Below are 50,530 nucleotides of genomic sequence, written 5' to 3' on the forward strand. Positions count from 1 at the left end.
AGAGAATTGACATAACTTTTGAATCAAGTGATGAGATCGAGAAGGGTCGAATTCTGGCTGTTCATGCTAAGTTGTTGGGATTTTCTTTTGTCTTTGACAATTCTTAAAAACCTTTATCCTTTCTGCACCATTATTAGGTGCATAGACATTAACAAAGTATAATGGGGAGTTATGATAAAAATGCTTGTCTAGTTTTGGGTGGTGACTGGAATTGTACATCAGATTTTAAATTAGACAGAAATGGAGAAGAACCATGCCCTCTTTCTGCTACGTGTTTAAATAATATAATAAGCAATTTTGATTGATGTGATGTTTGGAGATTACAACATCCGGTAGAAAAGCAATATACTTGGTCCAAGTCTTCAAGTGACCACATCAGCTTTGCCAGGTTAGATCGTTTTTATATTAATAAAGACTGGTGTAATAGAATTTTGAAGGCCTGTATTTACCCCAGTGGTTTTTCAGATCATCATTTATGTATGATTGCTTTTAATTTACAAAAGACAAAAGGTCATAGCTATTATTGGCATTTTAATGTAAAATTGTTGCAGGATGCCACCTTTTGTGAAAAATGTCATTTATTCTGGGCAAAATGGAGAGAGCAAAAGACTGATTTTGATGATGTTGTGCATTGGTGGGATGTAGGAAAAGCGCACATCAGGATCTTTTGTCAAAATTATACAGCTAATGCAAGTTATTGTTTTAAAAAAACTGTTATGGAACTGGAAAATGAAATCAAATCAATTGAAAGAAGTCTATTTAACCAAAATGGTGAATCAACTGAAAGACTGAATGAAAAAAAGAAAGCCTTGTCCTCACTTTTTCATGAGCGGGCTAAGGGAGCTTTAATAAGAGCTCGTTTCCTCTCTCTGAGAGAGATGGATGCACCAAGTTCTTTCTTTTTTAGTTTTGAGAAACGGGAATGTAACGGTCACCAGCTGGAGTGCCCTTGAGAGCCACCTGAGGGCACTCCACATAAGACTATTATCACTCACAAACTACATTTCCCATAACTCACTGCTCGGACTCATCATCACTTATCACTGATCACATTCACCTGTACCTCATTCACTGATTGCATTCACCTGTGTCACATCATCCTGTTAGTCTCAGTCTATTTATACCATGTTTATTCAGTCACTCACTGCGAAGTCTTGTTAAGTGTTACACTGCATTTCTGAGCGTTTCCCTGGTTTTCTTGTTTCTTGGTTTTTGATATCTTGCCCTGTTCCCTGGATTACTCTCTTGCCTCTGGTCCCTCCCTGCCTGTTTGTTTGTTTTGTTTCTTTCTTTGTTTTGACTGCCTGCCTGTGTATGACCCTAGCCTGTACATTGAATTACGCCTCTGGATTTCCCCAGCCAATAAAGCTGCATTTGGATCTAACCTTCGTGTCTTGGAGCAGTTTGTGACAGAAGACTTCGCCACACCCAGATCCAGCAGCTATGACCTCCAGAAATCCAGCAGTACGGATCTCGCCTGATCTTCCCAGCATGAGCCGGGAGTTCGCTGGACAGATCGCGGCCTTGGCCCTGGATAGCCTCGATCTGTTCCAGTACACCTGGGGTTTTGTTCCTCTCGCTACCTCTTGCTCTCTGGGTGATGAGGCTATTAAGTTGTGTTACCGGCTGGGGGCTGAGGTCGACCCGAGGGAGCTCCCTGATCTCTCCGGTCTGGATTGGAGAGAGGCACTCTCCAGATGTCTGGAGAGCTTCCTTCCGTGGCACGCCATGTCACCGTCTGCACTTCACGCCAGTCCAGCCGAGCCCGCACTTCACGCCAGTCCAGCCGAGCCGCACTTCACGCCAGTCCAGCCGAGCCCGCACTTCACGCCAGTCCAGCCGAGCCCGCACTTCACGCCAGTCCAGCCGAGCCCGCACTTCACGCCAGTCCAGCCGAGCCCGCACTTCACGCCAGTCCAGCCGAGCCCGCACTTCACGCCAAATCTGCCGAAGCCAAGGCAGTATGCGTCATGCCCGTCGCCCCTGAGACTGAGAGTGTCATGCCCGCCGCACCTGAGACAGCAAGCGACATGCCCGCCAAGCTAGAGCCCTCTTCACCGCTGGTCCCGTCCAGCACAGAGCCCTCTTCACCGCTGGTCCTGCCCAGCTCAGAGCCCTCTTCGCCGCTGGTTCCGTCCAGTTCAGAGCCCTCTTCATCGCTGGTCCTGTCCAGCTCAAAGTCCTCTTCGCCGCTGGTCCTACCCAGCTCAAAGCCCTCGCTGATGCTGGTCCCGTCAAGCTCAGAGCGCGCCGAGCCAGAGCCAGAGCTTCACGTCAGTCCTGCCGAGCCAGAGCCAGAGCTTCACGTCAGTCCTGCCGAGCCAGAGCCAGACCCAGGTGAAAATAAAGTGTACTTGAGTGCACTAAAAAAACACTTAAATACAAGAAAGTACATTTGTAGTACATTCCTATTTTTTGTGCTAAAGAAAAGTTAAAAAATTATACACTATAAATACACTAATTAAAAGTATATTTTTACTTAAGTAGTACTTAAGTGTAATTGCAAAAGTATACTAAATAACATTGATATTTTAAATGTATTTTTAGTGCATAAGAAAAAAGATATACTATTGAAAAAATACACAGAAGTGTTTTATTAGTGTATTTCTTACAAGTACATTTTTAACACATTAAAAATAGTTCATTGTTAGTGCACTTTTAGATAGCTATTATAAGTTTAAATTAAATTGATTTTACTTAAAATATATTCAAAATGTAATAGTCAAAAATTTAATTTTCCCAAAAGTAGTATTTAAGTACACTTTATAAAAATAAACTAAATATTACTAATTCTTTAAATTAATTTTAAGTGTATAAGGTACTCCCAGGTGAAAAAGACATAGTATTAAATGTATTAAAAATATACTTGAAATACAAATAGTATAATACATTTGTATTACCAACATGCTTATTTGAAGTGCATAAATACATTGAATTGTATTTTAATATATTTCTAAAAAGTATACTAGAAATACATTGGTAATAAATATATGCTTAATTATACTTTAAATATGCTAAACACAAGCATAATTTTAATATATTTCTAACAAATGCACTACAAGTACATTGGTAATAAATATATGATTAATTATACTTTCAATAAATATGCTAAACACAGGCATACTTTTAATATATTTCTAACAAATGCACTAAAGGTACATTGGTAATAAATATATGCTTAATTATACTTTTAAGAAATATGCTAAACACAAGCATACTTTTAATATATTTCAAAAAAAAAAAGCACTACAAGTACATTGTTAATAAATATGCTTAGTTACATTTTTAAGAAATATGCTAACACAATCTACCATTTGTGTGAAGTTTTAGTGTATTTAAAGAAAACATACTTATGTTGCTCTTAATTAAAATACATTTGTGTAACTTGTGTAAGAACATAGCTAAATCTAAAATATTAAAATGGTTAATCTAAAATATAAAAAGCTTTTAATGTGTTTAAAGTACTTTAAACACTTAGGCCTACTGCAATATATTTGTAATATTTATCATTTTACCATTTTAATATTTTAGATTTTTTTGTATAATGTACCAACTTCTAATGTATTATAAACATTTGTCTACTATCATTAAGCATTGCAATAAGCACTTAAAATGAATGTTGTTCACTTTTACTTGTTTGTAGGCTACTTGTAAAGGGCTGTTGTCCATTACATGATGTTTTTACTACTGAAATTCCCACATGGATATCAACATCATATTATTTTAAATGCATAATAGATACATTTTCCAAATATGTTTAAATGTTGTCCAAAAATATGTTGTACTTGTTTGAATTTGAAAAACGCTAATAACACACGTGACTAATCCTGATTGGTTCCAGCTGTTGAACGTCTGTGATTGGTTCTGGTGTAATTATGAGCTCACACCTCACTCAGAGCTTGCTGACGGCTGTGCGTTCATTGAATGTGATTATATTTCGGCGTCGCGTCGCGTGTAGTTAGGACACGGTGTAATAATTCAGAGATAGAAGTCTAAATTCAAACTAGAGCGATCGTGTTTCTTTAGAGGACTTGGAGGAAACCACGCGATATGGATTAGGTGAGTTTTTTTGCGATTAACCTTTTCAAACGTGAAGGTTTCATTAGTCTACGATATTTCAGTTTTTATTTCTAAGATTAACGGAATTCTTAAATGTTTTGCAACTAATGAGTGATCATGACAGTAGCCTATTTAGATTTTTTTTCTAACGTTAATAGAAAAAGTAACTGTTAGTGTTGTTTTTATTTTTTCCAAGTCGAATCTCGAAGAGATGAAGATACTGCTATCAGAAGTTACTGGTAAGTTTTAGTTGCTGTTTGCATAAATAAATAGCTCACTGTTTAGTTTTTGTCCTAGTTTTTTTCCAACATTTTTTCCTAGCTTCTTAGTCTAGTCTAATTTGTGTTCATTCATGTAAAAATCTATTTAATTGTTTTTTTGGGACAGCTGCAAGTCACTTGTCATGGCTTACAATATTTTGCACTACTTCTAATTTCCTTAACTCTTTGAAGAGTTTGAGAGTTTGTGTTTCTGCACATAACTTTTTTTTTTTTGCTCTCAAAGTCAAAGGGGGCTGACTAAAACAAGATTAGCATTTGTTGTAGCCTACATTTTAATTATTATTCTTGTTGGCTGCGTATACTTTTTCAGTTAAACGGTTAGCCTAAATTGCCCTTTTTTGCTGTGATACAGTGACATATGTAGACTTCACAGTTGTTCAAGAGCTATTTTATTAACTCCTTTTCTTAATTAACATGTTATATTAAATGTCTACTGTTAAAATATATGAACTAAGCATTACATGCTATGTTAAAGAATTCCATTTTTACTAGGTGAAAAAGACTTACTATTAAATGTAATAAATATGTACTTAAGTATGAACACAAAACAAATATACTTTAATGCATTTATAATACATTTAACAGTATGTCTTTTTCACCTTTTATGTACAACAGAGGGAAATGTCAAAACATTATACACTGTAAAAAAAAAAATTACATCCCCAAGTCAAAAATTTCTAGTGACTGATAACATCTAAATTTTTCAATTAGTCTGACGTATTATTTCTCATTGAGCCAATGTTAACAGACTATTGCAACAAGAATTGCACTTGGGCCAATTAAAAAATTTAGATGTGACCCGTCACTAGAAAATTTTGACTTGGAGAGGTTAGAATTTTTTTACAGTGTACTGTGTTGTAATAAAAAACGTCTAGGTTACGACCTCTGTTCCCTGAGAACAGGGAATGAGACACTGCATTGATGACGATATGGGGAACACCCTCCATGTAAACCGGTGTTTGAAAAGCTGTACAATCTCGGCAATAGAATTTGACTGGCGACAGCCTATGACACGACTAGTGCGACTCAGAAGAATTAAAGAGGCGCCTAGAGAACATTGTTCCCCAATAGCATCATCGAAGCAGTGCAAGTTCCCTTTTGATAGGGAACAGTTACTTTTTTAACAGAGGTTAATTTTGCTTTAATATAAAAATAAACTCATCTTTTTCCCCTTTCATAGACACTGTGATCAAACAATTTCCAACACGTCTGAGGTGCGAGCACTGATTCGAAGGAAATGCAACAATAAGGCAAACTCAAAGACCAATCAGTAACAGTACTGTAACTGTTTGCAGCTATTAATGATTGCACTTTATTGACTAGTTAGGTTTATTGAAGTTAGTTTTTTTGTTGTTGTTTATAATACCTCTGCAGATCACTGTATTTTATGTTAATGTATTTTTTTTTACAGTTTACATATGCTGCTGTACTGATGTACACTGGGTAATACATTAAAGTTTACTAGCTTTCAAAGTGTGTGTTTTATACAATTCTTTTTTTAATGTGTGTTTTAATACACCATTAACATATTTAATTGTTTTATAAAGGTACTGTTCACAGTATTAAAACATATTTGAAATGATTTACTATATAAAAAAATGTGAGCAATACATAAATATGATTTGTAAATATTATATATTCTTAAATTTTAAATAATTTAAGTGTATTTAAAATGCAATAAAGATGGGTTCAATTGTACTAAAAGGGGTAACAAAATAAATTAAAGCCTAAATAGTATGTTAAAAGCGTATTTTAGTTCATCTTCAGTGTGTCTCAAAATAGCACAGTTGAGTACACTAAGATGATCTTAAGTTTATATTAAGCAGTACTAAAGGTAAGCTTTTAGTATATTAAGTGCAAAATAAGTATGTCGAAAATAGAGCACTTTAAGTACATTATGGCAGTGTATTATGGAAGTGTAATAAAATGTATTTTAGTGCACTTTTTTATCTAGGAATACATTCTAAGTATAATTTGTAAATAATTTAATATTATTATTATTATAATTTAAATAGTTTATTATTGTATTTAAAGATGGTTTCAATTATACTAAAACTGGTAACGAAATACATTTGTTAAAAATATGAAATAGTATATTAAAAATACACTTCAGTTTATCTTCAGTGTGTCTCAAAAAAGCACAATTGAGTACACTAAGATGATCTTAAGTTTATATTAAGCAGTACTAAAGGTAAGCTTTTAGTATATTAAGTGCAAAATAAGTGTGTCGAAAATAGAGCACTTTAAGTACATTATGGAAGTGTAATAAAATGTATTTTAGTGCACTTTTTTTAATCTAGGAATACATTCTAAGTATAATTTGTATATAATTTAATATTATTATTATTATAATTTAAATAGTTTATTATTGTATTTAAAGATGATTTCAATTATACTTAGAGTGGTAACAAAATACATTTTTTAAAAATATGAAATAGTATATTAAAAATACACTTAAATTCATCTTCAGTGTGTCTCAAAAAAGCACAATTGAGTACACTAAGATGATTTTAACGGTGGACATGGATCCTGCCTCAGTTATCTTTCAGAGGGAGAGTCTTGGTGGTTAACAATTTGGCTGCTTCAGCACTTTGGCACAAACTAAATGTGTTGAATCCACCTGATGAAGTAGTTTATTTACTACAAAAGAAAATAAATGATTTCTTTTGGTCCGGTCAGCACTGGGTAAAATCTGCTATTTTATATTTACCAGTCAGTGAAGGTGGACAAGGCCTAATAGATATAAAGAGCAGAATCAAGGCTTTCAGGCTCCAGACTGCACAGAAGTTGCTGTACTCTGAAAAAATCTGTTGGGCTGATACAGCTTGTTCCTTATTACGTAGTATGAATTGTTTTAAATATGATTTTAATCTGTTTTTAATCAGTCTGAAAGATATGGAATGGACTGATTCTTTTCCGTTTTGCAAGTGTGGAATTCTGTCTTTCAAGTGAAGAGAGACCCAAACCTTGAAGGTTGAACCACTCTTTAACAATCCCCTAATACAAGCAAATGTGTTGAAAATGAGAAGTTTGCAAACATCAATGGTGAGAGCAGAATGCACATGTGTGTCTGATCTAAAGAATGGAAATGAGTGGAAAAGTCCCCAAGAACTGTGTAGTTTGACGGGGATTTAAGTCTGTGAGATTTATGGATAAAGTAATGAAGGAAATTCTTTCAGTTCTTCCTTCTATCTACAGACAAAGTATACTAGAAATCGTTGTGGTGAACAAGAGGATGAAATGAGAGAAAGTTTTCCAAAACTTCAGATTTCAATGATAATAGATGAAAAGCCTGAGAAGGAATCACTTCTTGTTTTCTGTATACCTGAACTGAATTTGTTTGAAGACGTTTCAAAGAAAGCCTTGTATTTATCATGTGTGAAAGTCTCTCATCAATCTGAGCTGAAGGAATGTAAAGAATCAAAGTGGTTGGAGGTGATTGGCCAGGGCTCTTCTCCTAGGAGATGTTGGAGATCTTTATATAAATCACCTATAGAAAAACGCACTGCAGATCTTCAGTGGAGGATTGTGCATACGGCAATTGCAACTAACAGATACTTGACACGTGTTGACCCCACTGTGGGGAAGGAATGTATCTTTTGTGCTCATGAAGAAACTTTGAAGCATCTATTTTTAGATTGTTCTAGGCTAAATGGTTTGTTTCAGATTGTAAAGAGTTGGCTTAGAACACTTGGGGAAGATATGGATGAAAATATATTTATATTTGGCCCAAAATATGTTGCAACAGATAAAAAAAGAATTTGAACCTGAAAAGAACCTGAACTTATTTTAAAGGCTTTTGTATCTGCAAGGATTAAAGCAGAATTTGCTTTTTTTAAATTAACAAAAAATGTGGTTGCTTTCAATGAGTTTTGGGGACAGGCAGAAGTGTTGTGTGTGGTTGACCAAGAGGAAATTATATTCCTAAATTTGTAAAAAATAAATTGTATTTTTTTTTTTTTTTTTTTTGTGAATGTACATGTTTTTTTTAGGTTAATGTACATATGTTATATGTGATAAGGCCAAAATTGTTTGGCAATATTTAAAAAAAAAGTTTTGACTAATCTTTAGTGAATAAAGAGTTGTTCAAGTCAAGTCTCTCTCTCTCTCTCTCTCTCTCTCTCTCACACACACTCACACACACATATTTATTTTATGTCATTAAAGTCTTTATCTGTTCGCCGGTTCCCGCCTCCTTCTTCCCATAACAACGAACTGCGTTACACTGGTGCTGAAACCCGGGAAGGAAGAAGGAGGTGGGAACCGGCGAACATTTAAAGACTTTAATGACAAAAAATAAATCAACAACAAAACGAAAGCAAAAGGCCGCAGCCTCACGGACGACTGCTGTCACATAATAAAACATAAAAACCACAACATAACTCCAGGGCTGTCCTCTCTCGCTCTTCACTGTCGTCGCTCCTCCTTTATGCTTCCGCTCCTCCGTGAGAGATACGAGACCGGTGCGTCGCGCAGGAGTCGCTCATCAGTAATCACTCCACCGGCCTCGTGCCGCTCTCTCACGGCCCTCGGCCTCGTCCTGGTCCTGCTCGCCACACTAATATTCAAGCATTTAGCCGATGGTTTAAGCTTGATTTCCCCATGGTTTGTGTTGGATAGGTATCGGATCATATTTTTTTTCCCCTCCGATCTCGCGTTCTGGGCCAGTATCGGCACGATACCGATGACGTGGATCAGATCGGGACATCCCTACAACACTCATAGATAACGACACATTTCATCCCCTGTTGAAACAAAAGTGGCTAACTTCTGTCAACCTCGTCTATAAGCAAGGACAAAAATAATGCAATTTAGTTAGTGTCAGTGTCAGTATCAGTATCGATTCTGGAATAAGGAAAATCTATTTTAAAATCGTAAACAAAAAAATCGCGATAGTTAGGTGAATTTCTTTTTTCTTTTTTTTCAGCCCTAACACACACACACACACACACACACACACACACACACACACACACACACACACACACACACACACGTTCCTTAAAATGTTTACAAATACATTAAGCACACTCACACACACACACACACACACACACACACACACACACACACACACACACACACGTTCCTTAAAATGTTTACAAATACATTAAGCACACTCACACACACACACACGTTGGGTTTCCATGTTTTATGGGGTCTTTCCATAGAAATAATGTTTTTTATACTGTACATTCTATCCCCTAATCCTAACTGATGTATTTTAACAATGTGAACTGATTTTTTTTATATATTTCATATTGACAGCATTATGTTGTTATTTTATTTTTAAGTGGTCATGTTTATCTCTGGATATAGGCTTAATGTGTGTCATTGTTCTCTACAGGTTGAGTGAGTGTGGTGTCACAGATGAAGGTTGTGCTGCTCTGGCTTCAGCTCTGAGATCAAACCCCTCACACCTGAGAGAACTGAATCTGTCTGTGAATAACATAGGAGACTCAGGAGTGAAGCTGCTGAAGGATCTGGAGGATGATCCACATTATAAACTGGAGACACTAGAGTAAGAATAGTTTTTAACGATTTTTGTAGTGTAATGATCATTTCTGCTGGTTCTGTATCAGCTGTCCGTTGTGTGAAAGTGACCTTTCATGTGCTTTTGATTTTGTAAAGTGACTTTGAGCATCAGACAAAAGCTATATTAAAAAGCTTTAAAAAAGCTATCTTTGAGAATGAATTAATATAGATTATCTAGTTAGTTTTCTTATGAAAAGTTGTGACAGACGTAATATCTCATACTGCATATGTGACTGTGTGTGTGTTTTATTTTAGGTATTCGATGACAGTCTGATCTTCTGATGATCATCTGATGGTGAATAAGGATCCACTACAGAGACTCACAGTCAACAGAATCACCAGAGTAAAGCCCTGCATTTCAGCCCGAGCCCGACGGGCCCCGACTTTTTTACGCTCCTAGGGCCGGGCTTCGGGCCAATTTTCACGTCATAGTTCACATGCGGGCCGGGACTCGGGCCTTTTTTGGGTTATCCTTCTTTATATATTTTTTTACATTAATTAAAAAAATTTGAGAAGTTGACGTCGACGATAGAAAAACAAACATAGACATTTCATAACCTCATAACTTTCATAATCTTATAATTACACTGACATATGATTGACATGACAGTCTCACGCACGCACACACACACACACACACACACAGAAGGTTTCCCGTCAGCGCAACCCACGATTCACCTCATGTGCAAATAATGGAGAATATTAAGAGAAAAATCGCAGCAGCGAACGTGTCTTCAGCGCAGCGGGAAGAGTGATAGAAGAGAGGAGGACTGGGTTAAAACCTTCCACTGTGGATGCTATTCTTTTTCTCCACGATGCTCTGTAAGAGACTATTCTAACTTTTCGTTTGATTGGACTTTATTTTCGTTTAACTGTTGGAAACTACTGGAAAAAAGAATGGCCATGTTCTGTGGTGCATTTTTGAGGTAAGATAACCTGCAAGTTTGTTTTTGATTTATTTAATTTGTTTAGATTGGCTATTGCTCATTTCGTTTGCGAGCGCTGGTTCGAGCAGCCTGAGCCTGCCTCAGTATTTCAAAAAATGTTGTTTTACTCACTGTGGTTTAATAAATAAAAATTAAACTAACTGTCTGTGTGATATGCTTGAAGTGTTTTATATCTATGGATTTTATTGTAGCCAAGTAAAGTATAGCGTTGATTTGAGAGGCTAAATTGATCAAACATGTTTTACTTGCTGTCGGCTCGGCTTGCTTGGTCGTCATTTAAAAAAAAAAAAATGCTCCAAACATTTGTCTTAATTAACTTAATAAAGAAAAGAAAAGAAACATAACTAACAAAACGGACCTATTTTAATGGCTGCAAATAGGGCAGGCTGCCGCTGTAAAAAAAAAAAAAAAAAACGGGCTCGGGTCGGACTCGGGCTGATAATTCTGATGAGCTGTCGGACACGGGTCGGGCTAGGGCCTAGATTTGAGGCCCGTGCAGGGCTCTACACCAGAGACTGAAGATACAGTGACTTCACTGTTATAAATTAAGACTTCATTTAGATTTCAACGATCCTCTGCCAGACCTGATGAGGCGACAGTGAAACACCTTTTATTTTAGAGTAGCAGATTACAGTTTCTCATTCATATATTAACCATTTTATTTGTATAGATGCACAGTATAAGTTCAAAAAGGTTGGAGTTTTGTTTGTCTGTTGTTAGTCTGTAGTGGAGATAGCGTGGGTGCGGCCGCACCAGGGCCCCGGGCCAATTAGGGGCCCCTCAAACGCTGCAGATCTTGCGTCGCTGGACAGGAACGGGGTCAGACGCCACTTCAAAGCGGATATTTATTTTTACATTCTCGATGGTTTTGTGGGACAGTTTGAAAGTCGATTTTCAGACTTAAAAAAATGGCCAAACTGTTCGCAGTGCTCTGCCCAAAGCGGTTTGAGCACCCTGATGCTGAGGAGAACATGCTTGAGCTGGCCCGGTTCTACTCAGAAGACATGCCCAAGCCAGAAGACACAGTGGAGGAGTTTCTCTCTTTTCGTGCATTGTATTCAGAGTTAAAGATGGATCTCACCACCGACGCCGTCCTGCCATTCCTCATTGCCAACGACATGGATAGAGCATGGATAGAGCCTACCCACACCTGACCCACACCTCCTGATCCACACCTGACCCACACCTGACCCACACCTGACCCACTCCTGACCCACTCCTGACCCACACCTGACCCACACCTAATCCACACCTGACCCACTCCTGACCCACACCTGACCCACACCTGACCCACTCCTGATCCACACCTGACCCACACCTGACCCACACCTGACCCACTCCTGACCCACTCCTGATCCACACCTGACCCACACCTGATGCACACCTGACCATTCTCCACAGGATTTATAAAACCCTTCCCATCAGCAGCGCCAGTGCCGAACGAAGTTACAGCCGTCTGCGGCTCATTAAGACATACTTGTGTTCGTGCATGGATGAGGCCAGACTGTCAAATCTCACCTTGCTGTGTGTGGAGCGGGACATACATATTGACAAGGACAAAGTGTTTGGCAGATTTGTCACCATGAAGGAGAGGAGGAAGATTTAATAAGGGACCATGATATGTACAGTATATAGTTTTGTTAGATTTATTTGTTCTGGAGGATCGTTAAGCAGACAAAATGGTAAGAAAAAAATAACGTCTTTAAAAATGTATATTTTAGTTATGAATAAGTCACTCAGTCAGAATGTTATAAATCAGTTGTTTTTCTCAAAGTTTTCATCCCAGTTAAGTTTTCATGTAGCACCTGTAGCCTACATATGGAGCTGTAAACAAACTTTGTGTTCAATATATATAATAGTGCCATGTCAACTATATAATGTGGCACTGATTGAGCGCACTTGGCCTGTTCAGCACCATCGCTTTTTTTTCTTGACTGGCAAACTGTTTTCTTTGTTCGTCAATACAAACTTGTCTAAAAATGTGGTTTTATTTAACATATAAGCTTACTTGGCTCAACAAGTGACACGTTATTACATATGCATTCATCAGATATTTTACTTTTTTTTTTTTTATGGTTTTAATTTTAAAATGAATTGGTGGCAGAGTGCCCCATGATGAAGCTCCGCCCCCACTGTACTGAGAGTCTAGCTCCGCCCCTGCGCAGCAGCTCGAGTTCTTACCAGAACCAGGAAGTATGACCATATTAGCCCGGTTCTGTCAACACTGCACTGGCTCCCTATTAAATATTTGATACATTTTAAAATATTGCTGATTACTTACAAAGCACTAAATGGTTTAGCTCCGCAGTGCTTGAGCGAGCTCTTAACGCATTATAGTCCTTCACGTCTATTGCGATCTCAAAATTCTGGCCAGTTGATAATACCTAGATGTTGTTGTAAAACCTTTTTTTTTTTTTAAGTTAAAGTTATATAAAAATTACAACTAATATAAAGAAATTGTTAAATAATAATAAAACCAATTTTAAAAAAGTAACAGCAAAATAATGTTTTTTTCTCCAACAATAGTCTGTTATAATTCATAAATCAAAAAGTAAACATTTATAAATTGACAAGAATGCAGTCAAATTTAAAAAATAAAGTCATTTATTGTCTTACTTTTTAATAAAGATAATATTATTAAATAAAGCTAAAATGTATTCATTCAAGTGCAGTGTGTATTCGTGTTTTATTGATGTAATAAATACATCATCAGCCAGCAGGTCAGGTGCATAGGCCAATGCAATGCGTCGTGACTCGTGTCAATTTTTTAACTCTATTTACAATAGTGTAAAAGACAGGGATTTTGACCACGTAATCATTCGGTGGATTGTGGAGCGCACCGATAATGAAGAGTGGCAATAGCCTACCCGACAGGCTGGAGACGGTAGTTTTCTTATTCCCAGCGAAATAACAATACAACCTGTCTTTAAGAACGTCTTGATCGACTGGGATACATCAACTCTCCTGGCCTCCCTCTCCTGTTCATAGCGTTTCTGGTTCCCTAATTTATGTTTTCTTTTCCCCGACATTTTGTCAGTCAATCTCCTGCTCTTCCACCAAGTTCATCGTTAACTTCAGGCACTGCCGCCTCAACTCTGATTGGCTCTGTTCACGAGCTGGGGTGGGACTTACAATTTTATTGGGTCTATCTGATGTTTGTCACTGACTGAATAATTAATAAATACTTTAGATCGGACTAAACCTTTTATAGGGAGGTAAGAGAATATTTGGAAAAAAATATTTAACCAAATTGCATATTTTTGTGGTTTTCATTTAAATCTCAGGCATACAACTACTATAAATCTTAGAATTATTCATACAACAGTATAACTGCTGGATTTTGTGGGGCCCCCTAGGCAGTGGCGGCCCCTATAATTGTCACCACCTTTCACCCCACTAGCGACGGCTCTGCACATAGACTAAACACGTAATACACATGTGCACGCCGTCAGCGTTTTCACCGGTTCACCCTGGAACCTGTTTCAAGGTTTGTGTTCTCGAGCCACCAGGCACTGTTGCTGTGCGAATGAGCGGCCGGAGCGCATCAAGGGTTTTCTGTTAGAGCGGTGTGTGTTAGCGGCCCCTAAGTTAAGAACTAATGATCTTTGCAACTGAAGTGAATCAATCAAAACTTAATTTTAGCTGGACAATAACTTTATTCTAGAGCTGCTGTAAAGCCAAAACAGTCTCTGTTACTGTAATCTCCTATTATCACTGTAAAGCTGCTTTGAAACAGTCCATATTGTTAAAAGCGCTATAATGAAGGTGACTTGACTTGAATGTGTTTGTGTGTGTGTTGTACCAGCAGAGGGAGACAAAGACTAATGAAAGATTCATTTTTTATAATTATGAAAAAAAAAAAAAACAGTTCAAGCTCACTTTTTGGAAAACAAACAATGTAAGCTTGAGTTTATACATCATGTTTTTAATAATAGTTGTATTACATTTGCATTAATGTATTAAAGGGGTCACATGATGCATTTTCATGTTTTTCTTTTTCTTTAGTGTGTTATGGAGCTGTGTGTGCATGTATAAGATCTGCAAACTTACAAAGCTCAGAGTCTCCTACAAAACATTTTATTCTATCTAATGGCCGATACACACTGTATGATTTTGGGCGGTTCCAGACGAAAGATGAGCATCGTGAAACAATCGTGGTGATTTCTGTGGTCGTGGCTCCTAAACGTTGTACAGTGAGAGCGGTTCACAGACGGCTGATGTCACAGTCTTTTGATCAAAGATAGATGATCATGATCATGATCAACTCACAGTGTGTTTGCTGCTACGACCTACATCTACTGAGTGACTAGCCAATAAAAATGCAACATGAAATGGCGTATTGATCAACGCGACATGGCGCTAAAACTTAAAACTACTTTCCTCAAGCTCCATTTGCAAGATTGGCATGTGAAGTTCACCTCTTTTCCCCAGTCATGACTGCGTCCATATTCTCCTCTTTCACTTCCTCTTCTTTTTTCAGAGCAGATAAAAACCACAATTGCCAAAGTGTGACTGATCTTGCTCTATTTGTTTACCACTAGCGCATGCTGATGATGTTTATTCTTCTGTACTAAGGATTGAATAGGTGTGATCATCGTAAAGTCTACATACATGTCGTAAGTTTATTAGATCCATGTCGTACAGTGTGATTTGATCAGTAACTGATCTTACAGAATCACACAGTCTGTATCAGGCACAAGCTAAAACACTTCATTTAAAAAAAAAAAATTAACCATCACTGAGCTTACTTAAGCTGGACTGTGACGCTATTTTCTTCTGGAAACAAACTTTGTTGCATTATTTTCCTGTTATCTCTGTAAAGCTGCTTTGAAACACTCTGTATTGTAAAAAGCGCTATATAAATAAATGTGACTTGACTTCGAACGAATTCTCACCGACCTACGTCACTCTGTGGAAATATTTGCATAATTCTGCCTAAATGCGCACGCAGAGAAAGTTGTCAGTAGTGTTGTGGAGATTCTGTGTGTTTCTGTGCGAAAGCAAAAATCAGCACTTTATTTGGCCTTCCGAAAGTGGACGCAATTACGGATCAGTGGTTAAGATTTATTTACAACACTGTTCCAGAACAGTACAACCCAAATGCAGAGGTGGGTAGAGTACCTAAAAACTGTACTCAAGTAAAAGTACAAGTACTTATAGAAATATTTACTCAAAGTAAAAGTAAAAGTAATAATCTTAATAGTTAGGCCTACTTGAGTAAGAGTAAAAAAGTATCCAATGAAAAAACTACTCAAGTAGCGAGTAACTTACTTCGGATCATATAGGCCTCTATTATATATATATATATATATTCATTTATATTTCATTTATATATATATATATATATATATGAAGACTTCAGATGCAAAAGCCTCTGAGTGCCATCTGAAACTTTCTTCTAAAACAAGCATTTTTATCAAGCTTGTATATTTAAGTTCAGTAATTTCACTTTAATGACAATTAATAGGTACTTTTCATTGCCATTTAAGTGAAATAACTGAACATAAACATACAAACTTGATAAAAATGCTCTTTTAGAAGAAAGTTTCAGATGGTACTTAGAGGCTTTTGCATCATATTATTTAGATTTTTTTTATTTAAATGACTATTATTTTCATAAGTAGATTGGCTCTCTTTGCAACAAAAAAAATTATTTCTGCCATCTGTAGCCCGAAAATCATTGCCTGTCCTTTGGTTTGTATAATAGTAACTTATACAACTACATTTGGATTATTAGACAATGTCGAAATAAAGTGAATCTGCAGAGTGTTGCATTCAAAGGCATGTAATTGACACAGAGAAGAAAGAGTTAAAACTCTTCACATGTGCTCGCGCTCATGACTGCTACTGAACATCTGAACACACAAAAACAAACACAAGTACATCGACGGATCTTTTTCTGTCTGTTCTCCAAAATATAATCAAATGTATATTTCTGCAAGCATGTTTAAACTGGTTAACTGTGTCTACGGCAGGCAAAGGCATTCGTTTTCAAGTCGAGTTCGTACGCCACTGCGCAACAGTACACACAAACTACCGCAGGATGGCGGGTGTTCATAAACTGTGGACAATGGTAGCTTATTTAATGTAGAAATTAATGTATTATGTCCAAAAAAACGGGTAATGTCATCCTTTCTAGTAGTGCTATCATGGCATAATAATCTGTTTGGTTGTAAAATGTATTACCTGAGTTAAATGAAATCGAATGTATCGTCCTGTGGAATCATTCATTCACAGACAGCTTACGAAGATGTTCAACTAATAAAGATCTTCATCGCTGGCAAATATATGATGCATTTGAAGATTTGCTCTCACTTGACTGTACTGTAGGCCCACGGCCACTTCATCTAACGGTCTTGATGTGCTTAAATCTTCCTGTTACGACTCCGAGTCCAGTGTGAATTGCAATCGCTTCAGTGCGTGCAGGAACTGAACAGAATCAGGAACTGAATCATTCAAACTGATTCGCGAACCGATTTAGACAGATCTGCCAACTTGTTTGATGAAGTCTTTGAACAGAATCGACTCAAAAGAGTGATTCATTTGTGAATTGAGCATCGCTCAAGCCCAGAAAAAAAGATACATCGCGCTTGGAATAAACTACGCATTTAACAACACATATTGCATTAAAGCTGCCGTCGGCAACATTTTTTTGATCACATTCAGTGTAATCGACACTATAATCCGACAGAACAACATAAATAAGGTGGTTTTAGAAAAAAACCCGAGCTTCTAACTCCACCTGGAGCGTGTTATTTGTTTTGCAAAAATCCAGCGCTCCCGCTTCATCAGGTCCAATCAGCGCAGGGGGGTGTGAGATCTGACTGTCAATCACAGGTCGTGCACACGCCACAGATCCCCCCTCACTCGCGCACGTTAATATCACATGCACACGCCACGCCTGAAGTTCGCCTGGAGATTGCATGAAGCGTGATGGCGGAGAGAAAATCTACTAACAATTCCTCGGTTATCTATGGATAGATTAGCCAGGGCAGCCTACCTCCGAGTCCATGGTGTTGATAGATGCTGAAGAGACGGACGCGTTCACAGAAAATCAGGTACACACGCACAGTGACGCACTGACGAGCACGACCTCGATGGGAGGGTGCTCGCTGGTAGTGGGGAGGGGCATGAGAGTTGTAAACATTCAAAATTTTGGCTAATCGACCCAATCTGCCAGACTTGCCGACGGCAGCTTTAAAATAAAGTAACGATCAAGGACGTCGCCCAACGTAACGAAGTAAAAGTACAGTTTTTTCATTAGAAATGTACTAGAGTAAAAGTAATAAGTACCCACATTCAAATCTACTCTTAAAAGTACAATTTTTCCAAAAAAATACTCAAGTAAATGTAACGAAGTAAATGTACTTCGTTACTACCCACCTCTGCCCAAATGTTCATGTGTGTGAAGCGTATTTTACGAAGGACAGTTTCCTGAACCTGAGAAAGTACAATAACGGCTGCTCCAACTTTGCTAGGGCAATCTGGCGCTTCTGAATCAGAGCCTGTATGTTTTATTATTTGTTAAAGTATTAGTATTGACTGTTCAAATGCAGAGTTTTGTGCAGTGTAGAGAAACACATTGTCAAACATAGTATCTTCTGGTTACATGGCTGCGCGGAAGCGATAAATAATTATGTATTATTATTTTTTAAGGCCAGACAAGTAATTTGTTGAGGTCAATTTGTAAAGAAAGACAACACGCCTGAGCACATAATATTCAAATGCGTATACCTATAGACTAAACACGTAATACGCATGTGCACGCCGTCGGCGTTTCCACAGGTTTGCGTTTGCGCAGAGATAACCTTTTTTTTTTTTTTTTTATCGTCAAGGGTTTTCTGTTAGAACCATAGACATCATATAGAGATAGACGCCCTATCGACCGCTACTGCCTACTGGCGCGGGTGAGCCGTGGGGCCGCCATCTTAGACCGGTCACCCGCTCCACTCAGTGTAATCTGTATGGCCGGTGCAATGAGCTGTCAGCGCATTTAATTAATCATACCTCACTGAATACCGAACTGATTTTCACGCGGGTTTGTTTGATGCAAAGGTCATTCATGTAGCTATTATACAGGACACATGGTTCGGCGTATTTTAATATTCATAGTAGGCTTAACATTTATATAATATTCTGATATAAGATATAAAGTGACCAGACGTCCAAAATCAAAATATGTGATGTAGGATATAAGCTATTTTATAAATCACACACTATTAATATGATAAAGAAGCAGAAACAGATAGTTGCAGTAAAGTAAGATATTTTAATAAGTTGAAGAAACGTGTGTTTTACATTTACATTGCTTCCTGATATCACGTGCGCAAACACAAATAACCTATATTTATATAAACAGTTATGTCCGGTCGAACAATGTATGAATTAACTTAAGATTGGATTGCGGTAAAAGTAAGTTTCGTGCCTCTTACAAGTGCTTTCGAACTTCTTTCTGATCTGAATGGTATGTGGAAAACACTTGAGTTGAGGGAGGGAGAAAACACGCAACTGAATGCCTTTTCAAGCGTCTCAATACTTGAAAAACCACAGGAAACTACTTTTAAACACGAAATTACTTGATTTACAGAGGGTCTATTCGCACGTCTATAAACGTTAACGTTACCTGAGGTAATTTTCCTGGACCTTTTTACAGAAGGTAAAAGTCGCCGTAATCTTTATTGACATTGTCCGTTATGATTACTGAGATGGCACATTCGGACGGGACTAAAATAACCGAGAAGCTCTTGTAATTATTACTTTACCCCACCTCTCCATGTCAGGTGAACACCGGCTGGTGCAGTAAACATTGCCAAGCTAACGTTAGCTGGCTACGCTTTCAGTACAGTAATATCAAAGATCCTTGCTCCTTCTCAATTATCTGGTAATATTCTATTCACAAAATACAACCAATAGTACGGTAATGTTAAAAGTAATCCCCCGGGCCCTATTTGCGATGGTCCGCCGATTAGAACAGGAAAATACTCCACAGTGCTCTAGCATCTTAACTGCTGCCACGCAACGAAACTAGGAACACGACCGGTTTAAGATGGCGGCCGCATTTCTCAGTGCCCAGCGGCCAATAGGGCATCTAGTCTCTATATATATCTATGGTTAGAACGGTGTGTGTTAGCGGCCCCTAAGTTAATAACAAATGATCTTTGCAACGGAAGTGAATCAATCAAAACTAACTTTATTCTAGATCTGCTGTAAAGCCAAACAATCTTTGTCACTTTAATTTCCAATTATCACTGTAAAGCTGCTTATCACTGAAACAATATTGTTAAAAGCGCTATATAAATGAAGGTGACTTGACACAAACACTCTCAGGTATTTTTTATTATCACAGAATGACACAAAACACCATTTTCAGATGAAGTTTTTAAGATTTAAGATTTTATTAGTATCATTCGTAATCAAAACGGCCCATGACTCTTAATACAGAATTAATTTTGCCATGTTTTCTCTAGATTTAAATTATATTTTCAGCAAGCAAGATACAGCTGTTGGGTTAAAGTATCAGATGTGTTTATTTCAAGTGTGCAGCATTTAGAAATCTCACAATAACAGCAACATTAATGACTGATAATTGCAACCTCTATCAAACACATGGATTTTCAAAACTTTTAACTGATTATATTTTAATTTCTTAACGTCTTCCAAACACCATGACAAAAAGTGCAAGCTGGAAAACATGCATATTTACCACAGTAAAAATAATTTTGGTGAATATTCATCACTTCATCAAATTATAAACAGATAAAAGTTTGTCAAGGCAAACTTTGATGACCAGAAAGTTTTAAGAAGTTTTAAGAGATTGAAATTTGAAGGTTTTCATTTTCAAGTAGTTTGAAGTTTAAAGCTTAAAGTTAAGGATTTGAAAGCAATAAAGTCTAACAGAAAATAGACAGATAGATAGGGTGCTAGGGTGTTTAACACACTGCAAACATGCTTTTAGCACACTGGTAACAGGTTTCTTGGATGATTGAGAACAGGTTTCTAGTGTAAATTAACAAAGCTATCTTTTGACATGTTTGTAACATGATTTGACATATTGCTAGCATGTTTCTACTCAAATGATCACATTGCTAACATGATATAGCATGTTGCTAGCATGTTAAAACACGTGATTTAAGATGTTGCTAGCATGTTTCTATCATGAATTATGTTTTCTAGTGTGAATTAGAACATTGCTAACATGATATAAAATGTTGCTAGCATGTTTCTATCATGAATTATGTTTTCTAGTGTGAATTAGAACATTGTTAACTAGGGCTGGGACGGTTACCGTATTACCGCAATACCGCGGTCACGTGACACCTACCGCAGGTCTGAGGCATAGCTGTCAACCCTCCCTTTTTTTCCGGGTTTCTCACGTATTTTAGCTCTTTTCCCGCTGTCTTCCCGTTTTAGTATTTTCCCGTAAAATATCCCGTATTTTTACGCTCTGATTGTGTTGACTCAGAACACGCAACTATCTGTGTCTGTGAAGTGGCTTGCACTTGGGTTGCTAGACCTCCAGTAAAGCAGGTGGCAGTATACAGACAGTAGCTTAGGCTACTATCGAAGAAGAAGAAGACAGTCACGGCAGCGGCGCGGGCGCGAGGAAGAGGGAAAAAGTATCGGGAAGTGAATTTCGAATGATCAAGGAGAGTAGAGTAGATGAGTGTGATGTGCGATGATGGATCAGGACGCCGACGGCCAAAATCACCGAATTAACCACCAATTCTTTGAGTTCTTTCTCACTCTTTCTCAACATTAAGCTAAAACACGTTGTAGCAAATGAAAATGTGTAAGTAATGTTTACTTTGTTCATAAATAAAGCACTTTAAACATATCCATTGGTCTGTAATTCTTTAATATATATTGTGTAGTTATAAACTCTTCAGACTGTTAATGAAGTTTGTGGGTAAGAATCGTGTAAAAAAAAAATCCCTTATTTTGGGGATGGATTCCGGGAAATCTCCCTCATTTTCAATGTTCAATGTTGACAGCTATGGTCTGAGGTCGCCACCGTCATCACCGCAAATTATTATTATTTTTTAAATAAACACTGGCCTTCACATGTGTTCAAGTTGTGTCTAATGACATGGATTCATTGATTATAATGACATGCAAAACTTATCATCAAAAGATGGAGCAAATCAGACCTTTCGCAAGTTGGGGAGCGCAATGTTCCATGACTAATAACATTCCATTCGTAGGCTATTGACTATAACCCCTTATTTACACTCTGTGGCGCATTACGGCTGCGACGCGGCTACCGGAGCTGATCGCGCCCACTCTAGTCAATGCTTGTGTTTACACCAGCCACGACGCGGCGCGTTTCAGAAGCGTCTCTCCGTGCCGCTTCGCTAAATATAGGCGCCTAGTCTATTTTCGGCGGACGCCGCGTCCAAGCCACACCAAAAAAAAGAAGAAAAAAAAAGGTCATTTTCAAAATAAACACCCTGTGCAGACTCCCAATTATATTGCAAATGTTTTATAGCCTATAATTTGAAGCCCCAAAAGCAGGACCTCAGCTTTTAATTGCGCGTGCTTATTTAACACAATTCTCTCACGTGAAGACCGCGTTTGTCAACCCTCGCAGAGTCGCGGCAAGTGCACAGCACCAGAGAGTAATCTTGACGCCACTTGCAAGAAAATGGATAAGGAGCTACATAATCAAATTCGCAAATATTACACCATTTAAACATTATTAAAAATACATAGGCTACTGAGTTACTAAAACAATCTTTGTCAAAGAATACACTTGTATGTTCACAGTTTTTGTTTCCATTTGTTTAATTTCATCTGAGGTGAATTATCCATTGTTGTTTTTTCAGCTACAAAGCTGGAGCACTAAATGATATTCAAAGTCACATTGCATGCTTTTAATATTAAATAAAGCACATAAACAGTACCTGAGATTATCATTGCCATGTTTGTTGTTCCAGCCGCGACGTCGCAGACAAAAAAAAAAAAAACTGGGGGGAGGGTGGGGGGAGGGGGGTTGAGGTTAAAAGCGGTTTACCGCTATACCGCGGGCATTTTTTGCTTTAAAACTGCGGTAAGATAAAATCCATACTATTCTTCTGTGAGGCTTCGCTCAAGCTGGAGGCGTCCAGAGACGGAGAAATCTCAGATCCATGACTGTTATCTGTCAAGTTGAGAGACTCCAAACCCCAGGATTCTCCTTCTGTCTTCTGCGAGGTGTTCTCTCCATCCTTATCATCCGCTTTGGCTTTCTTCTACAGAGGAATAATAAGAGAGGTTCAGTTAAAATATACAACCATCTCACATTAATGAACAAACTCATGCATTAGTGTGAGAAGCCATGGCAGATTTCAAGAAAATAATCCCGTCTTAAGACCAACATTATTGGTTACAACAAGGTCCTTTTAGTTCATGTTTGCTAATCATTTCTGAATATTGAGAGCAACTTATTCACAGACTTATTGAGGTTAACCCGGCGTTAGTTATCACAGGGTTAAATGATGTCTTAAATGGAAAAAACTGTTCACATACCTTATTCTTCCTTTTCTTATGTTTTCTCTTCTTCTCCTTCTTCTTCTTCTTCTTCTTCTTCTCATCATCACTGTCAGAAGATGACGAGGAGCTACTTGATGATGAAGATGATTCCTTTATGAAGCAAGAAAAGAGCAGTGAGTGTTTTTCACATGTGCAGTAAATCTACAGAAATGAATCTGACCTTCACTTGTTTCCTCTTCTTCTTCTTCTTCTTCTTCTTGTCATCCTCACTGTCAGATGATGATGAAGAGCTACTCGATGATGAAGATGAATCCTTAAACAATAAAAGAAAAGGCTTGTATTTTACTTTAAAATCCTACTGTGAATTTTAGAAAACATTTGAGGAAAACCAAAAAACTAAATAAATAAACTGATATTTACTAAATTGTACTTTTACTTTCTTTTCACATGCTGACCTTCACTTTTTTCTTCTTCTTTCTCTTTTTCTTCTTCTTCTTCTTGTCATCCTCACTGTCAGATGATGATGAAGAGCTACTCGATGATGAAGATGAATCCTTAAACAATAAAAGAAAAGGCTTGTATTTTACTTCGATGAAACAGTAGAAAGTATTTGAGGAAAACCCCCCAAAATTAAATAAACTGATATTGACTCAATAATATTTTTACTATCGAATCCACGCACATGACATGCGGGGAAAATATGAACAGTATATCAATCCCTCGTTTTACTAAATCATGGCCACGATATAATAATTAATTTCCTTTTTTATGTAAATCAATAAGAGGAAAGGAAGTATTATATTGTCTGCATGATTTACTTAAAATGGGGAAAAAATGATTAAATCATGGCCAAGATTTACTAAAACAAGTGAACGAATACATATATATATTTGTCTGCATGTCATGAGCTCATTGTTAGCTGATGCATTTACTAATGTTAACTTTCTTTTCACATGCATGTGTGAAATTACAGTAAACTACATATTTTAAATGACTCTGACCTTCACTTTCTTCTTCTTCTTCTTCTTCTTTTTCTTCTTCTTCTTCTTCTTCTTTTTGTCATCCTCACTGTCAGAGGATGACGAGGAGCTGTCTGATGATGAAGATGATGAAACCTGAGGATTGAGAGGTTAATGTGCATTTACATTCATTTTCTAAGCAAATGACATCTAAACTGTGGCAGATCGATTTAGACCTCAGGAACAAGAATGAATCCAATAAACACTGATAAGTTTCTGTCCTTACTTTCTTCTTCTTCTTCTTCTTCTTCTTTTTCTTCTTCATGTCATCGTCGCTATCGGATGACGAAGAGGAGCTGGAATCCTGTTGGGAAAAACAGCATGCCAACATGGTTTATTAAAGCAATAATACCCTCAGAGTCACCAGAATGTAATAACTACAACTCTATTCTTGTCTTTCTGGTTTTTCACAATCGAACCAATTCACACTGGATAAAGTCCCATTCTTTTAAACATTGAATTTCCTGTTCCACTCAAACACATCAGATAAAAACATGGGTTACAAACAGCATTTTATGTCAACTTCACAAAAATAATACACCAATAATCAACCCCAAAATCAACGATAATACCTATTCAGTGATATATCATTAGTTTAACTGTAGAATGTGTTCAGTTCAGAATATAGCAGAATTTAACTGATCATCCACTATTTTACATCAGTCAGCCTTTACTGTCTTTGTTCATTTTGCGTATGTAACTTATGAACCAGCCCATCAATAAAATGTGATTTAGTAGCTTAGATGTAGTTAGCAGTTATGATGACGCTTAAATCTTACTTTATCCTTCTTTTTCTTGCGTTTTTCCTTTTTCTTCTTCTTCTTCTCATCATCACTGTCCAAACTACATTCCTTCTGAGAGACAGAGATGTCAGATGTAATGAGTTTAGAGCATAAAAATGATGATTAGCAAAGTTCTGATTAATTAAGCTAATATGCAAGTGCAATTTTTACTCTGGCTGTGACTGAGAAAACACTAATGAAATAAACCATTCCTTCATTAATATTTCATATCGAAGGGTCAGACGTGCATCTGAGTTCATGACAGCAACACAAACCTTCTTTTTCTTTACTTCTCTGTCTTTCTGTTTGTCATCCGCTCCCTCATCATCAGACATACGGACATCGTCCCGGGCAGAGGTCAAGCCAGCAGACTCAGCAGGAAGTGCTGCAGAGGACAGGAAGTTGCTTTCGCATGAGTCATGTGACCACCATGGAAGCTTTGAAACAATCCTCACTCGCAGGGTTATATTTAGGGCTGAGACAATACAACTATCTCCAGATTCAATACTATCACGGTACTTGGTTGTCGATACGATATGTATTGTGATTTTTAAGTATTGCGATTCGATATTGCTATGCATTGCGATTTTGTTTTATTTTTTAGCTCTAGACCATGAGGAAAAGTTGAATGACACACTTATACATGATGGTGCAGGTCGTATATATGTAGATATCTCTCCGTACACTATTTTTCACTTTCTCGTGTCCACTCGTAAGATAAAATAAACACTGTTTTAAAAAGGTAAATCTAACAGTAATTTTCAGGTAGAGAAAATGAATAATCAAATGTAAAAATAGCACTGCATAGTCTTCACTCTATAAATGAAATATAGATTAATCCTTATTAAAGTTACAATTTTTTTTTTTTTTGTGTGCTTTGTTGTTTGATTACCATTAACACAAAGACAGCAGCAAGTTTATTAGGCTGCTGTCACTTTAAGAGCTGCATGGATCTAATATACTGATACACATTAGAGGTGGGAATCTTTAGTCACCTCACGATCCGATCCGATTCCGATTCTGGAGGTCACGATCCGATTCCAGATCGATTCTTTATCTACTTTTCCCCCCTTATTAATTCATTAGTTTACATAAGTAATTAAGTACTTTTTAAAAAATAATTACAAATTAAAAAAAATCATTAAAACAGTTGTATTTTAAGAATTTTAAACTTATATAACTTCAAACCATACAAGCAAGTAGCAAATAATAAAGAGGAGCAAAGAAACATGGCAAACAACAAACAAAGAGTGCTTTCAGTATTTAAGATTATCTGAACATTTTCCATTCAAGAACTGTGAGTGATTTTTCTTCATCGTACTTTTGTATTTTACTATGACATAGACTGCGGGAGATCTATTAAGCTGCATTCACGCTCGGATCTCTTTTGAAATATAAGAAGTAATGTGGTTTGTCCTGTCCGTTTAATCCCTTAAGACATAACTGGCTGTGTTTACGTTCATTTTGCACAAGTATATTAAACCACTTACATGGAGTCGCACAGCCGCTTGCGCGAGCAGTCTCGTACACAAACAAAGCGTGCGTCAGCATTTAAAATTGAAAGCAGCCTTCTGTTAGTGAGATTCATATTTTAAATATATAAGTCCACTGCATTCCAAACCACATAAATGATGACTTCGTAGAGCATTTGTAAGGAAAATACAGACGGGCGAGACAGCACACTTTAAGTGTAACATCAAAACAAGCGCGCGTCTCTCACAGTGCATCCTGTGCAATGAAGCCTGTGAATGTCCTTGTAATTCGCTTCAACCTTTCCGAACTTTATGAAAGATTATTTTACGGAAGGTTCGAGTTGTGTGCGTGTGTGAGGAATTGTTAGCAAGCAGAAGACGGGTGTTTCTAAAGCAAACTCAGCGTCATCGCACATCTGGTAAAAAACTAAGCTCAGAATCGATTCTGAAATTCTCAGAATCGATCCAGAATCGTTGGAGAGAGAATCGCGATGCATCGATGGATCGATTTTTTCTCCCACCACTAATACACATGTTTTATTTCTTCAGACTATGGTCTAGATTTACTAACAGTTATCGCCAGTGCAAACCCTCTTTTGGCGTTAAAAAGACTATAATACTAATACTGTCAGGATTTACTAAAGAAAGGCTGATCGTACTGCATAAGCATTTGCAGGAGTTTCCTTTCAGACGCAGTATTTATGAGAGGAGAGTATTTAAATGAATCACTAAAGCTGATTTACTATGGTTTGCACTCGTCAATTTCCTGGTGTTTGCGCCATTATTTAACACCCAAAACAGCATGTCTTAAACAAGATGCTAATCTTGGTAGATTGTGTTGTCATTATGGAAATGTATGTCTGTGTTCATTAATTAGCGCGTCATCAGTAGATCATGCTCAGAACTTTCCACTCCCATCTGAACTTTTGTGGAATTGCGCGCTCACGTTAATTTGCCCTGTTTAGTAAATCTGGCCCTATGTTTACTAGGATACTTAACGAGACCGGCACTTTTTGATGTAATTTTGTGGATATGTCCGTTCAAGTGCAGGAAGACGTGAAAGAGCTCAATTCAGTATTCGCACGCTGTCTGAGACGCGGCTTTCTCGGCACGCTACGGATGTGCGCACACAAAACTTCTCACACTATTAAACTGAGTTCCCTTTCGTAGTCACTCCGAGTTACGTCGGATGACGACGAATGGGGTTTCGCCTAGAAAGCCTATCACCTTCGAGTATAGAAAACGAGCCAATGGCAATGAAATGCCATGGGTCTGCGGAATTTGCATAGCGTATCTCCGTCCCACCCTGGGGGTATATAAGGAAGTGCGCTGGCAACATGCAGATATGTTTTCGCTTCGGAGCCAAGTTCATCACTTCACTGCACAGCCAAATCCTGAGTATCATCTCTATTGTCTTCGAGACGAGCCTCTCTCCAGGTGTTGGTGTGACAGCGAGTTCCAGCGAGTGCACATTCCCTGCTTATCTGTGCAGTGATTTGCCAGAGTGTGTGTGTTCATCTCCCTGGTCGCTTCAACACTTTGCAGAGAAATCTCCTTTCATAAAAGAGCTTGCACGCGGCATGTCTTTTTAAAGATGCCTCGCCCGTGCACTTCTGGTTGCGGTAGACTCATTTCTGACTCTGATGGGCACAATCGCTGTCTTGTGTGTCTGGGCGTTGATCACGCTAAGGCAGCGTTTGTGGATGAGTCATGTTCCCATTGCGGGAACATGCCCATCGCACGAACATGCCCATCGCACGGTTGCGGTCGAGACTCAATGATCTCTCTCGAGTGAGAGTCCCCTCACCCGCACCCCGATCTACGAGCTCCACGAGAGCTGGTACTTCGGCTGGCGGCCAGGGTGACCTGAAGGTTACGGTGTGGAACAAAGCGCCGACTATTCCACGCTCCACACCTCCCTCTTGCACCGCACAACCCGTGAGTGTTCCGAATGAGCCCGCGGTACAGTCCTCTGACTTGCCGCGGGTCTCATTCGGCGCTCCAGAGGAAGATGTAATGTCAATCGCTGCATCACAAGGTGGGCAGGAGTCCTTGGGAAGTGACGATTCGGCTGTGCTGCCACCTTCGGGTGTCCCAGCATTGCCCGAGTCTGATCCCAAGCTGACGGCCATGCTTTCCTGGGCAGCCGCGGCCATTGGCCTCGAGTGGTCTCCACCACCCGGTCCAGTGCGCTCGCGGTTGGACGATTGGTTTTTGGGTGCGGCCGCTGATCCCCGTCAGCGTCCAACCCCAATGCCTTTCTTCCCGGATGTGCATGAGGAGGTCACGAGGTCCTGGAAGGCACCCTTGTCTTCCCGCGATCGCTCGGCGACGGTCCAGGAGAGACACCTGTAGCTTAACCTGGCTGATATGCGGGAGGCCGAGCGAATCCGGTTCCTCGACACCCCCATATCCCAGGCTGGCCTCTTCGGCGGGGCAGTCGAGGACTTTGCCCAGCAGTTCTCGACTGCCCAGAAGCAGACTGAGGCTCTCAAACATGTCTTGCCCCGACGGCCCGCTGCTGCCTCCACCCAGCCGTCGGCACAGGCGCCTCAGTCCGCTCGCCGCCAAGGACGCCCTCCTGTGGTCCCCCCCTCTCCCGCACGGCCCCAGCAGCAGTCTTCACCCGGGCCGCGTCGTGGAGGAAACCGCAGGAAGGCGTCACAGCCCCCTCCAGCCCCGCACCCCGCTAAACACCAGGCCAAGCGGCGCTCCTGAGACGGGCTTCTCAGAGATGGCTCTCAGTTCTGTGCAGGAGACGGTAGCAGGGCCGCTCCTTCCCCCGGTGGAGGGCCGGGGGAGAATCCTTGGTTTTCCCATTCCCGCTGCTCGTCCCTCGACGGGCAGCACCCTAATGTGGTTAAAGACAGAACTGACACACTCATCTCTGAGCACACAGAGTTCTCGGATGACAGTGCGCGCCGCTCACGAGCCTCGCCACTCTCGTCCCCCTCTGTTGCCAGATCCCTGCCAGAGCACGCCACCGTGGGACGCTGGTCCTCCCCTGGCCTCCTCTGGCAGGGCGCGGCTAATGACCGTGCCCCTGCACTGGGTCGCTATGCCACCCACGCCTGGGCCGGTCATTCCGCCTCGCTGCACCACCGAGGGTACGTCTGTGGTCCGCATGACCCCGCTGGTACAGTTCTTGGGAGCCTGGTTAGAGCTTCCCGGACTGTCCCGCTGGGTCGCGAGGACCATCAGGCTCGGCTACGCGATTCAGTTCGCGCGATCTCCTCCCCGCTTCAGGGGAGTCCGCTTCACTATGGTCGGTGGCAATGCCCCTGTCATGAGAGCGGAGGTCGCCACCCTACTGGCGAAGGGTGCCATCGAGATTGTCCCTCCTGCCGAAATGAAGTCCGGCTTTTACAGCCCCTACTTCATTGTACCGAAGAAAACCGGTGGGTTACGACCAATCCTGGACCTGCGGGTCTTGAACCGCTCCCTTCACAGGATGCCGTTCAAGATGCTCACGGCCAAACGCATTTTCGAATGCGTGCGGCCGCAGGATTGGTTTGCAGCGATCGACCTAGTCCCAGTGACTCCGACCTGCCGTCAGACCTTCACTCCGTGGTCGAACCTCAGTTTTCTTCGGGCCGGAGTGCCTTTAGAACGAGTTTCCAGGCATGTTGTTGTATCAACAGATGCCTCCACCACGGGCTGGGGCGCCATGTGCAATGGATATGCTGCCGCGGGCTCCTGGACAGGACCCCAGTGCCTTTGGCATGTCAATTGCCTCGAGTTGCTGGCTGTACATCTTGCCCTGCACCGCTTCCGTGCGTTGCTCAGGGGCCAGCACGTACTAGTCCGATCAGACAATACCGCGACAGTAGCGTACATCAACCGACAAGGTGGTCTACGCTCCCGCCGTATGTCGCAACTCGCCCGCCACCTCCTCATATGGAGTCAGAAGCATCTGAGGTCGCTTCGAGCCATTTATATCCCGGAGACCTGAACCGTGCGGCCGACGAGCTGTCTCGGCTTCGGCCTCTCCCTGGAGAATGGAGACTCCATCCCCAGTCGGTTCAGCTGATTTGGGATCAGTTCGGGGACGCACAGGTAGATCTGTTTGCCTCCCACGACTCGTCCCACTGCGACCTGTTTTATTCCCTGACCGAGGGCACGCTCGGCACGGATGCACTGGCGCACAGCTGGCCGCGGGGCCTCCGCAAGTATGCGTTTCCCCCAGTGAGCCTTCTTGCGCAGACCTTGCGCAAGATCAGGGAGGACGAGGAGCAGGTAATTTTGGTTGCCCCGTATTGGCACAACCGCACCTGGTTCCCAGAACTAGTACTCCTCGCGACAGCACCTCCCTGGCCAATTCCTCTGAGGAAGGACCTGCTTTCTCAGGGACGGGGCACCCTATGGCACCCTCGTCCCGAACTTTGGAACCTCCACGTGTGGCTCCTGGACGGGACGAGGCAGGTTTGAGTACCCTACCACCAGCGGTGGTGGCTACCATCACTTCCGCTAGAGCATCGTCCACGAGACATGCCTATGCGTTGAAGTGGAACCTCTTCGTCAACTGGTGTTCTTCAAAACAACAAGAACCCACGAAATGCCCGATCAGTGTCGTGCTTTCCTTTCTGCAAGAGGGGTTGGAGCGAAGGCTGTCTCCCTCCACCCTGAAAGTGTATGTTGCCGCCATTGCCGCACATCACGACGCAGTTGAAGGTAAGTCCGTTGGAAAGCACGACCTGATCTTCAGGTTACTGGGAGGAGCAAGGAGACTGAATCCTCCTCGCCCTCCTCTCATTCCCTCTTGGGACCTCTCAGTGGTTTTAACTGCCCTGCAGAGTGCTCCCTTTGAGCCTCTGCAATCAGTGGAGCTTAAGTTCCTGTCGATGAAGACAGCGCTCCTGGTTGCATTGACCTCCATCAAGAGGGTAGGGGACCTGCAGGCATTCTCGGTTGACGAAGCGTGCCTGGAATTCGGGCCGGCTAACTCTCACGTGATCCTAAGACCCCGGCCTGGATATGTGCCCAAGGTTCCCACCACTCCCTTTCGAGACCAGGTGGTGAACCTGCAAGCGCTGCCCCTGGAGGAGGCAGACCCAGCCTTGGCACTGCTCTGTCCAGTACGCGCCCTCCGTGCTTATGTAGACAGAATGCAGTGTTTCAGGACCTCTGACCAGCTCTTTGTCTGTCATGGTGGGAAGCTGAAGGGAAAGGCTCTCTCCAAGCAAAGGTTGTCTCACTGGATAGTGGACGCCATTGCTTTGGCTTACCAGCAGCAAGGTCGACCATGCCCCCTTGGTGTGACGGCCCACTCCACCCGGAGTGTGGCATCCTCTTGGGCTCTAGCGCATGGCGCCTCGCTAACAGACATCTGCAGAGCTGCAGGCTGGGCGACACCTAACACATTCGCGAGATTCTACAATCTCCGAGTGGAGCCAGTTTCTTCTCGTGTACTCGCTTCAACTAGCCGGTACTAGATTCTGCTCAGGTGTCTTCGCTTGCTCGCCATTCCTCTCCTCGGACGGGATACGTGCGATATTCTCCTCAGGTGAGCCTCATAAGCCCTGAGTCTCCTCCAGCACTGTTGATGTCAACGGCAGAGTTTTGCCACCGGCAGCTTTCGCGCTTGGCTAGGTTCCTCCATGTGCATGGTTCCCCCTCTGGGCGACCCCCACATGTGTATTTCCACTGTAAGCCTCTCTGAGCATGTGTCTTTCCCTCGGCAAGCCACCTTGCCACCCCTGGGGTTGAAATATTCCACCTGCGGCTGGACACCCCAGTGATTCTCCATATGCAGCCCCCCGGGGTCATATGTGTATTCCAAGTCCCCCCCTTCGGGCTGGGCATGATTGCATATTTCCACTGAGATATGCTTCCCAGTGTACCTTGGTATTCCTGTGTTAAGTAAGAGTCCTTCGTCCGTGCCAGTCTCACGACAGGGAGCTCAGACCTACGCAGGGCACTGGAAGACAGTCGAGAGGTGGCGTGATTACACTGGGAACCCCATTCGTCGTCATCCGACGTAACTCGGAGTGACTACGAAAGGGAACGTCTCGGTTATGTATGTAACCCTCGTTCCCTGAGTAGGGAACGGAGACGTTACGTCTCCCTGCCACTTCCGCTGTATCGCTGGAACGCCTGAGTTCAGTCTCGGCTCCTCAGCGAAGACATATCTGCATGTTGCCAGCGCACTTCCTTATATACCCCCAGGGTGGGGCGGAGATACGCTATGCAAATTCCGCAGACCCATGGCATTTCATTGCCATTGGCTCGTTTTCTATACTCGAAGGTGATAGGCTTTCTAGGCGAAACCCCATTCGTCGTCATCCGACGTAACGTCTCCGTTCCCTACTCAGGGAACGAGGGTTACAGACGTAACCGAGACGTTCTCTTTCGTGTCTTCATTTTACTGGGCAAGGCTTAAAAACACATGCAAATGATAAACTTTCATGCAGTCCTGATTGTCGAGCCCTGCCCTCTGCTGAAATAAAGGAGGTAACTTGCAGAGGAAGTCTATTAGCAAGGACTAAAATAAAGCAATTTAATATGAATCAATATTGATTCTGTAATTAAAAAAATCATAAATTTCATAAAAAAAATTAGCATAAAAATGCAATAGTTAGGTGAATCGTGATTTTTTTTTTCCCAGCCCTGGTTATTTTAGTATCACTGAGATACTATTATATTTTTTTGAATATTTTGAATTCGATTTTTGAATTTTGTTTTTCGTTATATTTTTTTTTAGCAATTTTGAGTTTTTTTTGGTCATTTTCATTAGTTATGTACATACTATATAAATATATGCTCTCGATACATATATGTACTAGTTATTTTAGTACATTAAGGTAATTTTTTATTATTTATGTCAAGTTATGAAAATTATTCTTATAGTTTTAGTTTAAGTTACGTTTGTTCACACGTTAAGATCAACACATTTCCATTTTATTATTAGTTTATGTCATTTTTTGCTATTTGTATTAGTTATTGCTTTATATATATATATATATATATAATATAGATAGATAGATAGATAGATAGATAGATAGACAGTTTTTTTGACAACCAGGTGAAATAAAAGTAAATATTATTATTTTATTTTAAAAAAAAGTTTTTTATGGTTTTAGTTTTATTTAACTAAATAACCTTGACTCACATGTTTAGATCAACATAGATATATATTACAATTTTATTAAATTAATAAACTTGTAATAATATAATATTAAATAATATAATTAAGTAATATATACTAATATAATATAACATTTTAAATAATATTATTATATCATTAAAAAGTAATACAAATATTATTAATTATTTTCCAGCTCATAAAAACCATTTTAATAAATACATGACTGTGGGAAAAAAGTTTTTGAATCCCTCTTTCTCCTCCAGTTTTCATTGGGACACATTGGACAGACGGATACCAACAGAGCTCAAATGTCTGAGGAGGGTTAAACTCCACTAAAATCTAAATAAATAAATAAAGCAGTTCACCAGATGAAGATGAAGCGACAGTCACACAGTCGTCTTCCGGCTCCAGCTCAAGCTCCTGCGACAGACAGAAATCAAACCCACACGACTTGAGATTAAACGGAGACTGAATTCTCCTGACTAATATTCTCACCTTCTTGTCCTTCTCTCCCTCAGAGTCCTGTGCAAACGGCATCATCTTATAATGAGCTCGATTTGATTTTAACACTTTGAACTTAAACTATTTTTAAAGCTGAGTCATAGAGAGAAGTGAGTCAGACATATTGTGTCTATCATTGACAGATTCACTGTACGGCAATTAAAGCAGCAGTCGTTAGTGTCGGACAATATCACACTTTGATTCATGTATAATGACTATAACTGTGACTCACGACTCAGTTTTTTGAGCCTTAATCTTTTCTTAGTCATTCTCATGTTTTGTAAGAGTATTTTCGACACACTGACACATGAACACATCTTAAACATGAAATTCTAATTGGTCCCATTTGATTTCCTAAATTAATGTTTTGGATCATTTCATGGTGACCTTTCTGTCTGCATTTAAATATAAAGTTCTGGAAATCATCACATTTTGATCATCACATCTTCCTTCATTGTACCTTCTTCTTTTTCTTCTTTTTGTCTTTCTTCTTCTTCTTCTTTTTCTTCGTCTTCTCTTCATCTTCACTGGAGCTGTCAGAGGAAGAACTGCTTGATTCCTGACAGACGGCGACACAGAAAGTAGAGGATGTTTAACTTGCATTAAACTAAAGTGGGTCACACACCGGACGACGGCAACCGTCGGGCTCTGAGAGTAAAAACTACATTCATTTCCTCCATAGGGAAATTGATTTTGAACATTACCTTATAAACTTTTACAGACAGACCAACTGTGAGGTTGTTAATCAATGGTATATACTTCTATTGAAGCCGTCAGCCCGGATTATTTAACTTATTTTTTTAAATAATAGTTTTTAACAGTGGAATTCCTAGTGAAAAACTACATTTCCCATGATGCTGTACAGAGAATTCCACCAATCAGAGACTCGAAACAAGCAACACATGCCAAAAGAGCTCGTAAGCTCCGCCCACTTCCACTTCTTTCTAGCTGGCCTTTATTTCATATATATTTAACCTATGAAGGCAATCAATGAATCAGTGAATGTAATCACGACAGGAAAACGTTACATATGCTTTTCGCACTGGGGCTAGTGTATGAAAAAATTCCACCAAATTATTATATACCTTTTCCTTATACGATTGGACGTGATTCAAGCTGTAAAACTGAATGTAAAGCTAAATGCATGTTGCAGAACAGGGGGAAGTTAGTACGCTGGATAACGACGATTCAGGACAAATATACAACACACTAAAAACACAACATGCTTCTTGTTGTACCTTCATCTTCTTTTTGGTCTTCTTTTTCCTCTTCTTCTTCTTCTTCTTCTTCTTGTGATCATCCTCACTGTCAGATGAGGAAGATGAGCTGGAATCCTGAGAAACAGAGATTTCAGATTCAGATTCAGATGCTGTTAAAATAAAAATCCCCCTGAACTTTATACCTTTCTCTTCATCTTCTTCCTCTTCTTCTTCTTCTTCTTCTTCTTGCCATTCTTCTTCTTTTTCTTCTTTTTCTTTTTTTCATTCTCACTGTCTGTTGAATCCTGGGAAAATTATGCAAAATTAATCATGCACTAAAAAACGAGGCAATCAACAAAATGTGAGATATTATCCGTAAAATTAAAAAGTAAAGCCATTAAAAAAGAAAAAGTTGCTCAACAATAGAGCAGGGTTATTATCGTTAACTAAAACTAAACCTGTTAAACACATTTATGTTAATTGAAATGAAGCTGAAATAAAATAAAATAAAAATATTAGTTGAACTACTTAAACTAAACGAAAATTTGAAATGTTGCCTTGGCAATAAACTAAAGTTGAAGCAATACAATTATTTGCTGGAAATAAATAAGTACTAAAAAACAAAAAAGAATAAAATGACAAAAGCACACAATGAAATGACTAAAAATGTAAAAATTAATTCAAAATATGAATAAAACAACAACACCACAGAAGAGACAGATTGATTTACTGTGTCGGTCTTCTTCTTCGTCTGGTCTCCTGTGAGAGTGATCTGAGTGTGTGTCTCCAGTCCTGAGAGAGAGAGCAAACGTCACACACTGAAGGAGAGCGGCAGGACTGTGTTGTTTTACACACTTCAGCTGTGTTCAGAATAATACACTCCTGCTCTACACACACTACTGACTCAGGGTGCACACTGTCAATCTTTCCCAAACTGAGCCTTGAGGTTTGTGAGCTTCTGTTTACCTGCATGTCATGTGACCAGAGAACCGTTTACCTGCATGTCATGTGACCAGAGAACTGTTTACCTGCATGTCATGTGACCAGAGAACCGTTTACCTGCATGTCATGTGACCAGAGAACTGTTTACCTGCATGTCATGTGACCAGAGAACCGTTTACCTGCATGTCATGTGACCAGAGAACCGTGTACATGCAAATGTGTTGTTAATGTTGAAGTAGAAGTGAAAGGGTTAAAGTGAATATTTTAGGCCAAAAGGCTTCGGTGGACAAGGTTTTGCAGTCCCTGCTGTACAAAACATGATTATTTTCTATATGTATTGAATTTTCAGATGACCTGCTACCTGTGTCTGTCTGTCCAATGAATCAGATGTGATGCAATGAATGTCTATATCAGGTTTCAAACTTCTCTCTCTCTCTCTCTCTCTCACACACACACACACACACACACACACACAATGAAACACCTGTCCTATGATGCGTCTCACCTGCTTCTTCTAGAATCCCCGGCTCTTCTGTCTCACTGATTTTCATTTTCTTCCTTTTCTTCTTTTCATCCTGTTGAGGAGAGCGTGTGAGTGAGTAAATTTGGGAGCGTGACCCAGATAATTCATGAAAAAGATGTAAATGTTGTTGTTTTGTGGTAAACACACATATATTTCATAATTAGGACAGCAGCCATGAGACACACTCAAACAAATCCTGTTTTACACAAGCGAGCGTGACTGTGGTTTATCACACACCGTGACTCACTCAACTTCCCTTCCTTTACAGCGAAACACTGGGAAATAAACACGGCCTGTAAAGTTCACCCGGAGTGAAAATCTGTCATCATGTGCTCATGTTGTTCCAAACCTGTGTGACTTTCTTTCTTCAGCTGAACACACAGGTAAGATGTGTGTGTGTGTGTGTGTGTGTGTGTGTGTGTGTGTGTGTGTGTGTGTGTGTGTGTGTGTGTGTGACTTTCTTTCTTCAGCTGAACACACAGGTAAGATGTGTGTGTGTGTGTGACTTTCTTTCTTCAGCTGAACACACAGGTAAGATGTGTGTGTGTGTGTGTGTGTGTGTGTGTGTGTGTGTGTGTGTGTGTGTGTGTGTGTGTGTGTGTGTGTGTGTCTGTCTTTCTTTCTTCAGCTGAACACACAGGTAAGATGTGTGTGTGCAGCACAAATATTCTGATAAAAAAGAACAAAAGTCATATGGGTTTGGAACAACATAAAGAAAAAAACAACAAAGAGAAAAAATACTATATTTTGTCATTTTTTATTGAACCTTTTTTTTTTTTTATAATCATCAAAAGAATGCAAATGAGTGTAGAAACTGGTTAAACACACCGTTCCTGTTTTTGCTTTGAAGCTTCTTGTTAGAAACAGCTGAAGTTCCCCATAATAACCGCAGGTGATGTCGTGTTTGTCGTCTGATTGGCAGCATTATAGAGAACAGGAGCATTCTGGGAGAGCAGAAATCTCTACACTAAAACACACTTTCATGTCCTCAGTGTGTGTGAGAAACACAGATTGCTCAAGCACTTTAAGCCCTAATTTGCTCTTACTATAGTAAATCACAGGACAGCAAAGCCGTGTGTGTTTGTTGTAAGTGCACTAGATTGGGTGGCGGATCAGTAAATATGCATGACCATAGACGGACTTTACAAGACACTTCACATGTCATGTTCTCTGTTTCTGAGTGGCTTCTTCAGGGCGACGGCTTCGCTGTCCATGTTGTAGGACTCAAAGGACGGAGGCAACCTTTGTTCCAAAATCAGTGCAGCTTTTAAATTCTCAACCATCTCTGGCCCTTCAAGTAGTGATTTTTAGAGATTATTAATATATATATATATATATATATATATATATATATATATATATATATATATATATATATATATATACAGTACAGGCCAACACATTACTATTTTTAATGTTTTTGAAAGAAGTTTCTTCTGCTCATCAAGCCTGCATTTATTTGATCAAAAATACAGATTTTTTTTAAATATTGTGATATATTATTACAATTTAAAATAATTGGTTTTCAATTTATTATACTTTAAATGATCATTTATTTCTGTGATGCAAAGCTGAATTTTCAGGATCATTACTCCAGTCTATCACATGATCCTTTAGAAATCATTCTAATATGATGATTTATTATCAAAGTTGGAAACAGTTCTGCTGCTTAATATTTTTTCATAACCTGTGATACTTTTTTAGGATACTTTGATGAATAAAAAATAAATAAATAAATTTAAAAAAGAAGCAAATATTTTAAAAATAGAAATCTTTTGTAACAATATACACTACTCGTCAGTAATTTGGGGTCAGTAATTTTTTTTTTCTTTTTTTGAAATAAATCAATACTTTTATTCAGCAAGGATGTGTTAAATTGATAAAAAGTGATAGAAAAGAAGATTTATATTATTAGAAAATATTTTTTTATTTTGAATAAATGCAGTTCTTTTTAACCTTTTATTCATCAAATATATTAAGCAGCAGAACTGTGTCCAACACTCATAATAAATCAGAATATTAGAATGATTTCTAAAGGATGGATGTGATAGACTGTGATCCTGATAGTAATGATCCTGAAAATTCAGCTTTGCATCACAGAAATAAATTATTTTTTAAAGTATATTGAAATTGAAAACCAATTATTTTAAATTGTAATAATATATCACAATATTACATTTTTTTTCTGTATTTTTGATCAAATAAATGCAGGCTTGATGAGCAGAAGAAACTTCTTTCAAAAACATTAAAAATAGTAATGTGTCCAAACTTTTGGCCTGTACTGTATATATATATATATATATATTATTTTTTATTTTTGTGTACTCTGTTATATACATACATTTTTACGTATTTATTCATTCTTATATATGGTATGGACTAGTTTTTTTTGGTATCCACTTGAAGTGGATTTTTCTTAATATATATTCCGTGCACACTGTTATTATTTATTTAATGTATGATGTTTTTATGTATATTGTTTACATGACTCTACATGGCCTCATTAATTGCCCCTTGGGGACAAATAAAGTGTTTTGAAATTGAAATTGACCAGTCAAGCATATTAACCTGCTCACCTCACTACTGTCACTATCCGAGGATGAGGATGATGATGAAGAGGAAGATGACGAGGAGGAAGATGAGCTGCACTTCTGTGTGAGAGAGTGATAGTTATTGCACAACACGGATACAAGCATGCATGAACGTGTCATTAATACTCGTCATATTTTTCTGTGGGTGTTTGTGTGGCAGTTTTTCCCCTAATAGCATATAATGTCAAAAAACACGTGTCGAATGTCATTTACACGTTTGCATTTAACAGACGCTTTTATCCAAAGTGAGGAACAAAAGCAATTCGTCAACATCTCTGCATCTCGTCGTCTCATATTAAAATAAAACCAGTACACTGTAAAAAAAAATTCATTATTTGTTATCTTTTGTCAAATCAATTTAGATCATTAATGTGGTTCAGATTACATAATATCTTGAGTTTCTATTGACTAAACCAATCTCCTTCATTGCATTAACTAACATTTTTAATTTCAATGAACTCAACATTTTAAGGCAACCCGGTAACTTACTTTAAGTTAAACCAACAATGTTTTTTACAGTGTAGAAGGATAATTCAGATCATACTGGATCATACTGGGTTCACTGTGCTTTTCTTGTTTTGCAATCAAAAGTACCTTGCTTCTTCTCTTCTTCAGCTTCTTCTTCTTCTTCTTTTTCTTCTTCTTCTTGTCTTTATCATCATCCTCACTGTCGGAGGAAGACGTAGAGCTGTCACATGACCAGGGGTGGTTCTGGAGAGGATAATACACAAGGAAGAATTGTGCATCAATAATAACCTTTCACAGGGAGTGGAAAGGGATATTTATAAATTAATTTTGCACAATTTAAATAAGCTTTTCCTACCTTTCCATCCTTCACACCTGTAACTTTCTGATCCTCGGCCCCTTCCTCCAGTTCATTCCTGCACTCAGAGTCCACAGCTGCACACATGCAGTTTAAAGGAGATTGATATTAATGTGATTAATTATTATCATTCATGATATAGCCGCCTTTAATGATGTGCAATGGTCAAATCAACTTTTAAACAATAATTCAAAGCTAAAAGAACATGTGTTTGAATAATATTCAGTCAGCACATTATAAATCCTTGTAAATATGGATTGGGCATCAGGTCGGTGTGTAGAGTTCAGAAACCCTTGTTGTTAGCGCCACCGGTGGCCGTTAAGTGAACTATAAATATGTGCTCGCACACATCACATGTAAGTAACACACTACACACACGAGACTGAACGTGATTCAAGACACCCAAGATCTTTTTCGTTCTTTTCTTAAAAGTAAAAAGAAGTTTAAAATACTTTTGCAGCGATATAGCCTACATTAACGATCATCCCGACGCTGAGAGCGACGGCTAGATTTACATTTTTACATTTACATTAACACAATAGACACACAAAAAATGACAGAAAACAGCCGTTCAGAAAGCATCTGAATAGTGATGTGGATATGTTTACAGCTCTGCAATTCACCGGCAGGTGAGGTCGACAGATGAGGTCACTAAAATTACACTGTTTGATTATAAAGTATATTTGATTCCTTCGATTACATAACCTAGCCTACTCCTGAGACCCAGGAATAGACCTTTGTCCACTGTAGCAGACATTATATTTTAGTGAATTTCTCCGACACCTTCCATGTCACATTTCACAATCTGGGCGTCCTGTAAAGAGCACATTCAGGGCTTATCTTTGGTCAAATTTATTGGTGATTGAAAAAAAAATCCCATTGTTTTTGCCTTTGCATATTTCATGTCATTTTATTTTTTAAACAACTGAGTCCTGTCCACTACAGAGGACATAGCATATAACATATGAATAAAATATCATTAAAAAAATGTATTGGTATATAACACTAGTATTTTGCACTCAAAAAAACAAAAAAACAAACAAATGTAGTGTTAATATCAAGACCTTTTCTTTCTATTGATTTTTACAGGTGTTTATTTTGAATTACATATTGCATTGCTTTGTTTGTTTTCAGGTTAAAGGTTTGCAAACTTAACAGTCTTGGCAGAAAATGCTAACTTTTCCATTTTTCCACTAACTTTTTTAAAAAGTTAATTTTACATTAATAATGTTAAGAATAACGTAGATCAATTGTCAAGTTGAATAAATTCAAACAGAATCATTTTAGCCTACTATCAATCTCTTATTTAAAAAAAACGTACATATTTGTCTAAACATAAAAAACATCTAAAGAGAAGCATTCCTCTATTCCCTACTACAGGATCTCTTTCCTTTAGCCGACTTGCCGTGGATTTGCACACGGATAGATTACCTGAAAGCTGCCCGGACTCCATCCGCTCGTCGGGTGAGTCTGATCTGATCCTCAGCTGACGGCTGACAGGTGTTTATGTACCTGAGGGAGGGGCGTGACCTAGTCTTCCTACTCATGAATATTAATTAAAACGTGACGTTCGCACAACAGCTCCAGAGCTCTGATTGGCTGACATCGGGCGCAACTCAACAGTTGAATAAACTAACACAGTTTTATGAATATTAATAAAGCTTCGAGCCTCGGCTGTGTTTCTCAAAAGCATCGTGACTGTTGATCGTAAATACAATCCTAGGCTACTTATTATGCAACAAAATACATTTCCAACAGAAGTCATTGGATGTTGGTGCTAACACATTACAGATCATATTATGCAGCATCATGCTAGTTTCTGCTTACATATAAATAATAAATAATAACGAATGTGTTTTTTTGTGATGTAAAACGGCTGACTCACTCAGTGACAGAGCAGAAATCAACAGGCTGGTGTCATGTTTTTCCATGTTGCAAAGCAGTTGAACTCGTTATGCTGGGTTTAGGGTTGGGCGATGTCCCCTAAACTGACAGTTAACGATGTTTACGATGATATCGTGGGGTGGGGTTAATTTATAATATTATTATTAAAAACGTGCTTTTTTTCAATAAAATTTCAACAGTAGGCCTAGTTATTATTAGGTCCATGCAACTAAAAACAAACATATATTCAGCAAACAATAAATAAGTTGCAATATGGAATTAATTGTGGAGGGCTTTCACTGTGAAGTTGAGTTACCAACTGATGAGCATAAATCCTCATCGTGTGCGTGCGTGTGTGTGAGAGAGAGAATGCACAGTAGGCCTAGCCTACTTACATCTACTGTGTTTACGGGAATACTCGACTTGGCATTTTGAAATATTTCTGTGTTTATTTGGCCGTTTAGGCGCGCAATTGAGACAAAGACTGCTTGTCCGTGTTGCGCTCGGAGCGCGTGCACATCATCCTGTCAGTATAATTCAGTTCTCTTTCGCGACTTATCGCGCTTTTAATATTTCTTTTCAATATAAAGCACATCCTGCTATTTTCTTTCTCATTCATTCATGTTTCGTTATTAATAACTTTAAACAGAATCGTCAACTGAAATCTGTGCGGATTATCAAAACTAGACACATAGGACATTTTAACGGTCTCTGCGCAAAAGTGAAAGTACCAGCGGCCAGCGGGTGAAATGTTTCGAAATGTCTTTCAATAAAAGGATATATTAAAGTTTATATAGCCTACTTTTACATTTTCGCTGCTGTTCTAAAATGGTTTTCGCCAGTTTGAATCCCAGTGCAGGAGCTGTAACTGTTAGGTTACCACCACAGAAACGTAAGTGGTTAGTGGATTGCTGTGGTGACTCGTGACACTCGCGAACAGCACTGAACACGCACTTTTGCCGGTACAACTTGAATATTATTATTATCATAAACTTTTCATTAACTTCGGTAGGCTGTAGGCTACAACAAGGGAATTGTAATTGGCTGCTTTTTCTGCAGAGAGCCGATTTCTGTTGATGTGTCTTCATTTTTTTTTATCGACAGTTTGTTGGTAAAGGGTGAGACGAGAGACCTTGCGAGCCACATGATTTTTGCCAAAGAGCCAGGTGTGGCTCACGACACGAGCCATAGGTTTCCTTACAGGGTGGGGGGCGTGGCATCACGATGGTGATCACGTCCATCGGCACAACCCTAGCTGGGTTACCACAGTTTAAATATTCCTTTTCATTTGCATTCATTTATGTAGAAATGTGTGGGTCGAAAAGAAAAAACTAATTATATTTACATTATTCTGTGCATGACATTTTCAGCGGTTTGAGATGCTGCCGGTGTTTACACTCTAGTGCATACTATTTTTCTTAGTGTGCATTATGCAACAGCTATCTGGAATTGCATACTACCATACATACTACTCTTACTGTTTCTGTAATGTACTTTGCCAAAATGTATTGCATGGAATCAGAGCACATCACAGCAAAATACTGTACGCACTCTCCATTCCCAGTGTGACGAATGAACTAGAAGGAATATCAACCTCAATGCATTGTGAATTTTGTGCAAAATGATAGCAGTTTGATCAAATTATGAGGTGTTGCATGTTGCATTGTGGGTTACAGTATTTTTTATATATATATATAAAAGGTCACCTGGTATTGCATGTGTGCAGAAATATTGCTCAATATGCACTGCAGAAATAGTACAAGCAGTTTGTTATTATGCCGGAGGTGTGGTTCCTCCTCTCTGATCAGTGTCTCGCCGTGAGGCTCCGGCATTCTGGGAATGAATTATCATGCTGAGATATCATCAGGTATTGTTCTTAAACGCAACCCAGCCTATATTTCAGAAGCTTGTGAATGCATTGCGTGTTCCTTTCTCTCTCTGTGGGAACCTGAATTACCAGAGCGCTCTTTGGGCAGGTTACACTGTTAGTGCAGCTTAACCAGGACTGACTCAACAAGCTGAGGTGTGTGTGAGAGATTTGTGCTTGATTAAACATGGCTTATTGTGATACACAAATACACAATAAAGTAGAGCTGGCCAATTTATAGCTCAATCATTTAATATTAATGTTATCATAATTATAATTTTATTTTTAAGTTACAATTTTTTTTACAAACCATTACGCAATAACAACAACAACAATAATTATTTTTATAAATTGTAATAAAATAAAAGTAATATTTTAATTTACACAAATACAATGCAGTAGAGCTGGGCAATTTATAGCTAAACATATTATTATTATTATATTTAAGTTACAAAAAATAAAATGTATAAACCATTATGCAATAATAATAATAATTATAAATAAAATATTATAAAGAGTAATAAAACTGTTATAATGAGAGATAGAGGACCAAAAAGCGAGATTCACAATAATTCAGTCTTTAATGGAAATGAGAAGCGAATCACTGAATCAAACATAAATCTTCTCAGGAAAAAACAGAAAACTTCGCTTTGTAGAAATCAACGTAAACTGCAGGCAGCAGATAATACTGGAACTCAGGATGCGCAGCAGGGCGTCAGGCGAAGTTGGACTCCGAGAAGAGACTGTAGTGAGAGGCGAAGTCCGCCGAGAGAGAGAGAGTACCGTAGACTGGATACCGCGTCTGTTCAGGAACTCAGCGTCTGAATTGGCAGGGCAGAGTTAAGTGAGCCAGCAAGAGAGTGGATGAGTCTACTGACTCGAGGAGAGGCTTCCACACGAACCACACAGGACAGGACAGGACAGGACAGGACAGGACAGGACAGGACAGGACAGGACAGGACAGGACAGGACAGGACTCGATTCGTTTTGACAAGAAAGGTAAGAGAAGCGACTTCAGCATTAGATAGCTTGGAATAAACTGACAAAGGGGCAGAGAAAGAGAGGGTTAGAAATAGCAGGAAACATCAGGAGGGAAGGAGAAACAGGTGAGATGATAGAGTGGAGATTAAGGGTAAATGGGAACAGCTGGGACTGATGAGAACGGGGTGATGGTGTAGTGTGAGATGTGGCCACAAGAGGGAGACAGAGAATGAAGGAATCTGGATCATGACAAAAACTAAAATTAATATTTTAGTTACAAAAAATAAATGTAAGTTACATAAAATAAATTATGTAAAACATTACGCAATGATAATAATAATTATTATTGTTATTATAAATAATTATAAATAATTATAAATATGAATAAAAATGAATTTGAAAATATACTGTATAATAACAACAATAACAATAATGGAGAAAAAAAATCTAAGCAATAAAAAAGAAAAAAATGCTATAATAAAATAACAACAACTATGTTGTATTAACAACTACTTTTATTTTTATATAGCTAACATTTTAGCTTAAAATAATAATAATTTTTGTTGTTATTTTAGTGTATTTTAATTTTTTTATAACTTAATAATAATAATAATTCATTGTATTATTTCTTAGAATCTTTATCTGAAATTCCTTGAAAAGGGTTGCCACATCACATTGCATGTGAGTGTGTCTACAGTATGATTCCCTCAACACTGTCCAGGTAAGCGAGCTCTTCTCTCCTCAGGGTCGAGCAGTGAAGCTGTCGTCTGAGCTCTCGCTGAGGTGTCCTGTATTCACACACACACTTCTCTGCAGGATCTCTGACAGCAGGAACAGCCTGACCTCACAGCTGAAGGATCCGGGGCGGTTGCCAAGGGAACAGATGTTGAGAACAACTGCACACACAGCTGGACGAAACACGGCGCGTGCTGCGAGGAAAAGAGGGAGGGGCTTGGGAATGTGTGTGTGTGTGTGTGTGTGTGAGAATCTGTGTGAGATGAATCTTTCAAGAGAACAAAACCACTGTGGAATTATAAATGAGGCTCAATGAAATTATGCTGTCGAATCACGCCAACACATGATCAGGACTGGGGAACGAGTGTGTGTGTGTGTGTGTGTGTGTGTGTGTGAGAGGGAGAGAGAGGGAGGACAATAGCTGAGTTTCCATACAAGTTGCAATTTCATTTATGTAAATTACTTGCAAAATATCATAACACGGTTTGTCAATAAAGCAGCATTTCCGTCCCATGTGTTCTAGAGAACAAAATCATAATTTCTCAGAAGCTTTTACAGCTTTTTAATGCACATCTATAAATGTATTTTATGTGCTTATCTTTTTACAAAAGAAATGTATTCCACCTCAAGTGAACATTTTGCATTTCTTACGCATATTTTACTCTCATACTCCCAACAATATAAGCCAAAATGTGTATAAAAACACATATCACTTGGTTTTCATTTTTCCGATTTTCATTTTTAAAATAAATTAAATAATAAACAGAGAGTTAGAAATGTTGGCTTGGTGACTTACTGAAATACATTTTTACTTTTTAATGTTATATTTTATTTCTATTAACATAATTTTAGTTTTGTTTGTTTAGTAAAGAATAACAGCTGGAGCTGTACAGTGGATACATTGAGAACCACAATCTTTTTGCAGACAGACAATAAAAAAAATTATAAAAAAAAACGTCAACTAGAGGTTCTGACAAAATCTTCATTTCTGCAGTATATTTTAAAATATTTAATTAATCTGAATGAATTCTAAAAAAATTGGGTTGAATAAATGATTCAATGACTCACTCATAAAGACTTCACTTGTTTCATTACTGGATGAATCAGCATTTTTGAACGAATCTCTTTAATAAATGATTTAATGACTCTCTTTTATAAAGACTTCACTTGTTTCATTACTCAATGAATCAGCGTATTTGAACGAATCTCTTAAATAAATGATTCAATAAATCACTTATAAAAACTTCGCTTGTTTCATTACTGGATGAATCAGCGTATTTGAACGAATCTCTTGAATGAATGATTCAATGACTCACTCTTAAAGACTTCGCTTGTTTCATTACTCAATGAATCAGCATGTTAGAACGAACAAATGATTCAATGACAAACACATTTTTAACAGTCACTTGTCGCCACCTACTGGTGTAGCAATACAATTGATGCAATCTTTATATGAGGGCATTAAGTTACTCAAGTTGTTATTTAGGAATAAAATCACATGGGAATTGAACCATTCAATTGAGATTGCGATCTTTAAACGATTAATCGTGCAGCTCTAATAACTGTTAGATAGAAACCTGGCTGATGTCAAAAGGTCAATCTGTACAGTGTTTTCTGATGTTTTGATTCACTATTATTGCTCATTCTTAAAGGGGTCATGACATGGTTTTTGTTTTTGTTTTATTATGTTCCCTTAGGTGCAATTACAGTATTACTATAGTTTTTTGGACACAAAACTTTAAAATTTGAGTGATTTATGACCTTTTCCCACCCTGTTTCTCATCCTCTGATTCAAACAGTCTGTTTTTGGGGTGTTTCCCCTTTAAGAGTTCAGTGTTAACGCCCACTGGTATGATTGGCTAACGTCATTGGCTAAAAGTAGTTTTAAGATGAAATACATTACTTACAGTTTGCGGCGGCGTTGTTGGGCCCAGAATAGTCGGCAAGGCCTGATCTTTAGGCAAAAGTTTTCTGCCAAAGCCAGCATCATTTGTTCCCAAAATAGTCATCCTTGAAATGTAGAGAACACACACTTAAATTAACACTGCCGTGACTGGGACGTCCACAAAAAATAAACTGCATCCAGTTTTCCCTGACGTCTGGATCGTTCGGCAGCGTCTTCAAACATTTAGTTTGTCCACAGCCAGGAACAGCACATGTGCGTCATCGCCATCTTCTTGTAAACATACACTCGCTGCACGTCGACTGAACACCTGTGGAGTGACAACGATGTGATGATGCGAAATGATGCGTAGTTGTCTTGCGCTGGAGGCGGTCATATGCAAACGACTGGTACGTCACTTCGTACCGTGACGTCACTTCTCACCATGGATCCCCAACGAGCTGTAATTAGAGCTTGATTAAATAAATGCTTCGTTTATAATGGGGAGGACGTCTTAAGCTCTGAAACTTGCAGGAAGTTTTAATGGTACAAAGACCTCTTACATACCAAAAGATCAAGGCAAATGTCATGACCCCTTCAACTATGGTTAGGAATTTGAAAGCAAAACAAAATAATAAACTCTATGATTGCGCAGGAAAGCACTACTCACTCTCTCTACAGTCAGACAGTGAAGAGGTGGCTTGTGTCAGTGTGTGTATCTCAGATACGGTCAGCATTCACTGTCCCTCCTAATGGCCGCCTGACATCCCTGTCTTCATCTCCGGCGCTGATAGACAGATGGAGAAGGGGAAGTAGTCCTGTAGCTCTGGGTGTCTGTGAGTGTCGTGTAACCACACATTTACCCTGAAAGAGAGAGCATCGTTCTTCAGGAACAGCTGGTTGGGCAACATGGCGGTACTAAACCGCTGATTAAATGAATTTCTGCAGCTCTTTCCATCTGCTCAGAATTTTATCTTGATGAAACAATCTTGTTTTCTCAACATGATTTATGACATATCTATCTTTTTTATCATTTTATTTTTTCCCTGAGACCCAATAATGTCTTTATAGCCAAACACATACTTGAGTTTTTCATTACCATTTGTCTTTGCAAACACCTGTGACTGTGTGTCTAACGCATTGCAAGTACGTTGTCCTGTTGTACATCAGTGTTATTGTAGTGTCATACTATTATAGTTTTTGTTAAAGTGCTCCTATTATTCTACTTTAAAGGTTCCTAATTTTGATTTGATAGCATGCATCCAAGGTCAAAATTTACTTTAATTTTCTCATAATGTATATTGCACATCACCTCCTTTTTCAAAGAGTCTAAAACTACTAAAACAAAGATTCAGTCTCTCTAACCCCCTCCTTTCTGAGAGCTACTCTGCTCTGATTGGTCAGATGGTTCAGTCTGTTGTGATTGGTCTACTCTGCTCTGATTGGTCAGATGGCCCAGTCTGTTGTGATTGGTCTACTCTGCTCTGATTGGTCAGATGGCTCAGTCTGTTGGGATTGGTCTACTCTGCTCTGATTGGTCAGATGTTGCAGTCTGTTGGGATTGGTCTACTCTGCTCTGATTGGTCAGATGACCCAGTCTGTTGTGATTGGTCTACTCTGCTCTGATTGGTCAGATGGTCCAGTCTGTTGGGATTAGTCTACTCTGCTCTGATTGGTCAGATGGCCCAGTCTGTTGTGATTGGTCTACTCTGCTCTGATTGGTCAGATGACCCCGTCTGTTGTGATTGGTCTACTCTGCTCTGATTGGTCAGATGACCCAGTCTGTTGTGATTGGTCTCAGCCAGAGCCATAGAGAGAGAGAGTTGCGACACTCTTTGATGTCGCCGCTATGGCTGTCACGTGGTTCATGTAAGCCCCAATAGTTCCAAAACGTACGCTGGCTGTCATGTTCTTCTATGGGACAGACAGCAGCGATTGCATTATTGAACGGTAAATATAAAATAAAACACACACCCAAGTACTTTTTCAGCTGTTATTGCATTATTGCATTTTGTTAATGTCAGTTTTGCATTTGGAGATAAGTTTTAAGCTATATTTTTGGAGGGAAAAGCTTAGTGTTCATGTTCGCATGGGTAGTAGCACTGGCTTTAGCGGCTCTAACTTAACTTTTCCATATCATTCATCTGATGATGGACGTCTCATGATATTTATTTTAGCACAACTGGGCTGTATTAGGCTATTGATTCCCGTGATTTTGCTTATAAATTTTGATTCAGCCATATACCTTCGTGATCACGCAAAGAGGTCTGCCGTGGCGGTCCGTTCAGAATTCGCTTAGAAGCTAGCTCACTTCTTCTGATGAAAGTGGCCACCCCCAGGACCATAACGTGAAACATGATCATGGTAAGACTAAGAATATTATTTTAAGATTAAGGCCATACACATTATCAAAACTATAACAGATTAAAAACGAATTTAAGCATGGCTGATACAAATGAAGGTTTTCAAATAAAATATTTTTTATTAAACAATGACAGATAACAAAAATGTGTGCTTGTGTGTGTGAACAAGAAAAACAAAAACCAGGGGCAGGTGATCCATGAAACAGACAGGACTGGTGATGGCCATAACAATCCTAAAGGTCCAGCATTGTTCTCACAAGCCGCTTCACTCAAGACAATAATAACATAATGAAAAGTTAGTAACGTTATATCCCAAAAAATTAAATTAAATAAAAGTTGCTATAAAGGTGGTAGCGATTCATTACCGAACTCTTAGCTGACGAAGTCGCGCTAGCTAACTAACGTTAGCTAACGTTAGCTAGCAGGCAGTGCTTGAAAATTGGTTGAAACAACCAACATAAAATATAAATAATTACGCTGTGCATGTACAAATGAAGACCAGTATAAGCATCGCAAAGGGCCTCTGATACAATATAGACAGTTGACAATTCAAAAGAGGTCGATATTTCGGCAACTTAACTCTGGAACAACT

At 39.0% G+C, this 50,530-nt stretch overlaps 2 protein-coding genes and 1 long non-coding RNA gene across 11 annotated transcripts; 2 read left to right on the forward strand and 1 right to left on the reverse strand.

Annotated features, from left to right (window-relative positions):
- The first annotated feature begins 3,321 nt into the window (after positions 1-3,321).
- LOC309506482 lies at positions 3,322-5,934 on the forward strand. Its single transcript, XR_014208793.1, has 3 exons — positions 3,322-4,059; positions 4,256-4,298; positions 5,521-5,934. It is a non-coding gene; the product is annotated as an uncharacterized lncRNA (long non-coding RNA).
- Positions 5,935-20,193: 14,259 nt separating this feature from the next.
- On the reverse strand, positions 20,194-42,539 carry LOC309506027 (uncharacterized protein). Of its 9 annotated transcripts, none has more exons than XM_082179556.1 (18): positions 41,658-42,539; positions 40,227-40,303; positions 39,998-40,114; positions 39,389-39,463; positions 36,795-36,864; positions 36,078-36,139; positions 35,551-35,652; positions 35,387-35,482; positions 34,609-34,707; positions 34,013-34,067; positions 25,367-25,476; positions 25,089-25,160; positions 24,536-24,613; positions 24,298-24,405; positions 23,746-23,865; positions 23,511-23,603; positions 23,327-23,440; positions 20,194-23,049 (listed from the first exon to the last, which is right to left on the reverse strand). In XM_082179556.1, the coding sequence occupies exons 1-18, from the start codon at positions 41,677-41,679 to the stop codon at positions 22,858-22,860; spliced, it is 1,662 nt and encodes a 553-aa protein (XP_082035682.1). In that variant the 5' UTR covers positions 41,680-42,539; the 3' UTR covers positions 20,194-22,857. The 9 variants fall into 9 exon arrangements, with proteins under 9 accessions (XP_082035682.1, XP_082035683.1, XP_082035681.1 ...); XM_082179557.1 differs by having other exon boundaries at positions 23,517-23,603; positions 25,089-25,163; positions 41,658-42,536; XM_082179555.1 differs by having other exon boundaries at positions 25,089-25,163; positions 41,658-42,535.
- Positions 30,608-31,995, forward strand: LOC309506029 (uncharacterized protein; the record flags this gene model as incomplete). The annotated part of the gene is made up of 2 exons (XM_082179566.1): positions 30,608-30,742; positions 30,813-31,995. Exons 1-2 carry the CDS (start codon positions 30,696-30,698, stop codon positions 31,993-31,995), a joined length of 1,230 nt encoding a protein of 409 aa, XP_082035692.1. The 5' UTR covers positions 30,608-30,695.
- Positions 42,540-50,530: the final 7,991 nt, after the last annotated feature.

The sequence above is a fragment of the Leuciscus leuciscus genome (genome assembly GCF_965113295.1).
Source record: "Leuciscus leuciscus genome assembly, chromosome: 9".
Taxonomy (NCBI): Eukaryota; Metazoa; Chordata; class Actinopteri; order Cypriniformes; family Leuciscidae; genus Leuciscus; species Leuciscus leuciscus.

What these genes read in the sequence shown, in the direction of transcription:
- LOC309506027 (XM_082179555.1), bottom strand. Translation starts at nt 41,679, where the DNA reads ATGGAGTCCGGGCAGCTTTCAG. An exon ending in TGTCGCTTCATCTTCATCTG is followed by an intron (nt 25,477 to 34,012) that starts GTGAACTGCTTT and finishes TGTCCTCTGCAG; the next exon opens with CACTTCCTGCTGAGTCTGCT. An exon ending in GCAAGAAAAAGAAGGATAAA is followed by an intron (nt 24,614 to 25,088) that starts GTAAGATTTAAG and finishes TTTTCCCAACAG; the next exon opens with GATTCCAGCTCCTCTTCGTC.